This window comes from Cryptomeria japonica, chromosome 9 (genome assembly GCF_030272615.1).
Source record: "Cryptomeria japonica chromosome 9, Sugi_1.0, whole genome shotgun sequence".
Classification (NCBI taxonomy): domain Eukaryota; kingdom Viridiplantae; phylum Streptophyta; class Pinopsida; order Cupressales; family Cupressaceae; genus Cryptomeria; species Cryptomeria japonica.
The window spans coordinates 511,489,742-511,561,830 of record NC_081413.1 but is presented as its reverse complement, the minus strand read 5'-3'; the positions used below and the strand labels follow the sequence as shown (position 1 = coordinate 511,561,830).

The 72,089-nt window shown below is 34.1% G+C and overlaps 4 protein-coding genes across 4 annotated transcripts; all 4 read right to left on the bottom strand.

Annotated features, from left to right (window-relative positions):
- Positions 1-20,209: 20,209 nt before the first annotated feature.
- LOC131046996 (disease resistance response protein 206-like) lies at positions 20,210-20,843 on the bottom strand. Its single transcript, XM_057980809.2, has one exon. It carries the CDS (start codon positions 20,786-20,788, stop codon positions 20,210-20,212), a length of 579 nt encoding a protein of 192 aa, XP_057836792.2. The 5' UTR covers positions 20,789-20,843.
- A 6,187-nt stretch (positions 20,844-27,030) lies between these two features.
- On the bottom strand, positions 27,031-27,867 carry LOC131046982 (disease resistance response protein 206-like). The gene has a single exon (XM_057980798.2). The coding sequence runs from the start codon at positions 27,764-27,766 to the stop codon at positions 27,185-27,187; it is 582 nt and encodes a 193-aa protein (XP_057836781.1). The 5' UTR covers positions 27,767-27,867; the 3' UTR covers positions 27,031-27,184.
- An 11,544-nt stretch (positions 27,868-39,411) lies between these two features.
- Positions 39,412-40,061, bottom strand: LOC131046995 (disease resistance response protein 206-like). The gene has a single exon (XM_057980808.2). It carries the CDS (start codon positions 39,991-39,993, stop codon positions 39,415-39,417), a length of 579 nt encoding a protein of 192 aa, XP_057836791.2. The 5' UTR covers positions 39,994-40,061; the 3' UTR covers positions 39,412-39,414.
- Positions 40,062-46,130: 6,069 nt separating this feature from the next.
- On the bottom strand, positions 46,131-46,901 carry LOC131046985 (disease resistance response protein 206). Its single transcript, XM_057980801.2, has one exon. It carries the CDS (start codon positions 46,822-46,824, stop codon positions 46,246-46,248), a length of 579 nt encoding a protein of 192 aa, XP_057836784.2. The 5' UTR covers positions 46,825-46,901; the 3' UTR covers positions 46,131-46,245.
- Between the last annotated feature and the right edge of the window lie 25,188 nt (positions 46,902-72,089).

Here is a 72,089-nt window from a genome sequence, read left to right as displayed (position 1 = left end):
CCTAAGGGGTCACACATGCGTTAGAACACATGTGTGACCCCCTAGGACCACATATGACCCCTTGCGACAACTTTTGGTCTTTTGTGGTCCTAATAGGTCCTAAGGGGTGCATATATGTCGCAAGGGGCCTTAAGTGGTCCTAGGGGACCAGGCATGCATTCTAACACATGCATGACCCCTTAGGACCACATATGATCCCTTGTGACACGATTTGGTCCTATGTGGTCCTAATAGGTCCTAAGGGGTGCACATGTGTCGCAAGGGGCCTTAAGTGGTTCTAAGGGGTCACACATGTGTTCTAAGACATGCGTGACCCCTTAGGACCACATATGACCCCCTATGGCACCAATTTGGTCCTATGTGGTCCTAATAGGTCCTAAGGGGTGCACATGTGTAGCAAGGGGCCTTTAGTGGTCCTAAGGGGTGACGCATGTGTTAGAGCACATGCGTGACCCCTTAGGACCACTTATGACCCCTTGTGACACCATTTGGTTGTATGTGGTCCTAATAGGTCCTAAGGGGTGCACATGTGTCGCAAGGGGCCTTACAATCCTAATAGGTCATATAAAATAGGTCCACATGTGTGTGACCCCTCAGGACCACACACGACCCCTCATAGCATTTTCTGAGGTGTATGTATGTCCTAAGGCATATATAATTATTTTATGTGTATTTATGTATGTATGCACGTATGTATTTATGTATGTGTATGTACATGTATGTGTGTATGTATGTAGACATAGGTATGTATGTGTGTGTATTTTTATGTATGTGTATGTCCTAAGGTGTACATATAATTATTTTATATCTATGTATGTACATGTATGTAGGTAGGTATGTATGTTTGTGTATGTTTGTATGTAGTTTTGTATGTAGGTTTGTATGTATGTGTATGTAGGTGTATGCATGTATGTGTACGTATGTATGTAGGTTTGTATGTATGTATGTATGTATGTTTGTGTATGTATTTAAATATGTATGTGTGTATTTATTTTCTAATATTCTATACTAATATGATAGAATATATACAATTTTTTTTAAAAAAAAAAAACTTTAAAAAAACTAATTTTCTATTAAAAACGATTTAAAAATAAAATAAAATTAATATGTTAAAATAAATACATTTGAAAAAAATAAAAACAAAGGTACTTACCGCTGAAACCCTTGTGAACCCAAACCAGGCACCCTGGATATCTTTCCCATTGTAGAAGTAAAGGCCCTGAGCTCTTCCCACTTGGGGAGAATGCATATTACTGTCAAGTGTAATGGGGTCATCAAAAACTACCATATATCCAAACTAGAGACTAAAATTAGCAGTAGCAGGTGGTTTTGCTATCAGTACAGATGTTGCATTCTGAACATTGGAGCCATTGTAGAGTATATCATGGTAATAGAATTTCAAATTCATACATGGCTTCAGAGTACTTTTCTTCTTGCACCCTGATGAATGAATGGAGACAAGAAACAGAGAAAACAACAGAAAATAAAAGAACACAGATTTGCTAATCTGCATTGCCATTATGCAACTAAGGGATGGAAGAATATGCCTCAACAGGGGATCTCTCACCTTCAATCCTACAAAGAATATGGTGGCTTGTTTGCATTTATGAGTCTTCTTTATGCTACTCAGCCTCAAGGATGGATGGAAAAAATAAAGTTGGTGGGCACATGGCAAACCTACCTCCAATATACAAAACTGATTAGCAGATATTATTAAAATTATTTTGAAATATGCTGAAAGTTGTCATATGCCTATTATAGAATTAGAAAATCTGGTCTTACTTTGTAACAGTACCATGGAGTTATTTTATTGATTTAGTATTAAATGAAAATGTTTTGTTATTTTGTGTGAGTTGTTGGAAAGAATTAATATACAAGTTGGTGTATGGTGTAGTTGGAGAAAATGAAAGTTGAAATATTTATGTTTTTGGATGTCATCGGTTATTTTTTTTAATTATTATTTGGCATTAATTTATTGTAAATTTTGTTTGGACTGATTGATCTTTTATATATTATTGTACAATCTCAAGAAAGTAAGGACTAATTCAAAGAAGAAGCTCTGAAATAAGAGGTTGAAGAAAGTTCATCATGCCGAGTTAAGTTAGCTTCTTGTTCATATATTGTTTCTTGTATGAGAAATATAATAGGAAAGAATCTAATACAAATAGAATTTAATTTGGATTGTTGTCTTGATAACTTAGGAGTTTGTAGATTCTGGGCATTATATCTTTAGGAGGATTATGAGACAACTTGATATAGCACGATGGATGTAACTCAACTTGGGTGGTTGTTCAATAATTTGACAAACTTGTGATTTGAGAGTTCGAGAAATGGTAATCTAGAAACTCGAAAAATTCAAATTGGGAGCTACACTTTAATGAGGGTTACAATACAGTTTGATAGAGTTCTACCAAGTTCAAAACTCAAAAAAAAAGAAAAAAAATAAATATATATATATATATATATATATATATATATATATATAATTATGATTTGTGAGGCGCGATTTTTTTCGTTATATTGTAGATAAAGAATTAATAGTCAACTAAAATATTTGCCTTAAAAAAAACAATTTAAGATGTTATATATGAAAATAAATCTAATGAAAGTGCTTCCACGCTTTCCTAAAAAATTATTATAAAAAGTTATTAGAATCGTTCACATAATTTTTCTATTCTTTAATTGTTGTATTCTGTTTATTTATATTTTAGTATGTTTAATAACATCAACATTTAGGCGAGTCAGATTTTAGAGTTCTTTTCTCATTTTGATACCGACCTCCCAAAATTTGGGAATTGTTATCCAGTCACGTAAAGATTCTTTTTTTGATGCTGAACTCAAGACAAAATAATTTTGGAGTTTGAATTATTAAATCACTATATCTTGTCAATTTGTTGTCAGGGTGTCCACATGCGTAACAAGTAAACGAAACTGACAAGATCAGTTCTAAAAAGTTAAATTAGTCATTAAAGTCACATGGAGGAGCCATGAGACAAAGTAATTTTAAAAGCATTTTGTATTTTGTTTATTGCAAATAAAATTAGATTCCTTTTTGTCTTATTGTAATTGAAATTATTTAATTAAATAGATTTATAATTAAATTTTATGTTAGGTTTTTAGTGTAATAATAAAAAATATATGATCAACAACTTAATTAATATTTTTAATATAATTTATGTTATAGTATAGTGTATGCAAATTATTATGTTAATTAAAAGTTTTTTATATAAAATTTTATAATATATATAATTCGCTGAAGAATCAATTATAAATTATAACTTTCAATTTCTATTATGTATTATGAATTTTGATGTTTTCTTTCTTCTAACATATTAAAATTAATCTATTGAGCAATGAAAAAATTTGAGTAGGATTCATAATTAGTCAGCGTTATATTCTAACATTTAAGTAACAATAAATTTACATTATTATATTATAACTATACATAAACATATTTTAATTAACATATTACTTGATGTAATTGTATAGATTGACTGAAGACAAGAAACAACATACATAAAAAATAAAGAATAGTAAATATATAAAATAAAATATCACTTAATATAAAATATCTTAAAATTTATTTTAATCTTTCTATAAATAGAATAATTCTCGAATAGCTACAAAGAAAAATTATAAAATTAAATTAAATAGTTTAAAAGTAAATAAAAATAACTCTTAACAAAACAAAAAATATACTTTAGTTATTATCTAAATTTTTATTTATTTAGGTATTATATATATTTTTCTCTATAATTATTTAGTTTTTTTAATTGAAAGTTATTTTATGTAAATAAAGTAATTATTAAGTAAATACAAATAATTAAAATAAACAACACAACTAAAATATAATAATTATTAAAATATAATATTTTTTCAATAAATCTAAACTAAAATAAATTGCATCTATTTGTCATAATTAAAATAAATCTTAAAAAATAAAATAACTCAAGATTAATTATTTTTGTTTATTAGATAGATATATGCATAACATCTATGCTTGTTTAATTAAAATGTTAATTACTTTTCTACCAAGCAAATTCTTTTTATTTCTACAATACTTCAAAATTATGGACCATATATCACTAAATGACACTTGTTTAAAGTAGCTATATATTTATTGATTGCTATTTTTTTTTTTCAAAGAATATTATATTTAAATACAATGCAAATATTTCTAGATAGAAACATCTTTCATAACAAGTAATAGAAGGAAGACTTGCAAGGGATGCTTACAAAACCACCTAACAAAATTTCTACAAATATGAAAAAATCCAATTAAGACACAACTTTCACAAGCCTACCAAACTAGGTCATTCAAATTTATCATCTTAAATAACCTTAGAAATCTATTGAGATTTATCTGAAGCCAAATTTTCCCAACTGACAACATTCTAGTTACATAATCCATTAGTTAGAAGCCCATTTTCTCAAATAGTTAGCAACCTTAGTACATTTTCTAGTAATATTTACAAAGGAAATAGTCAAAGATGTTGGCCAAGTCAAGGATGTACTTGTACTCTAGAGGTAGACTCCAAGAGTAATCCTAAGATTTTTTTTATTTAAGAGAGATACAAAAATAATAGAATCAATTTTATAAATAACCTTCCACCATCCCATGGCATAAGATTTCTCTATAATATGTAAGAGTTGCCTAAAATTCCATTATATTAATTAGAAAGTGAAAATATCCATGATTTTCATGTATAATATCACTAATCCTCACAACCTTTACGTTACCATAATGGGAACCATTTTTATTGAGCTTAAGAAATCCATAAGGTGGAGAGAACCATCTTCTAGACCTTTTCACCTTTGTAAAGGTTTGAGCATGAGAACCTAATTTTACTAAAGAGGAAGGTGTTGGAGATGCCCATTTTTCCCCATGCCCTTGTTTGTTCGATCTTTTAGGGTTTTAAGTTTGTAGATATCAATAAACCTCCTAAAACCCTTAACCCCTAAACCCTGGAGGTTTGCTTCTGAGTGCTTTGCTTTTCTTGTTTTAATTCATTGTTGGCCTCTTATCTCGAGTTCTTGGTCATCTAAGTTGTGAATTATGCCCCTTAAGTCGTCGCTATGACCGATCCCTCGCATTAGGTTTGTTGGTCTCTTTCCTAACCTTTATTTTTTTATCCCATACAAATTTGTATACATGTAGGGTTAGGATCCTCACATCATTGTGCAGTTATCTCCATCATGTATCTTAGTTTAACCCCACAAGGGCAAGGGCGCGTCTATTCTGACTTCAAAATGATAGTCGATGTTACAATTAACAACTGTGATTGACTAACTTGTCGCTAATACGAAAGATCCGTTTTGAAACCAAAATAGACGCAGCCCAAAGACAATGATCAATAGATCATATGAAAGATTAGACCCGCACATCTTTGTTACCCTGAACGGTCTAGATCATCACGCGCATGTGCAATTAGGTCAACATGCACGACATACATAAGTTTGTAGCCTCACAAAGATAATGTGGTAGAATGGCCCACAAACTTGCCACCTCATCTGAGCTAGACCAATCAAAATACGTCGTGCATTGAAAGCGAAAGCGGTAGACCAATGGAGCCCACACACAATTAGGCTAAGACGTGATCTTAAACGGCAACCTCATCTGAAGGCGATCGACGGTGCAGATTGCTTTCGCACTTGTGCAACTAATGAAAATTTCTCAAAGAAGCTAACCTCGCAAGGCCACAAGAAGGAAAAATGGTGGAACTTATAGAGTGGTCACTTGATTAGTAATCAACGGACATGATCTGCACACCATTGCAGACTTAGTTGAAGGTGTTTGGTGGAGATACGCCCATTGTTGTACTTAACTGGCCCAGGTGGTGACATGTTATAATTTCATTGGCTGCTAACTAAAAAGAGATTTTAGCTGTTAAGAGCTCAAACATTCAAAATTGAAAATTAATGGCTAGTTCGCACCAACGTAGAGGATACGTGCCTACATTTATTCGATCAATTGCACCTTTATGGGCTGATTTCATGTATAAATCGATTCCTCATAATCTCTACATGCTCATTTGTGCTTTTACAATTTGGTGTATGCTTTCTCTGCAATTCAAATTCGTGAAATTAGGGTTTTTCTTTTATGCTTTATGAAGGTCATTTTTGTGAACTTTGAAGCTTCAATTTTTGCCTTCTGCTATCTTGCTTTTATGTTTTTAGCCCTTCTTTATTATTGATATCTTCAAAATTCTTCTAGGTAAAATTGATATCAAATACTAAAACTCTAGCATAGTATTCCATGATTTTAAAAAGCCCTAGCTTCAAATTTTATAATAGTCGAATCTTCTACAATTCAAGCAAAGAGGAAGTTCACTGAGGAGGTTATTCTTCAACTTCCTGGATTATCTGATACTCAGAAGAGGGTGAAGGCTGGTAGTAGGCCAGAGGATTTCTTAATTGATTTAAATGTAGGGTATAGAGACCCTATTATTGAACCCGCGGGGTTCTATTTGTGGAGAAGATGCTACAACAGGAAGCAAGATGATGTCCTGGTCAATAATATATGGAATTTGAATTTGGGAGGGTTAGTTCTTCCTAATGTATATGTGAACATTAACCTTATGAGACCATTGCAGGAATATTTAGAGAGGGGACAAGAGAAATATTTGTACCATGAAGGAGTTAGATTGGCTATCCATAATAAAAGGACATTTAAAGAGAATTTCATGCTAGATGAGTGACTTAATTGGCTGCTTGATGTAGATGAATTGGATAGGAAATTCAAGTCCCATGAAAGGCTTTATAGAAACAAAATCTTGGCCTTTAGGCCTAAGAATTTAAGTAGGTATGAAAAGGACTTGACTCCTAGGGATCAACGTCTATATAGCATTGATTTATTCACTGGGTATTTTAAGGATACATATTATGCTATGTCTCAGGTGTATGGTATAGATGTTGAGCTCTTTATCCTGAATTGGATGCTTGTTTTGTGCAAGGATATTCAGAGTAGAGATCACAATAGGCCTTTTGATTATGCTAGTGTATTAGTTGATAAATTGCACACTTCACTTTGTAATTTCAAAGTCGGTCCTTTAGTTCATTTCAAATATTATTCAATTATGTTGCACATTTTTCTTTTTAAACTTCTCAAATTTTGGCATGAAAACCTTAGGGTTTCACCTAATGCTAAAGGAGAATATCTCCCTATCAAATAGTGAACATACATTTGGGACATGCGTTGTAAGCAGTCTAGTTATATTATGTTTGAAAATCATTTTGTTAGAAAATTAATGGCTATACTATAAGAAAATGTGTCATGGGGTCTCAATGAAAGGGTGAGAAAGTTTTCAAGGCCAAAGGACCTTGACCAAGTAATGGAGATTAGCCATAATTGGGGGTCACGGTTCTATTTCAAGGATCATACTCTTTTTAGGATCTTCAGTAGCCTTGTTGTACCAAGGATTCTTCTAATCAGTGCCAAATAGGGTTGCATTCTTAGAGATTATGCATTGGTTTATGAAGCAGATAAATATATCATTGGAGGTGCTCCTAAGAAGGGGTCATTCCTCCCATTTCAAGTCTAGGTTGGAGGATATCATTTTACAAACAAGAAATTATTTGAAACTTTGGATACTATTCTTAGAAAGTATAACCTTCCTCTTTCTAAGAATAGATTTTATGATTCTGAGTGGTTTGTAGAAGGTCTTACAAAGTGTAAATGCCCTAATCATGAATGGAATGAGGAGGATGGCCTAATTAGGAATGTTGCAGATTATGAAGAGGTGCTCAAACAATGCCCAATTGACTAGATAGTTGCTCCACAGTGACATTGTTGTCTATAATTAGTTTTGGTATTGTTTCATGAGTGTGTGGAGGAATGTGTTGCCGCCTTCATCTTGATATTGCTTTAAAGATGTTGTGGATTAGTTGTTGTTATTCCTAAGTTATTGTGATTCTTCTGTGGTGGACTCTGTAGTGGGTGAATTTATTTGATAGGAATCTAGAGTGTTCAATGTATAGTTGATGCGTGTATGTTAAGTGTAGCAGCCCTTGTAGGAGCTAATGTGAGCAATTGACATTTTTGTTGTGTGCTCTTACTTCCAGGTTCTTTTCTTATGCAAGCGATTAGGTAGGATTTTACTGCACCTTTTGTTCCTTAAATTATCATGTATAGTGGTTTAGCTAAGGGACGTTTGCTGTGGTTGATAATAATTATGAGGGCTAGTTTTTGTTTTAGCGACAAAGTATAGTTTAGGACATCAAAGTTACTTGGCATGTTGTCTTCTTGGTTGCATGTTTTTTTCATGTTTATGAATTGCGTTGCACTTTCATGAAGATCTTGAGGTACTGCAAGTCAATCCCATCTATTGTTGTTATCAAATTCATGCCTACCTAGCATCTCAAGTTCATTTAGGCTAAAATTGTTGAAGGGGCCCATTTGTGAAAATAATTCCCATTCATTCATTCCTGTCGTGTCCATTGTGTTTATATCAGTATTGCTGTATTTTTTCTTATTCATTGATAACTTTCATTTTTGTTATGATTTTTATGTGTCAAACATTATATTTGGTTGCATTCATTTTCTTTCAATTTGTGATTATCGTATCCTTAGTAAGTCCTATGTTGATTTCTATGCTTCAAAAATGTTTGTACAAGAATAAATCACTCCAACAAAATGTTTCAAAGTGGTCAGATTCCTCCTAAGGAATGTTGTAGAACTTTGGGTAAACATTGACAATTGCTATAAATTACCTTTCTATCTTTTCACTTACATCCTTTACAACTTACAGAATAAGAGAAAGATCTTGCAGATTCCAGTAGTGGTATTGTTTGCAACTGTAGAGGTCGATTAATGTAGGATTATAAGTAGCTAGATTGGAGTTGGTTTTCATCTGTTCTTCTTGTAATTCGGTGGAACAATTTACATCCAACATTCTAATATTTGAAAGGTCGATTACAAACAACAAGTGATAATTTTTGGAGCATATGACATTTCTTGTGCTCTTGTATCATGCTCTGCCATGTAATTTCTGACATAAATTTTTGATATGTTGTGAGGGTTGTGTCATCTATTTTTTTTTGTGTTGCAGATTTTCTTGTTAGCATATTAGTATAGTTCTTAGATGCTCGCTCTTATTTTGAGACATAGTTGGTAATTTACTTCAAAACAAGTGCTCGTGAGATGATAGGCTGACAATATATGTTGGCTCTCCATATCAAGGTCATTTCTTGGCTGTGTATGTTTAGCCTATCATCTTTCCTTGTAGGTTTATATTATATCTTCCTAGTATTGTCATGTGCCTTGTCATGTGCCAAGGTGGATATAATCTGTTCTTTCCATGGAGCTTTGTATCGACATGCTAATTTTTTTCCCTTCTTACATAAGCAAGTTCCCTCTCTACATTTTGTGTTCCTTTGAACTCGATTGATTATCTCTTCGTTGTCATTAGAGGGGTCTATTGTGAATATCTTAGTTGTGTTTAGCAAGCATGGATCATCTTGTGGATATTGATATATTGTGTTGATTTGTGTGATGCATCATGAGGGTTCCAAGCGCTTACATACTTGTCAAAGAATATTCTTTTTGTGTTCAACTTCTGCATTGTTCTCCCAATCAAGTTTATCCATGTCTAGTGCATTTTGAAGCTAGAGGAATCCATGTACATATATAGTTCGTCGATGTTTCCATTCATATATGTACTAGTCATATTTTGCACCAAGAAGTTTCTCAGTGACTTCATCACAAAAAAATGTGAATCGTTGATGCAGGTATAATGATGTGGTATGGGGGTTATTGATTACACTATCTAAGTGTTGTTTACTTGTTTGCATTTCCACTGCCATGTCATTTGGGAAAAATCATTTTAGATCTGACCACTTTTTGTCCGTTGCACTTTATGTGAAGAATAGAGTTGGTTAGCCTATTTGGTTGATCATATTAGTTAATTCAACATGACACTTGTTCCAATATGGTCTTATGCCCCACATCAAAAATCCAAAGTGTATGAGCTCTTCAACTAACTGTGTGTCAGGAAGATTTTTTAAATATGCACAAAGGTTTTCAATAGTGGTTGGTATGTTTTCTTTTGCATTTTTTTCAATGAAAATCATTGCAAGTCCTTGGCTACGATGGTGCACCATAAGATTGAAGATAAAATATCAAAACTTTGGATGTCTTCCAAATCTTTGGTCATGATATCTCATCAAGTGCAGTGCATACTCGTGCATTTGAACTTCCCTGATCTATGCTTTCATTTCTAATGCAATTCCATTTGGAAAGAGCATAAAAATTCCATATTGAGCAACCCTTCAATGTTGCATTCATTTATTGGTGATGATCTTATCTCAAGCCAATCAATAATGTTATTGGTGTCATTTTCAAGTTCTAGTGTTTGTTTAATAATTTCTAATTCACGATGTTTGTTTGGCAACTGAGCCACAAATGATGATGTGTGTACTGTGTTGTTTTCAAATTCATCTTCATCAATGTAGATTCTTCTATTTGGCACCACTATTTTTTCACTAGTTATAATATTGTGCAACATGTTTGAAACGTCTATTCTTACTTCAGGAATTTGAGCTAGGTTGTCATCACATATGGCAACATCCTTTAGTATAGGTCATATCTCACTTTGTAGTGCAATGCATCCCTAATGTAACTTCTTCTTATGTAACAATCATAATTATGTCCTTTCGTATGCAACCTTCCAACTATGAGTACATCCAAATCTTCTATTCTTCATGGAAGAACTTTTTCAATGTTTTTAATATCTTGTGGGAAGCTAATCGTGTGACCATTGTATTTATATACTATCTTCCAAGAGTGTGGGTTACTTGTAGTACTGAGTTTACACTAGTAATGAACATTTCCTCCACTTGAGTCATTCTTTTCAAAATAGTAGGTTGTTCTCCTGGGTCTATGTTGTTGATCTATGAGAACTGATGTGTCCCTCTCTCATTGAAACATCTTTTGCAAATAGAAATATCATTTAATGAGTGTAGATAAATGCTAGTATATTGTTCCTTGAATATAATGCATGTTTCTAAGCTTGCTAATGAGTCTATTCTCTATCAAAATCTTTCCATACTATTATAAATTTAGTATTGTTATTTGATGTTGTGGCAAGTTCTATCTCTTTTCATTTTTGGGTGTGTCCATGTGTTCCATAGTATTGTTGATTGTATTCTTGACACCTTTATTTATCTATATTTTTCAGATGTTTACAAGCGATTATTTTGTCTCTATGACGAGCATTGTAGTCTCGATTTCTTTTATGATTTTTTTCTCTTTGAGCTTCTATTTGTTGGGGTTCAACCTCTATATTATCGTTGCTACAATCCATCATCTATATTTCAAAAATTCTATGCTAGATTAGAGATAGAGATAAAAATATACATGCACAAGGACAAAATGGTATGCTAGATTAGAAATAGTTATAATAAAAATACATGCACAATGTCTAAATGTATGTTTATAATTCTCTATAATGACAACATTAAAAATGGTTTTTGAAGCTCATTAAAATCCCTAATTTTTATTTTAAATTGCATTAAATTTGTACCTACAATTTTTTTTAGTAGCATTAGTAAATGAGAAATCCTACAAATAAAAGTAGCTTTTTTGAATTAAAATAAAGTAAAGCATGTAAAACAAATAGATAAAAGTGAAGTAAAGCATGTAAAATGATTTGAAAATAAAATAAAGTAAATTTACATAAATAAAACAAGTAATTATTCTTAATATTATGTATTCAACATATTATTTACACTAAAAAATAAAACAACAAAATAGTTGAACGATATATTTTTCAAAATAAAATTAAAGTTGGCATTTCAAAAATAAATAAACAATGTTAATAAAATATAATAATTTTTATTTATAAAAGAAAATAATTCTTAAGTGGAATAAAATAACCATTAAGTAAATTAAAAAAAAAAAAAGAATTTGTCAAATAATTTTAAATGAAAATAGAATTATTGGATAAATAACAAAAATAACTCTTCACACAAAAAAAAATAAAATATGTATTATTAAAAGTTATGTCTAAAAATATTCCAAATAAATAAAAGAAACGTTTTTAAATAGAATTAAAATAAACATGAAAAATAGTTTAAAATAAAATTGAAAAAATTATTAAATAGTCATAAATAAGCTAAGAATCAAAGTATATGTTAGAAATATATGGGTGAAATGTTTGTTTCATTTAAATCACAAATCTTTTAGAAAGTATATTTTTTTAAAAGATAAATATTTTACATTATTTTTTTTAAAGATGCATATGTTAATATAATTGATAAATAAATTATACATATTCTTATGATACAAATTTATCATAGGGAGGAACTCAATTTCACAACTATGAAATTTTATTCTACTAGAGTCATTTTGTTGAATGATATGCCATTGGAAATCTTAAATTGAAAAAAAATTATAGAAGCTAAATTCATTAGATGTTATATAAAATTGATTTGAAAAATATATTTTTCACAAATTCAAAAATAACATACAATAGAAATCATTTAATTTTTTTATTTAAATTATATAATTGAAACAATACAAAATAGTAAGTATAAAACATATACACCTATTTAAAAAGGTGAACGAAATAATAATTTTTTTTTTTAAGCAAGTTCTGCCTAGGGGGCAGTACCCATTATATTTCCAAGAGAAAAAACTTTACAAAGGGTGAAGGAGATGCCACTCCTTATACTATCATCCATAGGGGATCAATTATAAAGATACTTGATCCCATTACCTATGACCACTAGCCTATCTCCTACTCCTTCTGGAAAGAGATCATCATTTTCCTGAAGGAAAGCTGCAAACCTATCCATATTGTTTTCCTTCATTATGCCAATATTGAAAATGAACCAAGCCTTCTGCATCTTCTTCTTTTTCCCTACTGACTATAGATTGAAGTATCCCATCATAAACCCATCTACAGGAATGGAGACTATCCCATCCAAAGCTCTCATCACCTCTAGGTAAATCCCTTCCTCCACCATCCTGCGCAGAATGACATTTGCCAACAGAGCATGGCCCAACACCTAAATGATCGGTTTTAACAAATATTCCATCAGCCTCCCGTCGTGGACATGACCCCTAGACTAGTAATCGGGTCCTAGAATGTCAACCACGGTCTCTTTCTCCTGTTCATTGGCTTTTTTGAAAAGTCTCTCTACCCACTCCTTGGGCAATTCCTCCAAACCAACCACCTTCCTGCACTTACAGACGATGCCTAAATGCTCTGTCATTTTCTTTTAAGCTAAAACAAGGCCGAATAAGAGTCCATAAATAGATCTCCCCTTTGCCCAAGCGTCAATGACACCCAAATCTATAATGCTTGGGACAATATGACTGTTAGTCTCCTTGTTGCCAAGCATACTTCCTTATGTAAATGATTTCCTCACTCATGAGAGAACACCACTCTGGGATTTCATCACCTTCTTCCTATCACCGTCAAAAGTTGCTAATCTTATCCAATTGCAGACTTCCGGATTGAAAGAAAATCAAAGGATATGATCTCCTTTAGTCTAATCGGTATCATGTCATCCCTGCCAAAATCTCTGGCAAGATCCTCCTCAATCCCCATGTTCACCAGAAAGTTTGTTGCTTTGTTGCCTTCTCGATACATATGTTGAATTTGGTAACCTCCTAGTGAATACGGATTTGATCACTCCATTAAGGATGACCTGTGAGTCTCCTTCAATTACGAGTTTCATGATAGTCTTTCATCGTCTCTGCAACCACCACAATCCCAATAACCAGAGAAAAATCCATCAACTTGAGTCTGTATATACACCTGCCCTGCCTTCGAACAACGAAGCTGATAAGAGAGTACTTCTCTTATCCCAATGGTTCTTACCTGCAGTTGGGATTACCCAATTCCCATCCTTGGGATCTTATCTCTGTCAGCTTCCAGAAAATAACTCAGGTCCTTGTATACCGAGTCTGCCACCGAGATGGCCTTAGTCTGAGATTCGATTATGCTCTGGTTAGCAAGGAAGTCCGTCGCACGATTTTGCTTCATAATAAATGTGTTTTATCTTATAGTCATCCAACTTTTGAATAAGATGGTCTATTCTCGGGATCCATGTGTTAAGCCTCCAGTTGGTAAATCTTATTTTGTTGATACCATTTAGAATAATTTGAGAGTCCCCTTCGATAACAACTTTTGATTATTTGTTAGCAATAACCCATTTAAGCCCCCCCTTTAGTGCAGTGATTTCCGCCACATTGTTGGAAACAATTTTTGAAGGCCCACATATAGCCCCTACAAAACTACCTTCCTCATCTCTAACCATAGCCCCAAAACCGGAAAAACCTGGATTGCCATGGCTAGCACCATCAAAGTTTAGCTTTTTCCAGCCAGGAGGCGACGGACTCCATTTGACGTTCTTCCTTCCAATCGATTTATCCTTTAATCTGTGTAGAATTGATTGTTTCAAATTCCATACCTACTCCATTTCCATATCCCACTTGGAGTATAATCTGTAGCTCTATCCATATATCTTAGAATTTACATTTTCTTCAATTGCTGCCTGGACTCTATTGATGAGTGTTGTAACCTCCAATGCTTCCCCCCTGAATACTCTTTTGTTTCATTCTTTCCAAATCTTCCATGTGACCATTGATGGTCCTATGATCCACAAGTTGCCCCACTTTGAGTTTTTACCCCTCGTAGGCCAATCAAATATGAAATCTTTGAAAGTACAACTATAGACTGTGTGATTCTGCAACATTCTTAAAAGCCAATCCCAACATTGAGTTGAATATTTGCATCTGTATAAGAGGTGATCAATTGTTTCTTCCTCTTCCTTGCATAGATAACATCTGCTAGGCCCCGATATACCAATTTCTTTTAGCTTGTCACTTGTCAGTATCCTTCCATGAAGCGCAATCCATAAGAATGCACTAGCTTTTGGGAGTACCCTTTTATCCCAACATAGGATCGCTGGCCCATTACTGTCTTTTTGTCTCCTTCTTTGCAATTCATAGCCCAAATTTACCTTGTAGTTACCTGATTTTGCCACATTCCATATAAGTGTGTCCTCCTCATTCGAGATTTGAACCTTCCTGCCTTTTAAAATCTCTGTCAGTTTTAAGCAGTTACCCATGTTCCATAAGCCAACCATTTTCCAAATAATCGGTTTCTTTTGGGAATCAAATTGCCTAATATAGTCTGCCACAAACATACCTACTTCTGCCTCCAACTGGTTGACCCTATCTTGATATTCCATCACTTCTGCCAATGTCTCCTCCCCACACCAAGAATCTCTCCAAAACTTAGCCTTTTTCCCATCACCAATCTTCCATGTAAGATGTTCTGTAATTATTTTCCTACTCTCCCAAATAAATCTCCAAATTGGTGAACCTCCTACAGTGTTTTCCATAGTAAATATTCTTTTAACCTCATTTGCATCTAGATACTTATTTGCCATCAATCTGCACCACCCCTTGTGGGGATATTTATACATTTTCCAAGCTAATTTAGCACCAAGTGCCAAATTCTGAAGGCTCATTTTTCTCAATCCTGCCCCACCATCTTCCTTTAACAAACATGTCATGTCCCAATTGATTAAGGGAAATTTTTTCTCCTCTTTATGACCTTCCCAAATGAATTTTTTCAGCATCCCATCTAGAGCAGTAGCCGCCCTGCTAGACAGTTTATAACAAGACATGAAATAAGTTGGGACAATTGAGAGTACTGACCTATTCATTTGTAATCTCCTGTCTTGAGTCAACCATTTACTTTTCGAAGAGGTCAATTTTGTTTGGCACTTGTTTATCACCTCTTCCCATATATTTAGTGTCAACTCTCCCAGCAAACAATGGCACCCCTAAATATTTTATAGGAAAACAACCTTGACCATAGTCCAAGATGCTCATGATCTTTAATTATGTCCTTTTGTTTGAATTTAAGAAATACATCATCGATTTTTATTTATTCATACTCTGACCAGATCATTCCTCATAATCATCTAGCACCTTTTTTATTATCAGAGCTTCTCTTTCTGAAGCTTCTCCAAATAATATTGTGTCATCTGCAAACTACTAATGTGACATAGGTTCCATATTCCTATTGATAGAAATACATTTTCATGCCCCCTGTCCAACACTATATTTGATATTCCTTCCAAGCACTTCTGCCATCAATACAAACAAAAATGGTGACATGGGATCTCCTTGTCTTAACCCATTAGTATCCTGGAAAAAACTGCTAATAGTCTTGTTGACAATCATAGAGTAATTGATAGATGAAACACAATGTTTTATACAATCCAACCACCTTTTCTTAAAACCAAATTTATTGAGAACCTCAAAAAGAAAATTCCAAGATACCTGATCATATGCTTTTCTCACATCTAGCTTAATGATCATACCTTTAGCTTTCGAAATATGCATTGTATGAATAGTCTTTGCTACCATGATTATATTGTCTGCAATCTCTCACCCCGGGGTGTAGCCATGCTGCTCCGGTGAGATGATCTTCATCAGAATTGGTTTGAGTCTATTCACCATCGACTTGGAAATGATTTTACATATAGAATTGCATAAGGATATGGGTCTGTAATCTGTCATTGAGATACAGTCCCCTTTTTTTGGAATAAGGGCAATGCTAGTATGATTGATTTTTTTTACAAATCTCCCCTATTTTCTAAAATCCTCCACCACTTTGAAGATTTCATCACCCATAAAACCCCAATATTTTTGGAAACATTCCATTGTAATTCCATCTGAACCGGGGGCTTTGTTTGGATGTATGTCGAACACTGCTTTCCTCACCTCCTCTTTAGTAAAAGGGCTCGACAGATATTTGTTATCCTCATCGGAGATTTCTTGCTGTATGACATCCACAATCTGAGCCGACCGAATATTTTTCACTCCATTGTCATTGCCCAACAATAATTTGAAATTATTAGTTGCTATCTCTTCTATAGCCTTAAAGGAAGAATGAAATATGCCATTTCGATCCATGACAGTATCAATTATGTTTCTATCATGCTTTGTCTTGAGCAACACATGAAAGAATTTTGTATTTGCATCTCCTTCTTTGATCCAGAGTTCTCTGGGTTTGTCTCTCCAGAATATTTTTTCTCTTAGTAAACCCTCTGCTAGCTCCTCCTTTAGTGCTTTTTCTCTCAGGAATGTTGCATTGGTCATTCCCATCAAAATGGTGTCCGAATTTATTTGCAAAAGTGCTTCTTCAATTCGACTTTTTTCTTCAAAAATATTTTTGAAGCACTCTCTATTCCACCTTTTGATTTTTTCCTTCATAAACTTCATTTGTTTACAAAGCAAAATCTAGGGGTACCCCTAAATATATTACTTTCTTTCCAACACCGTTCAAGATTGGGTAGAAACTCCCCATCTCTCCACCACATACTTAGGAATTTGAAGCTACTCATCCCCTTAGGTATGCCTTCACTCAACTTTAATTCCACAGGGAAATGATCGGATAGTGAAACAGGAAGAATGCAAGCCTCCACTTGGAAGGAAGACCCCATCCAATATTCTCCAATAAAGTGCCTATCCAATCTTTCAGAAATATTTGCAAATTTTACTCTTTTGTTGGTCCATGTGTATCGGCCTTTTTTGGGCATAACATCCACTAAATGATTTTATTCTACAAAGTCTCTGAAATCATCCATCACCTTATTAGTCATTCTCAGACCCCCCTTTTTCTCATCCAAATCCAATAAGGCATTAAAATCCCCTACCACAACAACCGCATCACTCATTAAATCCTTAATCTTGTTTGTAAGAATATTCCATACCTTTGTCTTCTATATAGTTTTTGATGACCCATATACATTGATTAATGGAAACTATAAATTCTCCCTTAAGCTGTAAACATTACAAATCATCCAATTCTCTACTTTCTTAGAGAGATTGACTTTCAAACTATCTGGCTTCCATAAGATACCTAGCCCACTTGTAGAACCATTGGCCTCTTGAAAAACACCTTCCCAATATCTATAGTATTTTAAAAAACCTTTAGCATTGTCTATGCCAAGTTTAGTTTCTTGCATCACTATGATTTCACTTGTGCTCCTACTTAACGCTCGTTTGACCAAGCGTCTTTTGTTAGCGGCTAAGAGGCCCTTGACATTCCAAGTAGTTATTTTCATGTCTCACTAAGGGAGACAGATCCTCCCTTGGCATTTTTCATGAACTCAATGACACTCACTATCCCTTTCTCTTTGGCTTTGTCTTCTCTCACTTGCCTATTGGTCCTTCTTCCACGCGCCCCTTTGGCTTTCCCTAACAGAGTGTTCACAGATTGGCTGATACATCTTTGATCCACATTGTCTAATTCATCTACTGACTTGGATTCTTCTTCTGATCCCAGATTGTACTCAATCTCGGTATCCGACGAACCTTTAAAGAGAGGCTTATGTAAGGAAGTATTATCTAATCCGGTAGAACAGACACACCCATTAAGGCGAGGCCTCGCCTCCATTCGGCCATCTTTTAAAAAATTGTCAACCTCCAAAACTTGGTTCTTCAGAGAAAGATCCAACGGAAAAACATTGAATGCTCCATTATTCAGTTTTGACACTCTATCTCCATTGTCCGAGTTATCTTTGAGTATAACAGCTTGTGATGGTTGAGTTTCCATCTTTTTCCAAACTTTCTTCACCTTTTTTGGTGGGCCGCCTCTTGCTCTTCTGACAAACATTCTGCAATTCACCACCGAATGAAGGTGACTACCACATCTAGAGCATGGAGAAATGACCTTTTCAATCTCTACTTGCTGCCTCCATTCACCCGTCACGGTAGAAAGAATTATCTGTGTTGGTATTCTTTGGACCGCAACAATTCGCAATCTGGCGAATTTGTAAAGGTTGTTTTCAATAATCTGCTTGTCTATTTCCAATAGAGTGCCCAAGGATCTTCCAATTTTTTCCAACACCACATCATCCCAATATTCAATCGGAAGGTTGTACAGCCGAATCCATATCGGACTGTCATATACGGCTAAGGGAGTAGGGTCGAAATTCGGGGTCCATGGCTGTAAATAGATTGGATTGCCATTAACAAACCAATTTTCTTGATTTAAAATCCGACATCTTTCAGATTCCTGGGCAAAGACAACCACAAAAAAACCTTTTGGAATATATTTAACCACATTGTCCTCACCCCAATTTTTGAAAACCCAGTTGATTTCCATTCGGGACATTTTAGGGTCAATTATCCTTGCAATAACTGCAAAATCCTCTCACAAAGCTTTCTTTGCCGAGATTTCCATAGACAGATCAATGACAAAATCATCTTTACCGCCTGTAAATCCTTCTCAGACCGAACCTTCCTGGTTTCCCTCCTGCGATTCTTCATCTCGTTCATCTGCCTTCCGCAATTTTTGCAGAGCGCTTTTTCCGTCCATTTTTTTTGAAAAGGTGAACGAAATATATATTGTGCATACACTGAATTTTTACAAGCTAACTTTATAAATTAAATTATAAGGACTTGTCAAAATTGAAGCATTTCCCTGGTCATATTTATTTGTTCCATTTCGTAGTTGGATTTATCTTTAGGTTTACCAAATATTTAGAAGCCACAATATAAGAGTAACTGAGTGACTGTCAGAAAGAGATTGTTTAATTTGTCTGTTGCAGCTGCTCTGCATACCATATGAATAAATGCCTCAAAGTAATGGAAATGTACGACATGACATGCTTAAATTTTAAAACTTGATGGTTCGATCCATCTTGATTCTAATGGTTTCCTCCATTCATGGTTGCTAAGATCTGGTGTACAACACGATTTTTTAATTCCAAAAAACTGACAACTAAGATCTGGTGTACCAACACGATCGTTGGTCTAAATTATCTTCTTCGAGGAAGCGCGCACATTGCAAAGATTTTGTGTGTTTTGTCACAGTCGGGAGAAAAGACTGTAAATCATTTTTGAAAGTTAAAATTCTTGCATTTTATTTTAGAAAAAAAACAACGTGACATGATCAAAGTAATTGAATAAATTTATGTAAATATTTGATTGTTATAAACAAGACAAAAATTGGTTCTTGACATAAACCAAATTTTTTCAGCAATATAATTTCATGACTTGAATACTTATTAGCTATTTTGTACCCAAAAGAGCAGAAGAAGCCGGTAATATTAACAAAAATAAAAGCACGCAAAAAGACATTTCACAATGTTCAGAAAAAATGATGGCATAATTATGCTCTCAAACATCAGAGCTGGTCCCAATCAGACATTATTACATGTAAACACTTCAAACACTTGATTAGTAGCATTCATACAGTGTGATATTCACCCTTAGGCGGAAATAAACATCTCCCTCATACGCATCAGTGCTGATGGTAGCAATTCCTCTGGCCATTAAGAAATCACCAGTACCACCCACAACAGATATATCTCTGTACTTCACCAAAATTGGGTCTGCTCCATTGAATGTGATGGTGCCCTTATAGTCTGTTGAATTCAACACAAATGTGAACCCAAGCCAAGAACTGAATGTATTCTTCATATCGTAGAAATAAAATCCCTGAGCTCTTCCAACTGGAGGAGAGTGAAGATTATTATCCAAAGTGATAGGATCATCAAATACAGCAAGATTTCCAAAATGGTTATTGCCAGTCATAATAGTGAGATTAGCTCCTTCAGGGGCTGCAACAAGTGCAGATGTTGCATTCTCTGCATTTTTACCATTGTAGATTATATCATGAAAATACAAAACAAGATTCCTGCAGGGCTTTGGAAGCTTCTTTTTCCAGCCATGGCAATCTGCACCGTTCAGCAGAACTATGGACACCAGAAGCCACAGAAAGCACAAGTTTAAAACTCTACCATTCCAGATTGCCATTGTGCAATATATATCACAAATGGTTGAAGAAAACAGGGCTCTGAATTAGACAAAGAAGTTGCCTCACTATACTATTTTGTGAGAGACTGGTGTGGATTTCAGCTTGCACTTGAGCTCTATATATAGAACTAATAACGCTGAGCTGAAATAATTAGTCGAGGAGGTTTCCAAGATAATTTTCTTTCCGGGGAGGAGCAGGTGAGTGCTTACACCACTCAAATTGTTCTTTTTCCACCACTTTCTATTGTATGAAAGAGCCGCCCAATAAATGAGTTTACACGTGAGTCAACGAAGGCGGGCAAATTTTAAAAAAAGTGCGCGTGATCGACAGGTCCTTGTTTCTTTTAGTGCAGGAAATTTCGTGGCTCGAGTGAGAGAAGAAACAAACAACTATTTAGTCTTCTTCGAAGCTCTCATTTTTTAAATAAATGGGCCTTACGATGGGGATGATTAGAGTCCACCAACTCCCATACAAATAATAAAAGTTTTAATTGTGTAAAGTGAAAAAACCTTAATTAATTTAGGACTTATAGTTAGTTTTATGTATCTATAAATCTTAAACGGTAGATCAGATTTCAATGTTTTTTTTGTTGTCTTCGTATGTGACTTGATTGCATATAACTATTGTTCAGGCTTCTAGGTAGTAATGATTCACGCTATGGAGTCTGCTATGCATACAAGGGTCAAAAAGTGGTCATTTCAAACTATCACCTAATACCTACTTAAAGATGCCCCAATAACTACGCACTACAACTGCCTTAAAAATGACCAATACTTATGCACGTCCCAATACTCATGCACTATGTGTACCAATAAAGTTGAACCACTCTTCCAATTAAAGTCCAAAAATTCTAACTACTTGGGATAAAGTGGACGACTATTGGTCCATGAGAAATATATTAATGAGCTTTTAGTTATCATTTTTTAGTTTTTCTAAAGCGAGTAATTGGGGGGTTGGGTGAGCAAGAAGTGCACGACAATTGGAACATGGGCAAGAATGGTGTTTTCCCCTAGTTGAATAAATAGGGGAAAGGACCCAGTAGTTGAGCATGTTCCAATTGTTGTGAGGGTTGTTGATACCTTTTGTTCCAAAAATTGAACAAATAAAACCTATTGTTTGAAACAAAAAATATCAATTTTAGTTAGGAAATGTACCAACAGTTGTTAGGAAATGTACCAATAGTTGTTAAGAAATGTACTAATATTGTAAAAAGTAACCAATCAGGTGATGCCACATCGGCTGCACAACTATTGGGGTCTCTTTTGCACGCCTATTGGTCTCACTTTTTTTTGGGGCTGTTTTGGACACCTTGGCAAAAAGCATGCTGATGTGGCATCATATTTGATGATGTGGCCCTGAAACCTTAGTTATAAGCAGGGGACTTGCCAAGTAAGCTGCTGTAAAAAAATCGGAGTGATTCGAAATTTCCAAGTAGGATTTTGAGAAGCGTGAAGTTAGGGTGCACGACTACTGGGTCCTTTCCCCTATATATAATTTAATATAAATCACTTTAGAGTAAAATTTGATATAAATAATAATTAGTTTTTTATATAATCAATTAAAATTGAAGTTAACAATTTAAATGTGATATTCAATTTTAGTAAAAGTGAAGATTAATAGTTTTAATATAATTTTAAAATATGAGTGTAACGTGATTTTAAAAAGTTCTTCTTTATACTGTTTTTTTTTTAAATCAAAATAGTTTGTCATGTCAACATGCATGAATCTATCATGTAGTCCATAAATCAAATCAAGAATATTGCACACTTATAACTTCTAATTCATCCTCACTCATCTCTAGTTGTCAAGGATTGCTAGTATTCAAAATTAATTTGGGGATATTATGATCTCTAGGGTCGAAATCTCTTAGGTCATCCTGACAAAAAATAGCTTTACAGTTGAAGAAAATCTTCAAACATGCATGTGCTCTAGATGGAAAATGCAAGCTTAAGATTCCTTTTGTGGTCTAATTTGAGTGTTGCTAGGATGAAATGAAAATAATTTGATTGATGAATGTTATATGCTCCCTTGATCTTAAGTGAAAGCACATTGAATTTTTTTAAATGCATAGCAATAAATAATGTTATATATGTATCAAGTCTTCTCATTGTAGGAAAGAAATTGGGAGTTGACCAAAATTTCAATTTGAATTTTAAAATTTTAGGGGCCAGATTCGTAAGCTCCTGATTGATCTCACACATGCAAGATCAAACCATGAAAACAAAGTAATAAATGTAATGCAATGCACGGATGTTTATAAGATGGAGTATAGTAGTGAGCACGATAGATGTCAAAATTCTCAAAATATGTGTGGATACATACATGTTATGGAATTAGGTATGGGACAATACATAAATAGGGATGAATAATAGCATGAGAGAATGGCCTAACATTTTACAAGAATGTGTCATTTATCAACATATAATCATATTAGGTCAACTACCAATATAAGCCCAAAATTAAGTGGGAATTGATATGAATAAATAAATTTCACCATTATATTTTACAAAGAAAAGTACATTTTAATTTAAATTATAAATCCTCATGATAATATCTTGTTACTAATGATTATACTAATGGAAAAGGATTTAACTAGTGAATAAGATGTAGTCATTTTAGACAAACCTTTGTTCTTATAAATAGATTTAAAATCCTATTTTGTTCAACTCTAATGTAATTAAAAGAGTTAGATCATTAAGTTAAATAATATACAATGTACATGTAAAAAAAAATTATATAGTTTATATTATTAATGATTCTTAATCATCTATTTAATTTTTGAAAGGTTCATAATATTAGATCTATTGTTCTAGACTAGCAAGAAGTTAACACAATTTTTTGTGCCACATTGATTGTAAATACTTCAGGAAATTAATGGCTAACCCATTAAATTTTTTTATAGATTTCAAAGGAAATGTTGGTCAAAGTTATTTATAAAACCAGCTTGACTAACATTATATTACACAAATTTTTAATAATAATGAAGGCATTCCAACCGAGGAGCTTCAATGCTTGGCTCCAACTTATTTATATTTTGTTATCTAGAATTTTAAATTAATTTAAGGAAAATTATATTTTTTATAAATTAGTTTTTAATTTTCCAACTCAAAATTAATGTAACCTTAAAACTTAAAGAACTTATCACTTTTCCTATATCTCATTCAATAATGCTTGTATTGTTAATATCACTCTTGTAGATTCTATTTAAGTTCCTCATGTATAGTTTAGGTGTATGCAGGTTACAATTAAATCTATTTTTAGTACATTTTGATGACAAAAAATCAAATTAAAATAAAACGTAGGTTTGGTTATTTTCAATCAGTAACTATCAAGTGTATCTTAATCTTAATAATGAAAAAAAGTTCTTCAAATACATGATTGATTTAAAGCTCACCATCATCAAATTGATGTTTCATATTATGATTCAAAACACATATTATGATCATTGAGAGGTCTATTAATTCATCTAACACACTTAATTATGTTATTTAATAATAATTTTTTGTCCCACATTGATTTAAAAATGCTCTAGAAAAATAATATCTAACTCATTAAAATAATGCAGAGACTTTAAAGACCAAAAAAAAACCATTAAATAACGTAATTCTTTAAGAATTTACAGAATAAGTTGACCAATATAATTCCATTTAGAACATCTCAACATGTAATTGATATCTACCAAAAAATAATAATTAAAAACTTATATTTATATAAATATTTGCATGACGTAAACTTAAATAACTTTTATATTAGATAATAAAACTGATTGAATAAGAGAGAGAAAAATTTAACTATTATAACCTGGATAAAAAACGATTCTTGATAAACATGCTTCCCGGGGTGGAGTAGGTGAGTGCTCACTCGAATTGGTCTTTTTCCACTCAATGAAAGAGCTGCCCAATAAATGAGTTTACACGTGAGTCAACCAAGGCGTTTGCGTGTAGGAGACTCTGGCTCGAGTGAGAGAAGAAACAAACAACTATTTAGTCTTCTTATACGCTCTCATTTTTTTAACAAATGGGGTCTACGATGGGGATGATTAGAGTCCACCAACTCCCATACAAATAAATAAATATTGTAATAGTTTTAAAGTCAAAAAAATCGTAATTTAGGAGAAGTGTGTTAGTTGTCGATATAGCTGATTTCGTTCATTTATAAATTTTAAATGATATATTGGATTTCGATGATTTTGTTTGGTTGTCTATGTGACTTAACTGTTTATAGCAACTGGGTAGTAATGATGCACACTATGAGATTGTCAATTATTATGTGTTGATCTTGGTGATTTCTCATGTCAACATGCATGAAAATATGATGTAGTCCATAAAACAAATCTAGAATATTGCACACTTATAACTTCTAATTCATTTGTGCATGTCTCTAGTTGTCAAGAATTGTTGGTATTCAATTTTTTTGGGGGGATATTATGATCTCTAGGGTCGGATTGTCTTAGGTAACCCCTTCAAAAGTAGATTTACAATTGAAGAAATGATTTATGACATTAATCGTCAAACATGCATATGGTGTATAAGGACAATGGAAACTTAGATTCCTTTTGTGGTATAATTTGAGAGATTTTAGGATGATATGCAAATGACTTGATTGATGACTGTTTCATACTCTCTTGATCTTAAATGAAAGCACATTGATTTTTTTAAATATATAACAATAAATAGTGTTATATATGTATCAAGCCTTCTCATTGTAGGAAAGCAATTAACGAGTTGACCAAAATTTGAAGCTGAATTTTAAAATTTTAGGGGTTTGATTCACAAGCTCTTAATTGAACTCACACATGCAAGATGAAGCCATGAAAACAAAGTAGTTAAAATAATGCAATGCATGAATGTTTATAAGATGGAGCACAATACTAAGCATGACAGATGTTGAATGTCTCAAAATATGTATGGATATATACATGATATGGAGCTAAGTATGAGATAATACATAAATAGGGATGAATAATAGGATGAGAGAATGGGCTCAACATTTCACAATAATGTGTCATTTATTGTGATTTTTCTTGTAAATGGATTGACAATCCTATTATGCTCAACTCTAATGTAATTTAAAGACTTACATCATTACAAAAAAGTAAAAAGTTTATTTTGGATCTAGTTCACGATTCTTAATTATCAATTGAATTTGCGAAAGGTTTATAATATTGGATCTATTTTTCTAGATGAGCAACATGTTAGCATAGTTTCTTTTCAAAGTGGCACCAATATTATTATGAGAATCATGAATATGGTTAAAATATTATGTAACAATACTATTCCTACACAACACTAATCATAATGGAAGCTTAATCTTGGCACGTGTTTAACACTAGTGCTTTCAATTCATATAGAAACTTAATGTATTAAAGGGCATACTTGTTGACCATCTAACATATTCATATCCATGAAATGGGCATGGGGCAATATGAATAAGTATATAATAGATTCACCTCTTAATGTTCAAGATATACATGGTCAAGTAAAAGTTCACTCATGAAATTATATAGATTAATTAGTAATAAAAATGTATGCATTGCAATGCATAATTTATTTACTATGATTTAATTGATGGAAACTCGTATGTTAGATACCAAACTAGTTGACACTTTTTTCTTTTAAGTGCATGCATGTTACAATCAAATCTATCTTCAATGGATCTTAATTACAAAATACAAAATAAAAAATAAGTTTGGTTATTTTTAATCATTACATTTAAGTATACAATATTCTTAATAATGAAAAGAAGTCCTTCAAAGACATGATTCGAAGGTCATTGTCATCAAATTGTTGTATAAACTTTCCATATTGTGATTGACATTGAGAAGCTCAATAGTTCATTGAATGGACTTACTAAGCTATTTGCAATATTTTTTTATGCCACATTAATCTTAAATACTTCAGAAAATTAATGACTAACCCAATAAAAGAATGTATAGATTTCAAAAAAAATATTGGTCAAAATTGTTTATAAAAACAATTTGATCAACATTATATAAAATATCTCAACATATAATTGAAATCTACATGGAAGTCTGACAAATGTAATAAAATAAATTAATATTTACATAAATTTATGTGATATAAGTTTTATAGTTTCTATATTGACTAAGAAATTGGATAAAATTTATTGTTCTTATATCTTAAATAAAAAGGATTCTCGACAAACATTCCATAACCAAATATTTTTGCCAGTATGATTTCACCGACTGGAATACTTATTATTATAGACATTTAATACCCAAAAGAGCAGAAGAAGTCCATCATTAACAGAAATCAAATCACAATAATAGCATCATTTCACAATCTTAAGAAAATTTTGATGGCGAAAGTACGCTTCGACTTTTCAGAGATGGTCCCAATCAGACTTTATTACATACAAACACTTTAAAAACTTGATTAGTAACACTCATACAATGTGATATTCACCCTGAGCCGGAAATAAACATCTCCCTCATACGCATCAGTGTTGATGGTAGCAATTCCTCTGGCCATTAAGAAATCCCCAGTACCACCCACAACAGATATATCTCTGTACTTAACCAGAATTGGGTCTGCTCCATTGAAGGTGATGGTGCCCTTATAGTCTGTTGAATTCAACACAAATGTGAACCCAAGCCAAGAACTGAATGTATTCTTCATGTCATAGAAATAAAATCCCTGAGCTCTTCCCACTGGGGGAGAGTGAAGATTATTGTCAAGAGTAATAGGATCATCAAATACAGCGAGATTTCCAAAATGGTTATTGCCAGTCATAATGGTGAGATTAGCTCCTTCAGGGGCTGCAACAAGTGCAGATGTTGCATTCTCTGCATTTTTACCATTGTAGATTATATCATGGAAATACAAAACAAGATTCCTGCAGGGCTTTGGAAGCTTCGACTTTTTCCAGCTATGGCAATCTGCACCGTTCAGCAGAACTGTGGACACCAGAAGCCACAGAAAACACAAATTCAAAACTTTACCATTCCAGATTGCCATTGTGCAATATATATCACAAATGGTTGAAGAAAGCTGGGCTCTAAATTAGGTAGAAAAGGTGCCTCACTATATGATCTAGGGAGACTGGTGTGGATTTCAGCTTGCACTTAAGCTGTCTATATATAGTACTGAGCTGCACAGATTAGTTGAGGAGTGTTGAAAGATAAGTTTCTGTCATGAGGAGGAGTAGGTGGGTTCTTACATCACTCATTTTTCATTTTTCTCCTCTCTTAAGAAACACTCTTCACCGACTTTCCATTATATCAAAGAGCCAACGAACAAGTGGAATAATTAAAATAAATATATTTACACGTGAGTCAATCAAAGCTGGCAAATCTTGAAAAACTTGTGTATGACCGACTTTTCCTGTGTTTTTTAATAATTGAGCATTATCTAAATGCACGGAGTCAAAGAAGAACGATCCCTAGAGAGTAAAAGACGGAAGAAATAATTTCATTTTAGTTTTCAAAGGCGAATGATTAGAGCCCCCAACTCCCCAACAAATAAACTTACAAGTCAAAAAATCAAATATGATGGCTAAATATATTTGTCTTTAATAACAATGAAGATAAATAATTTTAATATAATTTAAATAATTGAGCATTTTAAGACTAAATCTTCTTTATATTATTTTGTATCAAAATTAAAGGATTCTATTAATTTTAGTGGGTTGATTTTATGGGTCTATGTCATTTTCATGGGCATGAATTTATGAATTTATCATGTATCTCACACATACAATTCAAAATATTTTGTTTATATCTTCAAATTCATCTCTATCTTTTTCTAGTTGTCAAGGATTGCTAGTATTTCAAAATACTTTGGCAACGCTACATGATTGCTAGGGTCAAATTCTCCTAGGTCACACTTAGAAACACTAGCTTATAATTGAAACAAAAATTTGGGACAATAAGCTTCAAGCATACAAGTTCTCTGAAATGATGGCATAAACTTAGATTCTTTTTTGTTCTCAAATTGAAGAGTTTCTAAGATGATATGCAATTTATTTGAGTGATGATTGTTTGGTTCTCCCTTGATCTCAAATTGAATTTTTTTAAATACAAGTACATAACAATAAGTCATGCTAAATGTGTATAAGTTAACTCATGGTAGGAAAGAAATGGCTAGTTGACCAAAATTTAAATTTTAGGGACTCTTGATTGATCTTACATAGAGCGATTGACCCAAGCCAAAAAAGAAAGCAACAAATCTAATGCATGTAATGAAAGTTTGGAAGATGAAGCACAATAGTGCACATTATAATTGTTAGATATATATTGAAATATGTATGGGTATCAATGAGATGGATCTTAGTGTGGTAAAATGTGTCAATAGGGATGAGTAATGGCATGGGAGAATAACCCCAATATTGGACAAGAGTGTTTCATAAATATCAATATGTAATTGTATTAAGTCATCCATCAAAATGAGGACAAAAATAATTGACTAATAGTATGGACCGTATCAAAATTTCACCATTATAATAATTTTCCTCCATTTCAAAATGTGCATGAATCTTAAAATGATAATGTATCTCAAACTATATATGCACTCAGAAGCATAAATGTACAATGTATATTAAGACATAAAAGGATTCCAAGGTCCATGTAAAGTAGTGAACCCCTCTAGATCTCATCTTTGAAGAATGTTGGTCCCAATCCTAAGCTTAATCCCAATTATAAATCCCATTTTACTAGATCCAATCTCTACACTCCTCATTTCAATCCCAATCTCAAATAACTAAATCCAAAAACAATTAATCAACAAACCCAACTCCAAAGTCACAATTATCAAATAACCAATCAAAATATCCATCATCACTTCCAACATCTAAATCCATACAACTTTGACATCATAAATGCAACCCAAAATGTAGAATCCATTGCATCCCTGCAACTACACTTTACCACAAAAGTTATGATTACACTTTATTAAGATGTTTATATTTGTACATTGTCAACACAACTATCAAAGATCATCATCATAGTTGTGAATTGTATACTAATGCAAAGCTCCTAGAAAAGAAACTATTGGAAACTTGAGTTATGTTGATTTGTATTGTGATTGATGTCAAGCTTGTTTCGAGTTTCTCATTGATGTTACGGTCAATTATGTGTAGAAGTGTAGAGATTCTAGCAGATGACCAGTTGTGTCGTTGTTAGTTATGGTATAGAAATATGTATTCAGATGTTGATTTGTTGTCTGCTAGTGATGTTGAGTGAGTATGAGGTGTTTCTAGAAGGCTACAGTAGCAAAAGTTTTAATATGCAAGAAAGAGTATTTAATGTCCTAGTGGAAGAATGCTTTGAATTCCTCTAGTTTGTGAAGAGTATGGATTGCCATTCTGGATATAATGTTTATGATCTATGTAGATTGCACTATCAATTTTTTAGGTCCTTTGTTACTTAGATGATCAAGTTGGTTGATGTTGTTGTTGTTTTTGAGAGTCAGGTTGTCTGTCAAACCTAGTTTGGGGAATGCTTGGTGGTTCTTGGATATGTGGATTCAGCTATTTTGGCTTGGAGGACATGTTCATTTGGTTCATGCAGTGTGAACCGGTTCAAATTTTTAGTGCTATTTTGATTTGCATGTGAAGTTATGTTGTTATGTGTTCGACATGCTTGGTTGTGTTGGCTTCTTGCCAACCAAATTGGTTTATCTTATTTGGATCATACTCTTTTGGTCTAGATATGCATTGGAGGTTAAGTTTGGATGTTGATATGGGTCTCGCCATGGCGTGTGTAGATTTACATTATGTATTTACATTGGAGGATGTTTTGGGGCTGACTGATTAGTGTGCTTTACTGGTCATTTACACATTTTGTTTGATACTGATTTTGGAGAATCTGTTAGTGTGTGCGGTCCTTTGAAATCATTTTAGAAGGATGTGTTGTGATGTTTTGGGTTCCCTTTATCTCTTGGAGTGGACCGCATTATGTGTTATTGCCATTGGTTCAGGTGGCCTAATTTATGTAATATTGTATAGTTTGTCTGTAGCTAACCTAATTTAGGTTTTAATGAATGGTCTTCTATATATAGATGTGTGGTTGTATGAGATGATGTATGAAATGTGTGTGGACTGATGTGAAGTGGATGTGAATGATGTGCAAGTAGATTTGGTGTAGTAGAAATGTGATAGTCAGTTTGTGAAGAGATTTTACTATGATGTGTTCAATGTGATAGTATTTTGAGACAATGGTTGATGTGTTTTCCATGATATTGGTCACTTGACACAGTGGTTCAAGGATAACTTCATGATCAAGAGATCTTGTTCATTTCAATTCATCTATTCGCTATACTTGTTAGAAGATAGTGTGTTCATTTTTGTAGCTTGTGTAGTGCTTTGTATCTTGCCCTGAGATAGTGAGTCTTAGTACTTTTTGTCCCTTGTATCTTGACCTAGCATTGCCTCAGTATTGTAGGTCCAATCAAGTGTAGTGAGCTACTTGGGCTTGATCCTAAAATATTGTAATCAATTATTCATATTTTGAGTGTGATTCTCACTGTGGATTTTCCTTGTGTAGGGTTTTCAACATTAATCTAGTGTTCATGTGTTTATTGTTCTCTGTGCTTTCATGTTTCATATTTATAGTAATAATTTAATTATGATTTGAATCTGAAAATATCAGAAGTAGAGTATTTTGAGGTTTGGACTGATTCGATCCCCCCTCTCAGTCATGTGGTGTGTTAAAAAATTGGTCTAAGAGTGAGGTTCCTCTTAGAGAATCTTAACCACTCAAAGGAAGATTTAGAATGACACAAGAATTTAATTATAAAGCACCGAAGTTTGATGGGAAAAATTACTCTGTTTGAGAGGTGTGAATTTATAATTCACATCGTGATTGCGAAGGTTTTTCCTTTCATTTTTGGCTTAAGTACTTATTTCTTCTCGGTCGTGGTCGTTTTGGTCTACAGTTCGTGCACCCCTGCCACATGTTGGCAAGACACACCCTTTTGATGGTTTCTTTTTCCTTTAACCTCGAATCCTTGCCCAAACACCACATGTTATCGTTTCTCTTTTCCCTGCAGACCCTTGCTCACCTTTTGTTAGGACGTGTATTTTAAAGATATGTGGTAGCTTCGCGGGACTTTTTGGGTTGCCGGATTTTTTGAAAGATGAAATTGCCCACCTTCCTGCTATGTGTCATTCCAAGATAGATTCTTGAGGCTCCACGTGTCCAATTTTTAAATGAAGGGCATTTCTTATTAGGCGAATTATGAAATAGTTAGCGGGGAACCATTTTTGGGTTTTTGTTTGAAAAAAGCCCAGGGAGTTCGTTGTAATGGGATGGTTAGGATCCTTTTATTGATCCGATTAATGGAAAGGTGTTCATATTTGTGCAAAAGGTTGAAGTGGTCATCACTTTCACGATATTTGATGAATGTGCGAAATGATGACAGGGAACCAACTGGTGTGTTATGATGAAGTTTTTCTTGTTCCCAATAGAAGGAAATTGAGCTCTCCTATATTTAAGGAGAAATGTTTGTATAAGAAAGGATTCCAAATTCATTTTTCTAGAGAAAACATATAACGTTTCTAGATAGGATTTTAGGGCCTCAAAGATATTGATTGTTCTTCTGAATTAAATTAATCAAACTGTACCTCAGACCTCTGAGACTATTGTTATTTAGCATTCATTAACAGTTTTCTATGCAATTTCAAATTCAGTCTTGACTCTAGTAATGTATGCCTAAGCTCTTCTAGTTGAAAAAGCCTTAGAATCCGATGTATATAAAGTTCTCTATGCTAACTATTTGACATAAATATCCATTTAGGCGTATCACTTTAGATTAAATTTACTTTTATGTTTCTTCTATCCTTTTTCCCTCTCAATTAATGAAGAGCCGACTTCTAAAATCCCAGAGGTTACTCAATGTAAATGCATAGGTTCCCCAAATCCGAGTTTCTCATAAGGCTATTTTTCTAGAAGCAATTTTAGAGATAAATAGGGCCTTAGAATTCCATGTATTTAAAGTTCTCTATCCTAATTATTTGACATAAATATCCACTTAGGTGTAGATTAAATTTACTTTTATATTTCTTATATCCCTTTTCCCTCTCAATTAATGAATAGCCAGCTTCTAAAATCCTAGAGGTTACTCAGTGAAAATGCATAGGTTCCCCAACGCCGAGTTTCCCAAAAGGTTGTTTTTCTAGAAGAAATTTTAGAGATCAACACTTTTTTTTCTAGCATGCTCGAGGGCACCAAAATTATCTTAGCTTAAGTGGGTGTATGAGCCACAGACCCCTTACCAAATCCCAAAATTCTCTGAATCCAAACCTTCTAGTTCCACCTCCGATAAACTTCCAAGCTACAAGTTCAAGAGGAGGTATTCAAGCTGAAATCCAAGCCCCTCTGCAAATGGCCTCCTCAAAAATTTGTTGCATGGAATAGTGGGAGTCCCTTTATTCCTCTTGTTCCTCCTAATGAATGGGATGTCATTCCAACCTCTACGTTAAAAGATTTACCAAAGTTTAGGAGGGAAGATTCCAAAACTGATGAGGAGAACTTACAAGATGTAACTAATGTATGTATTGTGCATAATGTCACACAACAAAATGTGGAATTAAGGCTACTTGCCACCTCTTTCAAAGGGAAAGCTTAGGATTGGTATAGGTCTCTCAGACCAAACTCAGTAGCTAATTGGGATCAATTGGGAGACTTGTTTTTTGCACAATTCACAGAAAAAGGAGACAAGCCCTCTTTATTATAACAGTTGATAACTATCAAATGGGCTCCCTAAGAGGATATAACAAATTTTAATACCAGGTTCCAAACGACTTGCCAGAGGATCCCTGTGACAACCTGTTCCCTTATAGATATGGCCTTTATGTTCTACCTTAAAGCTTTTAATTCAAACATATGCATTATTATTCGATCCCTTGGTGGAAATACCCTTCTAGATGCCTATGAGCTTGCGATTCTAGTAGAAAATAATTTTATTGACATAGGGAAGCTACCTCCTAGACTACCTATGCTACTATTTCTGGAATTGTCAACCCAAGTGCCTGAGAAAATCTCCCAAAGTATATCTACGTCATAATCTATGTATGTTTACCCAAACACCCAACACACTAGCGCTTTTTCTTCCACAACTCTAGCTACTAAAGTAAGTGATATGAAAACCTTGCCATGAACTTTTCCAATGAAATAATCAATCTTAAAAAGCAACACGAAATGCTAGATAGGCCCTCTTTCGAGAATTATCAAGGTGGAAGACCCTCATACCAACAAAATCAGTTTCAAGGAGGCATAAAAGAAGTGCGGATGCAACCTATCAACCAAATTATACCTGTAACAACCACTTTGCAAGCTATGCCACTTAAATAGAACAGGGAGCTAGTGATAGGTCAAAAAAATTGAGTTGATGATACTAACTCTTGGTGTTTCCCCTGCAATGATGTTCACATGCCATGAAACTTCTTGTGAGGAAACTTATAGCAAAAGATTGCATAACATAGAAATCAATGAGAAAAACCTGACACGAGAGTATATACAAGCCCGTGGATGTAGGACGCTATGCTGATGGGTAAAATGCAGAATATGTCTTTAGAGAAAGAAGAAGAGATTGCTCCAGACCATGCCCTTTTCTCATGGATGGAGGGAGAAGAAATACTATTTACAAATGATATTTTTGCGTCATCTTCAAAGACGCCCCAGGTACAATCTCACTATAACCTATTCTCTAAATGTTGATTCATGGGAGAGCCTATTGTGCAACAATCAAAGATAATTCCAAAGAAGCCTCAAGAGTTGCTCATTGCAGTTTCCACTATTCAAAAATCTAAAGAGTTTATACCTTACAAACCTAATGAATAAATAAATCCTATTCTTATGGTTCTTGACGTAGTTGAACAACTGAAGAAGGCTCCAACAAATGTCTCCTTATGGGATATCCTCATCATCCCTGAGAAGAATTCCTTTTAAGGGAAGCTCTAGGTGAAGTAAAAAAGCCCTCTCGGATATGCGGAAAACTCATCAAGTGCAAAGGACAAGGAGCTAGAATATGGGAAGCAGTCACAACCATTTGCAATACTCACTAATGAAGGAGAAGTTCCCGACAATGGCAAGGTTGGTAAAATGAAACGTACTCCATTCTTTCTGACTCTCATTATAGGAGATAAATTGCTTCATCAATCTATGATATAGTCTAGATCTTGTACTACGGTAATGCCCAAGCAAATTGTTGAAGTCTTGTAGCTAGAATATGAGCCTTTAAATAGAGAAGTCATGCAGCTTGATGGGAACAAAGTTCAAGCTATAGGTCTAATTTAGAGCCTTCTGCTCACCTTATTTGTTTTCTCAAGCATCACAGTCCCTCAAGAGGTACAGTGGTCATTAACATTCCCTTTGTTTTTTACTTTTATTTATCTAGAGATTTTACTACCAAGATAGGATGATACCTCTCATTGGACTACTCTCACCTAATCCGTAGAACCAAACATGGAGCTAAATTGAAAACATTGTCTAAACCCTTGTATTTAGAGCATGTAGCTGATGAGGTTGTGATTAATTTTGATGCAACTCATACTTCTATCACTGAGAATGAGATGAAATGTGTTGAATTGCTTGAAGATAAGGAAGCAACTAGTGACTATACCCCAGATCAGGAGGTTTTTCTCAATAATTCATAGATGCATATGCCTTCGGGAATTATCATGCCATTAGACTTGGAACTTATGTATTTTTTGATGAAGATCATATAATCCCCAAGGTGTCAAAAGACCCCCAAGACAAAGAAAACAAAGAACAAGGCCGAGCCTCAAAGCTCTGGACCTTACACTTTGATGGAGTAAGATGCAAAACAGGATCCAGAGCTGGTATTTGCCTTAATTCCTCGTCTACAGAATAGACCCTTAGGTCCTTCCATTTCTATTTTTATTGCTCAAATAATGAAGTAGAATATGAAGGATTAGTCCATGGTTTGAGCCTTGTGGAATGCTTAGGCGTTAAATAGCTAAAAATCTTGGTAGATTATGAATTAATGGTCCAACAAGTTTAGGGTATATCTGCTGCAAAACATGTCCCCATGCACTAATACCATCACAGAGTCTAAGATTTGATCAAAATTTTTGAAGCTTTTGATATCCTGAGAGTTTTCCAAAAGCAAAATGAGGTTGTAGACTGTATGGTTACAATAACATCCCAGTTTGATCTTGTTTCAAGCTTGTTAGAAAGCACTCAGTCTGGGTAATCGTTAGACTAGCTATTCCCGACCATGATTTACACTAGAAAGTTTTTGAAAGTGATGAACAAATAGTAATGTTCATACAACAATCTTGTGAATTTGTTGAGCATTTACAACCTAAAGTTGTTGAAGCATATGGTGATCAAGTAATTCAACTGAAGTCAAACAAGATTCCAAAAGGCCTAATCATGTATTAGAAAATATTTTTGATTGTGATGATGCAATAAATGATAAACAAAAGTTTGTTGCTGACATGGGAGATTACACTAATCTTCATGTTAGAAATGATAAAAAACTTAAGGTTGGTAAGAACATTCGTTAGTGGGACAAGGACAGACTAATTCATTTCTATGAAAAGTAAAAGGGAGTAATTACAAGGTCTTATGACAAGCTTAGGGGGTTACAATCCTGACATATTTTAGCACACCATTGAGCTCATTGAAGGAGAAAAGGTAGTTCGACAAAAGCAGTGTCCTGTTAATCCAAAAATTGAGTCCTTGATGTCTTAGAAAATAGAAGAAATTGATTAATTCTCGGATTATTTATCTGATTAAGCACAACATGTGGGTGTCTAACCTAGTTCCTATTCGTAAGAAGAATTGGGATACCTGCCTTTGCGTGGATTTCCCAAATTTAAACAAAACATCTTTAAAAGATCATTATCCTCTCCCATCTATGGAGCAAATTTTACCCATAGTAGTTGGATCTAAATGTTTCCATGCTTGATGGCTTTTCTGGGTATAACCAGGTGTTGGTTAAGTAGGAAGACCAACATAAGACAATGTTCACCATGAAGTGGGGAACATTCGCATATGATAGAATACCTTTCAGCCTTTCAAAAGTCGGAGCCACTTTTCAAAGGGCAATGTATGTCACTTTTAAGGAACTTATCAATAAAATCATCTTTATCTATCTAGATGATTTTACTTTTTTTTCTAAGAATAAGGAAGATCACTTTGATCATTTGGAGCTTGCTTTTCAGAAGTCCTTAAAGTTTGGGGTTTCCCTCAATCCAAAGAAATATATTTCTGGCATCCCTTAGGGAAATTTTCTTGGACATGTGGTGTCCAAAGAAAGAGTTTCAATTGATACGAACCATGTAAAGCCTATCATGGAGCTTCCCCTCCTTGTGAACAAGAAGGTTGTTTAGTCTTTCCATGGTAAATTCAATTTTGTCAGCAGATTCATATCTGACTTTGCCAGAATGGTCAAACCAAACACTCTGATGCTAAAGAAGGATCTGCATTTCAAGTGAACCCAAGAAGCTAAAGAGGCATTTGAAAAAATCAAAGAGGCTATTTCATCTTCTCTAGTTTTGGTTAACCCTAACTTGTCCAAAGATTTCCAAATGTATGTTTACGCTAGCAGTTTTAGCATTACCGCAATGTTGACACAGAAGGCTGATGGAGGAAAGGGAGAGCACCTAATTTCTTTCCATTTAAAAACTTTGAAGGATTACGAAGTCAAATATAACTTCATTGAAAAGAAAGCATTTTCAATTGTCAAAGGGGTGAAGAAATTTTGGCATCTCATCACCTTTAATAAAACTACAATGCATGTGTCTCATCTGAGCATTGGGGAATACATAATGGAAGGCGAGATCATATAAAAGAGAGATTTAATTTGATTACAAAAATCCTGAAGTATGACATTGATGTAAGATTGACAAAATTAGTCCGAGGGAAGGGTCTCTGTGAATACTTAGCTCAAGAAACAGAGGTTCCTGAAGAAGAACAAGCTAAAACAATCATTTTCCATAAGTGTATGGTTGAGAGCTGCTGGATAACGAACATAATGGAGCTCATGCAAAGTAGGAAATTTCCTTTTGATCTTTCCCACAATAAATATAGGCTACAAAACAGTGGTTACCACCTTGTTGAAGGAGTTTTGTTTAAAAGAAATTTTGATGGAGTGCTTCTCTGTTATGTGAACAAGTGTCAAGCAGAAAGGATCTTGCATGAGTTTCATGATGGCCTAGCAGGAGGATATTTTTCAGCTTAGACAATAGCTATCAAAATCACTCACATAGGGTATTATTGTCCTTCTCTTTTTAATGATGCACACACTTTGGTTCGTGCATGCAAACAATGCTAGTTATATGTTGGCAAGCGTAGAAATGCAGCTATTCCTTTAAGATCTATAGTGGTAGATGAACCCTTTTCTCAGTGGGGGTTGGATTTTATAGGAAAGATCAACCCGATATCTTCTTTTGGTCACAAATGGATCTTCACATAACCGATTATTTCACTAGGTGGATGGAAGAAGTGCCTCTATGAAATGCAACAAAGACGAAGATTTTGAGATTTTTAGAGGACCTTGTGTCAATGTTGGCCCCCCAAAAGCCATTATTTCAGATAATGCTAAGGTATATTTAGCCTCTTGGGTCACATAGGTCGCCCTCAACCATGGTGTTTATAAAGATCCTAGCACATTAATAAAGATCTCAATAGATGTAATACAATGTCAAATAATTTATAAAGGTGAGGTTATGGTGTCTACAATACAACTCTTCGAACGTAGATCATATAAGGTAAATTCATGAAAATGAGGGCCCAATAAGGGCCCAAGGCTTCTATTTTTCTTGAATCAACTAAAATTAAAATATCTACAATAGTTCCCCTAGGTTGTTCACATTGTTAGGGAGCCTCAAATGTCTTAGGATTTTGACAAATAGGTTGAAAATGTGTTCAAAAGAAAATATTTAATAAGTTTATAAACCGTGCTATAGGTCTTTTGGTATTGTCAATAATACGAATCATTTGAAAAACGGGGTATTAGGCACCATGGAAAGAGGGAAAGGTAAAATACTAATGTATGTTTATACAATACTAATGTATGTCCGTGAAGATTAGAATGAGTCATTCCTTGTGCCCAAGTGTCTCCAAATGCAAGCCCTATGTGGTATGTATCATACCCTTGTAGCCTTGCCTTGTATACATATTTCAAGCTTGCTTGTCCATCACAAAGATGTTTAAGGTTTTTTCAAACCCTTTTAAACCTTGTAAACCTAAGAAGATGTCTGTTAGTGTGAAGTCCAAATTGCTGATTGACTTCGTTGCCATGAGAGTTTAAGTAGTTCCACAAATAAGTTAAGGTCTATTAATATCATGAGAACCATCATGTCAATCACAGGCCTGATGTAGAATATCTATGATAGAGCAGTCATAGATGCACAAACAGTCTATAATAGTTGCAGGCAAGGTCACAAAATGTCACACTGTAATGACATAACGGCACAAGAGTTGCACATACAAGAGTGCATCATGATGATCATGACAAACGTTCATACTGCAGGTCTTATCATATGTAGAAGGGCAATTATCAGCAATATGTAGGAATGAAAGCACAAAAAAAAGTCATTTCATAATCTTCATAAAATAAGATGGCAAAAGCGTGCTCTTACATATCAGAGCTGGTCCCAATCAGACATTATTACATATAGACACTAAAAAATTTCATCAGTAACACTCATACAATGTGATATTCACTCTCAGACGGAAATAAACATCGCCCTCGTATGCATCGGTGTTGATTGTAGCAATTCCTCTGGCCATTAAGAAATCACCAGTACCACCAACTACAGATATATCTCTGTACTTGACCAAAATTGGATCTGCCCCATTGAAAGTGATGGTGCCCTTATAATCTGTTGAATTCAACACAAATGTGAATCCAAGCCAAGAACTGAATGTATTCTTCATATCATAGAAATAAAATCCCTGAGCTCTACCCACTGGAGGAGAGTGAAGATTATTGTCAAGAGTAATAGGATCATCAAACACAGCAAGATTTCCAAAATGGTTATTGCCAGTCATAATGGTGAGGTTAGCTCCTTCAGGAGCTGCAACAAGTGCAGATGTTGCATTCTCTGCATTTTGGCCATTGCAGATTATATCATGGAAATACAAAACAAGACTCCTGCAGGGCTTTGGAAGCTTCTGTTTCCAGCTATGGCAATCTACACCGTTCTGTAAAACTGTGGACACCAGAAGCCACAGAAAGCACAAGTTCAGAACTCTACCATTCCAGATTGCCATTGTGCAATATATATGAGAAATGGTTGAAGAAAGGAGGGCTCTGAACTAGAGGAAGAAAATGCCTCACTATTGTATTTAGTGAGACAGTGGTGTGGATTTCGGCTTGTACTTGAGCTCTATATATAACGCTGAGCTGCACAAATTAGTTTCCAAGATAAGTTTCTTTGCGGGAAGTATGAACTGGGTGCTTACATCATTTATTCTTCTTTTTCCACCTACTTTCCATTCTATCAAAGAGCCACCAACTAGCTGAAATAAACGAGTTTACACGCGAGTCAAAAGAAGGCTGGCAAATTTTGAAAACCTTTTGCGTAAGCGACACGTCCTCGTGTTTCTTTTTGCGTAGGAAACTTCGTGGGTCGAGTGAGAGAGGAAACACACAACCATGTATTTAGTCGTCTTCTTGTACGGTCTCGATTTTTTTAACAAATGAGGCCTACGATGTGAATAATTAGAGCCCACCAACTTCCAAACAAATAAAGGTTGTAATAGGTGTAAAACAAGATAATTTTTTAATGTTAATTTAAGTTAGCTAAGTAAAATGTATATAATTTGATATAAATTATTTGAGATTGGTGTAAAATTTTATTTAAATAATAATTAGTTTTTATATTGATCCATTAAATTTGAAGTTAAAAATCTAAATGTGAAGGATAATTATATTGAATATGAATTATTTTAATATAATTATAAATAATGAATATCATAAAATAAAAAATATTAAATTTTTTGTAGTGTTTTGTCTTGAAATCAAAAGAGTTTTGTCTTGGTATTTAAAATATTATGAGGAGATTTGAATTCTTAAAGGTCATCCCTAGAAACACTATGTTTATAGTTGAAGAAATGATTTAGGACACTAATCTTCAAATATGCAAGTGCTTTGGAATGACGATGCAAGCTTAGATTTGTTTTATTGTCTAATTAAGTAGAATTGTCTAGGTAAGTAAATTTCATCATTAAATTTTTCCCCCATTTTGAAGTGCACACTAATTTTAGAATTATAATGTATCTCAAAGTACATAATCACTCAGCGTGAATATATAATATAGATTTAGACATAAAAGGATACTTCAACGTCCATGTAAAGTACAAAAGTCATCTAGTTCTCATCTTCTAAGTGCATACTAAAATTTAGTAGCATTGACCATAGAAGAGAGAAGAAAGATAGTATCCTAGTATGTGAAATTGTACCTATATAGTAGTAATTTCTTAGTGTTTTTCACCTTCTAGCTATATAGATCATTGGTAACTATTTAGTACGAATATAAATAGCTACCCATTTTCCATATTCCCCAATATTACTTCTCTTTTTGGACTCAAGAGACAACTCTTTCATTTAATCTATCAATTTTTTGGACTTGCAATATCTCTACAAATAATCTACAACTTCTTTGAACACTTCTTTAGCATTGGTTCCTCTTACATGGGATTTTTTTTTATAGTACTCTACTTAAATGTGTTTGTAACATTTTACAATAGTCTTGTCCTTATTGGATTATTCACTCTTTTCATGTGGCATTATAAATGAAACTTTAAGAAACCCCCTCTAAATTTTTTTTATAAAATCTTGGCGAATATTTAATTATTTTTAAAGAAAATAATAATTTTATTGGCAAATCTTTCCTTTTTTTAATGAAAAATATTAATTTTATTGGCGAATTTTTTATATCAAAATTTTTTGGTAGAAAATATTGGTGAATATTGGAAAATAATAAAATATGCATTAATTACCATTTCAAATCCTTTCATTTAATTTTTTTTTTATACAAAAGTAGAGAGCTGAAGATGGAAATCATTAATGAGTTTAAGGGGTAGACTCTACTTTATTTAGTTTCTACCATTAATTTAAAATAATCTAATAACCCTCTTTGTATTTTGTGAGATAAAATGTACCAACAATTTGTAACACTCATGGGGCCAAAAATTGCTTTTAGACAATTGATTTTCATTGAGGTCAACAATTTAAAATAAAGTTCAACTCCCACAAGCATTACAACTTGTAGGTACAATTTACCTCATGGAATACAATGAAGGTTACTAGATTATATTTTAAATCAATGGTGGCAACTAAAGATTGTTGATGTAACACTAAAGTAACTAATAATTATGATATATATTTGACAAATTAATTTAGATTTCTACAATAAATTATTAAATGTTGGCAAATCTGATCCAATCATGTATCGAATATTGTGGTGAATTTTTGAATTAAAAAAATTAATAAAATAAATTCTCTAACGATTTAAATGACACTAAAATAAAAATTTGTGAAATTGTGGCAATTCAAGTCACCTTAAAAGTTGAACTTATTATCCAAATTTTGATTCCCAAAATTCAAAAAATAGCCAATTGGTGAATATTAGCCACTAAAAATTTCACTGGATGTTATTCTCTTCTAATTTTATCTCACCTTACCATTTTAATTTTTATTGTCTATGAATTCTTTTGTAGTACAATTGGCACCTTGGTATCTCAGTTTTCTTATTATCACTCTTATTCACACACTACTAGAAAGGATTTATAGTTGTTATGATAGATTTGTTACTATTATTATACCTTCCTAGATACAGTATGATAATAGAACACATTATTTATATTTATTTCTACATCTTAGTCTTTATGGTTGTTGAAAGACCAAATTAAGCACTTGATCATTCATGGTAAGCTCTAGGAAACCTTAACATTTTCCTTCATTTTGGCTATAGGTTGTTATTTGAATTTCTTCAACATAGGATAGTTTGCATCCTTTCTCTGTCTCCATTATCATTTCTCTTTTTTTGAGAAAATAGATAGATTAAGATTTCTTTTTAACTTCTATATCAAATAGTATCACTTGGTTTGCTACTTTTTTGTCCTTGTTTCCTATTGTATAGGTAGGTTTAAATGTGGTTAAATATTTAGATTTTAGAACTTTTTTCATAATAGTAATAGACCAAGATTACAATGCATGAGAAGGACTACAACATATTACACAATTTTTCATGAATCGTGAAGCCATGCTTACCAAGGAGCACCAATTCTTGGCTCCAAATTATTTATTTTTCTTAGCTACAATTCTAAATTTAGTTTTAAATAAACTAGCATTTCATTTTCCAACTCAATTAACGTATTATTAAAATTTGAAGATATCACTTTTCCTATATTTCATTCAATAATGTTTATCTTGTTAATGTCACTCTTTAAGACTCTATTTAAGTACCTAATGTGTGCTTACAGGATTTACATTATGTTTTCAACAATGAATATGAATCCATATTCATTACTGTCCCTACAATATTCTTGTAGCTGACCCATAACATGTATAAATTGGACCTAAAACATATTTACATTGTAACTATAGTATTATTGTACCCATATTGACTGTAGCACTCTGTACTCATATATAACACACTCTTGTAGCTCACTTGTAACATTCATACATCTTATTTGTAATATTATATTTTATTTATTTTTATGTAAAATAGTAGTTTGTTTTTTTCTTTTTAATATTGACTTATGTAATCTAATTTTATTGATTCATGTCTTTTGTAAGTTTCCTTACATAAGTTTTAATTTTAACAAGTGTGTGTGTGTGTGTGCGCGCGTGCGCACGCACGTGCATGCGTGTGTGTGTTCATGTGTGCGTGTGTGTGTGCATGCATGCATGGGACAATATGTGTTAGGGGGATTTATACATGAGTGTAGAAGCATTTGGTTAATTTTGTGGCCTAAGGAAACTTATTTTTTTAATATGTCATTTTAAAGTTGTGGAACTAGACTTTAATGGAATCTTGCTATCCATTAAATTTGAATCTAGGAAGGATTTTGCATGGAATTAATTTATCCTATTGTCGAGGTTCTCCACTGCAAGCTTATTTTAGTCTAATTTTTCTAAATAATTATGCTCATGAAGACAAAGGATCTAGTTAGAAATGTTGTATCTTGTCAATAATGTGCATTATTTGGTTGATCTTCATTTTAACGATTAATAAGAAATATTTTAATCTTTGTAATACATGTATTTCTCATTATTTTATATGATTAATATTCCTATTTAAGCCAACATTAATCATATAAAGAAAAATGAATTACTTATTAGATTTATTAAAAAATAATGCAAGTTTTCGATTAAAAAAAGTGAGATAGGCCCATGCCATTATATATTCGCAAAGTGACACGAAGAGCGCATGAGGGATGCACAACTAGCAAATAAAAAATCCACTAAAATACAACAAAAAATCAACAAGGAGAAAAGAACTTGCTACTAAACTAAAAACCAACAAACAAAGATGACCAGAGAAACCAAAAAACATAGAACAACCACCCAACACAGATACAAAGAGACAATCCACTACATGGGGGTACTTTTTTCCTGCCAATCCTGGCACAAACTAAGCACATTATAAGAAAAATTAAACTTTTCTACTAGACCCAATCCCAGAGCTAGAGGAGACCAACGTGAAGTCAGGGGTGGCTTTAACCAGAAATGCAATGGGGTCATAACCCGTTGCCAAGGACTTCAGGTGTTTTCTTTTCTTTGCCCTTTTCCTTTCCATCTCCTCATGGAAATGAAATACAAGGTTAAAAGAAAATACAAACTACTATTTATTAGTTCATTTGTTCTAGGAGAACTCATTTTTTATAGAGAAAAGTATATTATAATTTAAAATTTAAATCCTCACAATAATATCTTGTTACAAATGGCTACACTAATGAGTAAAAGTATTTAACTAGTGAGGAAGATGTTACTTGTTTGATATTGACCTTTATCCTTGTAAATGGATTGATTGACAATCTTATCATTTTTAATTTGTTAGTTCATTTGTTAGGACAACGCATATTTTATAGAAAAAAGTATATTATAATTTAAAATATAAATCCTCACAATATTAGCTTGCTACAAATGACTATACTAATGAGTAAAAGTATTTAACTAGTTAAGAAAATGGTACTTGTTTGATATTGACCTTTATTCTTGTAAATGGATTGATTGACAATATTAATATTTTTAAATCTAATATAACTAAAAGAGCTATATCATTATTAAATAATGCATAAAGGACATGCAAAGATGTTAAATAGTTAGATAAGATTTGGGTCATTATCAATTGAATTTTTTGAGGATTATATTTTATATCTTTGGATCTATTCTTAGACTAGCATGCGGTTAATATCGTTTTTTTCTATGGGAGATCAATCTTATTATTTTAATTTTAAATGATATGGTTAAAAAATTATGAAACAATGACAATTTTTACACAACAATTAATGATAGAAAAAAGTTAATCATGAAATTTTTTTATCAATATTATTATCATTAATGCGATGAGATTTCCACAATCTATGTTATATTGTTTTGAAATTTTTCTGGATTTGATTGTGTGTATTTATTTCCCATCAACGTTTCAAATCACACTCTTTGATTCATCATCATGGTGAAAGAATCACACTCTTTGAAATTCTTTCATCTTGATGATGAATCACAGAGTGTGATTCGAAACGTTAATGGGAAAAAAATACACACAATCGAATCAAGAAAATTTCAAAAGAATATTATTATCAATCCATATGATAACTTTATGTATTAAAGAGCATATTTGTTGAGAATCTAATATATGTCTATCCATCAAATGGGTATGGAGAATTGTGAATTAATATATACACGTTCTCCTCTTAATGATAAAGATATCTATGATTTTAAATGTCGAGTGAATAATTTTTATGGATTAATTTGTGATGAGAATGTATATACATTGTACTATATGTAGTTTATTATTATTGTAATTCAATTGATGAAAACTCTTGTATTGAATATTAATGATAGTTGAAACTTTTCTATTTTAGATGTAAGCGTGTTACAATTAAATAAATTTTAAATAGATTTTAATTACAAAAAATAAATTAAAATAATAAAAAATAGGTTTGATTATTTTGAATCATTACTTTCAAGTATATATTATTATATTATTCTTAATAATGGGAAGAAGTTCTTCAAAGACATGATTGATTTAAAGACTATTATCATCAAAATAATGTTTCAACATTATACATAATGATTGAAAGCAAAGAATATGATCATTGAAAGACTTATTAATTCATTAGACACACTTAATTAGGAAACTTGTAGTACTTCTTTATCCACATTAATTTGAAAATGCTTTAAGAAAATAATATCTAACTCATTAAAAAAATTTGATGGAAAAGGAATGCTCTTACACATCAGAGCTGGTCCCACCCAGACATTTATTACATATAAACACTTTAAAGACTTGATTAGTAGCACTCATACAGTGTGATATTCACCCTTAGACGGAAATAAACATCTCCCTCATACGCATCAGTGTTGATGGTAGCAATTCCTCTGGCCATTAAGAAATCACCTGTACCACCCACTACAGATATATCTCTGTACTTAACCAGAATTGGGTCTGCTCCATTGAAGGTGATGGTGCCCTTATAATCTGTTGAATTCAACACAAATGTGAACCCAAGCCAAGAACTGAATATATTCTTCATGTCATAGAAATAAAATCCCTGAGCTCTTCCCACTGGGGGAGAGTGAAGATTATTGTCAAGAGTAATAGGATCATCAAATACAGCGAGATTTCCAAAATGGTTATTGCCAGTCATAATGGTGAGATTAGCTCCTTCAGGGGCTGCAACAAGTGCAGATGTTGCATTCTCTGCATTTTGACCATTGTAGATTATGTCATGAAAGTACAAAACAAGATTCCTGCAGGGCTTTGGAAGCTTCTTTTTCCAGCTATGGCAATCTCCACTGCTCAGCAAAACTGTGGATACCAGAAGCCACAGAAAACACAAGTTCAGAACTCTAACATTGCAGATTGCCATTGTGCAATATATATCAGAAATGGTTGAAGAATGCAGGACTCTGATCTAGACAAAGAAGTTGCCTCACTATAGTATTTTGAGAGACACTGGTGTGGATTTCAGCTTGCACATGAGCACTCTATATATAAGTAATAATAACGCTGAGCTGCACAAATTGGTTGAGGAGGTGGGCATGATTAGTCGGTGAGTGTTTGCTCTTTTTCCAAACTTTCCATTCTATCAAGAGCCGCCCATTAGTTGAAATAAATGAATATACAAATCAGTCAACGAAGGCTGGCAAATTTTGAAAATGTTTGCGTAACCGACACAAACAATTATTTAAACTTCTTGTTGTACGCTCTCAATATTTTAACAAATGGGGGGGGCCTACGATGGGGATGATTGGAGACCACCGACTCCTAACCAAATAAATAAAGATTGTAATGGGTGGAAAGCTAAAAAGAACTTTTAATATTAATTTATGTTATTTGAACAAGTGTATATAATTTAATTTAAATTATACTAGTTTAGACTAATATTTGATTTAAATAATAATAATTTTTTATATTGATCAATTAAATGTTAAGATAATTATATTTAATTTCAAAAAAGATAAATAGTTTTAATGTAATTTTAAAATATGAGTGTCATATGATTTTAAATAGTTGTGTTTAATTTTCTATCATGGAACTATTGTGGAGGGTTGCCATTTAAGTAATGATTAATTCATGTTCTAATAGGCCAATTGAGTACTTAGTTATTTTAAGATCTTTGTTTTCAATTTGAATGTTTGAGAGGGTTAAGTTGCAAGTCTTTCATGTCACATATTAATTAAATATTATTTGTTGCTCTGTAATTGGAGTTTGGTTTGTCTCTACAGATTGTTAGAGGCTTGTCCAACATTACAAGGGAGAAGGCATGCATACCTAGTCTTAAGTTTTTTGAACTATGCGACATTGTAGGATCTACAACATAATATATAAGTAATGAATGATTTGTTAGACATGCTAGTAGTGTTGGCAACAATGTCTTGATGCGGAGGAGATACAAATAAGTGCTCTAGTTAGTGAAAGGTGTGTGTGTGTGTGATGTGGCTTACAAATAAAATATTACACAATATGACTTCTAATTCACCCTTACATGTATTAGTAGTTTTTAAGAATTAGTAGTATTCAAAATAATTTAGAGATGTTATGCAATCTTTAGGGTCAAATTCTCCTAAGTCAATCCTAGAAAAAAATAACTTTATAGCTGAAGAAATGATTTAGGACATCAATTTTCAAACATACATGTGCTCTAGAAGGATGGTGCAACCTTATATTTATTTTGTGTTCTTTTAAGTGTTCATAGGATGATATACACAAAATTTGATTGATGAATGTTTGGGTCACCCTTGATCTTAAATTAATGCAAGTTGAATTTCTTTAGATATTAGTATGGGTATGAAAATTTCACCATTATATTTTTCCTCCATTTTGAAATGTGCTTGAATCTTAATTTGTCAATGATGTATCTCAAAATAGTCATGCACTTACAAACATAAATTTTCAATTTACATTAAAACACAAAAGGATTCCAAGGTCCATGTAAAATAGTGAAACCCTCTAGACCTCATCTTGAATAACTTTGCTCCCAATCCTATGCCTAGTATCAATTCTAAATCCGATTTTATAACCCAATCCTAACATTCCTCATTCCAATCCTAATATCAAATAAAACAAAATTTAACTTTTTTTAACCCACACACCCACCTCCAAAGTCTCAATCATCAAATAAGAAATCCAAATATCTATCCTCACTTCAAACATCTAAATCCATACAACTTCATCATAAATCCAATTCAAAACCTAGAATCTACTACATCCTTGCAACAACACTTTACCACAAGAGTTATGATGACACTATATTGAGATGTTTATTTTTGGACAAGGTGAACACAACTATCAAAGCTCATCAACATAGTTATTAATTGTACACCAATACAAATCTCCTAGCAAAGAAACTTCATAAATAATAATATCATGAAATTTGGTGCCTTAAATATCTAGATTAACTACATCATAGATCTAGATTCATATGACACCTAAAGTATAAGGATTCAAGAATCACCATGAAATCTCAAAAAATTGAATTAAAATTATAATAATAATTCATCTAATGGTTAAAAACACTTCTTGTGGCACCTTGGTAATTACCATGATAAAAACCCATTCATTGACATCATGTGTAAGTCAAATAGCTATGTGAACCTTGTAGTTGGTGGCAAGTTGTTTTGTTCATTATTTCATACCTACATGTCCTATCATGTCATTCCATCATACCATTTCTCCATATTCATTTATTTATGCTCATCCATCTTTTTACCTGCCTTAATCTTAACAAGGATTAGGGGCGCAATCTTACTACATACTTCAACAAATTCTTGATATATCCATTCTTTGTACAACATCTACTATCACTTCATTGACATTTTAATTCTATGTATTATAGTCATTAGACATCTCCCCTCCAATCCATCCATCAATATATATCCTCTCCACCCCATCCAATCCATCAATTATTTCATCCAAACCACCTTTATCCTTATCTCTAGGCTTGGGTTATCCCTTAAATTGGTTCCACCATCAAGAGGACAAATAAAAGAAAATCATGTTATAATACAAATACATTCCTAGAATCTATTGCATGATTATTGAAACACTTCATCGGTAAGGCTCAAGTTTGTAAATTGAAACATACCTCACTTAGAATCTCACATCAATAAAAAAAATCCATAATATTTATTCCCTACCTTAACACAAGTTATATTTTAATATATTTTAATATAAATCAATCTAATGATGATCTTCAAAATGTATTAATCACAATGCTTGTGTTTTTCTCGTCATCAACAACACCATATTTCCTATGTTATTAACACAAACAATGCTATACTCATCATCATGAAATTAATCTACAACTTATAGCTTAGCTAGGAGAAAATCTAATCCAATCCTCATAACCATCCTTTGAATCCCACCATCTGATCTTCCAACACATCCTTGGCTTTAACATGTCATTAGATACCAACACCTTTTTATTGTATGTTTTTATAATTATTTTATTTGGGTTTGTGTTTGTTTTATGCCTATATTTATAGTGCTCCATCAATCACACCATCATAGTGACCTTCATCCTTTATATCATGGCATGCCTTGATAATGTTCCTCTTAGATCATTACATTGTTTGTAGCCTCTTTTCTTTTGTGTAAGTTCATATGTACATGGAACATTATCATCGCGATCCATTATATCATTGTGCATAATGCTCAAGCCTACAATAAATATAAGGTTTCCTTTTGTAGGTAAAGTTACTTTGATAATTGTTATAAAATGTCCTTTCTTATAATGTACCATTATTTATCTATACACCAACAACATGTATCATTATAGTTATATTAAATCGATATAAGTTCTTATTATTCATCATGTACAACCATGTAATATAGAATCCTATCATATTGATGTGGTGGCCATGTCCAATGGTTTTTTCTCCTTCTCCTTTGCTTGTGAGGAGGACCTATGATCTGTTTTAACGAGTAGTCCCTGGATGTTAGGAAAATCATCGTTGGCTCTCAATAAATGGGAACCAGACTTTAACTCAAAGGAATGAGAATGTAATGAGGCCCCTATATGGGTGTGGCTACCAAGTTTTCCTATGGAGTTCTGGGGCAGAGAAATATTTGTTGGTGTTGTTGCATGCTTTGGTGAGCTCTTTTTTAGTTGACCTAATGACCTCTACGAAGAGGCACCTGGTGTATGCCAGACTCTATGTGAATGTTAAACAATTTGTTAATTTTCTAAAAGAGATTGACCTATACTCTAAACTGGGCAGATGTGTTTAGAAAGTAGATTATGAATCTATTCCCTTTGCTTGCCTCCATTGCAAAAAATTTGGTCATTGAAGGAATTTCCTTCAAAGCCTAAGCATAAGAGGACCTAGAAGAAAAAGATGAGACAAAGGGGGTGGATTTGGTGGAGTCCTTTCCCTTGGGTCCCACTCCATGTATGGATGGAGTGAATAATATCTCATGTGTTTAGGATGGACCAGATCCAAATATTTTAAACCTAGATCCCTTGAATGAGGGGGGGATGTAGGGGGAAGTTTGAAGCTTGAGGAGATTTCTTATGGGGATGAGTCTGTGATGGAGGTTCATAGGGAACTAGATCCTTCCACCCACCTTGTTCTTGAAGTTGGGAACTCATCGGATTCAAACATGCTCGATGATGTGACCTAGGATGATGATGATTCAAATCTGTTTATTGAGGTTAAAGCTAAGCACAGGAAAAGGAACTCCCCAAATGGTCATTTCTTAACATTGGTTTCTAGTGGTGTTAAGACTAGAAACAAACAAAAGGCAGATTGTGGATCTAATTTGAGAGTAGTGGAGAGGCCTCCCAATGAGATTAGTAGAGATAAGCATAGTCAGGCTTCTATTGTTGATGGAGTCCAGAGAACACTATAGGACATGGGGATTGGTTCCCCCCATCTAGTCAAATCAAAGTCATCTCATGGAATATTAGGGGATTTAATTATCCCCACAAACATGATCTTCTATCCAACCTAGTTAGAGATCACAAGGTGGATATATATGTTGTTCAAGAAACCAAAATGCCTAGTTATAGAGTGGGAAAGATCAAATTGGTTATTTTCGGAGAGTACATATTTCATTGTGCTGGTGGTGATGGGGCTTCTTGTGGTATTTCCACTTTTTGGAATCCTAGACAACTTTTGGGTAAGGTTGTCTTTACCTCTCCTAATTACATTGCCACTAGATATACTAGTCAATCTGATGGGTCGTATTGGATCATATCTAATATCTATGCCCCAAATGGGAAAAATGCTAGAAAAATGCTCTGGTCCTCTATCATTAATGTTAGAATGGCTTTCCCAAATGAGAAATGGATTCTATTGGGGGATTTTAATACCCTATTATCTAGTATGGAAAAGGTTGGTGAGATGCTTGTTTCAGATGAAAGTAGGCAAGACTTGGCGGATATGATTAATTCTCTAGGTTTGTTAGACCTTGATCTCCTTGGAGCTAAATTCACTTGGTCCAATAGAAGAAGTGGGGGGGACCTCATCCAAGTTAGACTGGATAGAGGTATTATTTTTCCTGAGTGGATTCGTGATGCTTCTTGTAGGTTAAATGCATAATCTAGAATTGGCTCTGATCATTTCTCGATTTGTCTAAGTATATCCCCTTTGACCGGGAGGAGGGCCTTCCCCTCCAAGTTTGAGAAGATGTGGCTTTTATCTTTGGATATTCATGAAAATATTTCTAAATGGTGGAATGTTGACATTTAGGGAACTGCGATATTTAGAGTGGCTAAGAAACTAGCCAATGTCAAGTCCAATATCCAACTCTAGAATAAAAACATCTTTCCGCAATATTTTTCAAATAAAAGAGAATCTCAAGAAAGATTTGGATGATGTCCAGTCTCAAATCAAAGATGTGGGGAATGATCCTATGGTTATAGACAAATAATTTGAGTAACTTACCAAGATTTATGATATCATCTCTAAGGAGGAGGAATCCTGGAAGTAGAGGTCCAAAGCTTTATGGCTTAAATATGGTGATAGAAACACAAAGTTTTTTCATATGACAACCCTCAAACATAGGACTTCAAACAGAATCAATTAAATTTTGGTGGATCATTGTTGAATTCATAAGCAGGAGGAGTTGAATCAAGAAGCCATTAGATATTTTTCCGCTCTTCTTTTGGATGATGGCCCTCTTGATGTTAATGCTCAAGATGAGATCCTACGGGAGTTTAGCAGTGTTTTCTCCTAGGACATGATTAAGGAGCTAACCAAAATCCCATCTCATGATGAGGTTAGAGTTGTGGTCTTCACCTTTGAAGGTAATAAAGTTCCTGGCTGTGACGGCTTCCCTATGTTCTTTTTTCAAATCTTTTTGCAGATTATTGGTTCGGATGCTGCTAGAGAGTTTTTTGGTTGGATGCTGCTAGAGAGTTCGTTGGTTCCAGATCGCTTCTTATGGAACTAAATGCCACCTTTTTTGTCCTAATATGTAAGAAACCTGATGCTAGTTCCTTTCAGGAATTTAGACACATTAGCTTATGTAACTCTATCTATAAAATCTTTACCAAAACCATTGTCTTCAGGCTTAAAAATATTCTGCCTCTTTGATTTCGAAGCATCATAATGGTTTTGTTCTTGGTAGATAGATTTTGGATTCTATTATTTTTGTTCATGAGAATATCCATTCTTTGTCTGTCAATAAGAAGTCAGGCTTCATGTTGAAGTTGGATCTCCTCAAGGTTTATGATTGGGTCAATTGGATTTTTTTGTTTAAAGTGCTTCAATCCTTTGGTTTTGGTAACCATTTCATCCATCTTGTCAATCAGTGTGTTACCACTCCCAAATTTTTAGTTCTGGTCAATGGTTCAACGTCTGGTTTCTTATCAACGTTGAGGGGTATTAGATAGCAGGACCCCCTATCCCCATTTCTCTTTATTTTGATGAGTGAAGCTTTTAGAAAAATTATCGAAAGAGATGTCGGGAAGAGAAATCTGATGGGTTTATGACCTTCTTCCCAAGCTACTATTTTCTCCCACTAGCAATTTTTTGATGATACACTATTGATGGGGGAAAGTTTGATTAAAGAAGAAAATACTATTAAAGATATACTAGATACTTATGAGAGAGGATCGAGGCAAAAAGTCAGTCCCTCTAAAAGCTCCATTTTCATCATGAATACTCCTAAGCATAGAAAAATGAAGATTGCCAATATTTTGGGCTGCAAGATGGGTTCTCTCCCTGATTCATATTTGTGTCTACCCTTGTGTGTGGGACCTGCCTCGAACTCCTTCTGGTCTAGCCTGATTGATAGATTTCAAATGAAGCTGGCTGGCTAGAAAGGTGCTTTGTTAAGCCAAGTAGGTAAACTTCAGTCAATTAAGGCATCACTTCAGAACCTTCCCGTCTATGCTATGAGTCTCTTTAAAATATTGACCAAATTTGCTGATAAAATGGAAAGAATACAAAAGAATTTCTTATGATCAGGTACTGAATCCAAGTGTAGGCTTCATTTGGTCACCTGAGATTAGGTTTGTTTGCCCAGAAATAGGGGAGGCCTAGATATTAGACATCTGAGATACTTCAACAAAGCTTTAATGACTAAATAGCTATGGACATGTTTAAAGGAGAATAATAAATGGATTGATATTTTCAAATACAAATACCAAATTCATGGTTTCCAAAGATTGTTGGAACCTTCTAGACTTCAGTCTCTGATCTTTGCAACAACTTCTTCAGATCCACTCTCATTATCTCTCAAGGAAGCTGATGGGTTCTAGGAAATGGTAGAGATATAAGGTTTTGGGATGATTGGTGGATAGGAGAGGGACCACTATCTAATTCGGTGTGGGTGTCACAATTCAAAGAGAAATGCATTAATCTGATTGGAACTTGGGTTGCAGATTATATTGGTAATGGAGTTTGGGGACCTCAGAATCTTGGATGCTTTTTTGTCTCCTTTGCATTCTTGGTTGAACCCAATCATCATTCCATCCTCTCTAGTGGAAGACGCGGTCATATAGAATGGTTCTACCTCTGGGCACTTTTTGGTGGCAGATGCTTTTAGAATCATCACCAGGTCTTTTTCTCCTCCCCCCTTTTGGGTTGGAGTTTGGAATAAACTCTTAACTCCTAAAGTTAATTATTTCCTCTAGTTATTCATGCAAAACATGATCTCTACCATTGATAATATTTATAAACGTGGGATCCCAATCACTAATAGATGTTTTTTATGTAAAGAAGAAGGTGAAAATATTGATCATATGCTCTTACATTGCTCCTATGCTAGGGACATTTGGGCCCTCTTTCTAAACCTATGGAATATTAATTGGATCCCCCCTGATTTTATTCAAAACTTTTGGTGCCAATGGAAGTGCCCATATGGAAACCATGCGATTGGTACTTAATGGGATTTGTCCCTACCTCACATTGCATGGGGTTTGTGGAAGGAAAAAAATAATAGGGTTTTTCAGAGATATCAAGTGGAATGCTCTTGCTGTGGCTATCAGAATAAGGAATGTTATTAAGGAAAAATTTCTTAATTACTATCCTGGTGGGAAAAATGATCCTCCACTTGAGTCTATCCAAGAGGAATGGGATACTATCAAGAGGTGGCAGATATGCTAGAATATATCTATCCCTCTCTATAAAATTAAACATATCAGAGAGAATGTTTTGTGGAATCCACCCCCTTTGGGGTGGATCAAAATTAATATCGATGGAGTGGCCAAAGGAAATCCTAGGCTGGCTGGTTGTGGGGGAGTGGCGAGGAACCATTTGGGTTTGCTAGTCTTTGTGGTGGTGCTCCCTTTGGGCACCTAGACTAACCATTTTGCAAAGATTAGTGCCACCTACATAGGACTACACATGGTGAGCAAGGAGGGGTTCAGATGGGTCTGGTTGGAAAGTGACTCGCTTAACATTGTCAAATTCATTAAGGGATGTACGGTGCCTAGCTGGACTATTTCAAACTTAATCAAGGATTGCCTTGAACTGATTTTTAGCCTAGAGGATTTCAAGATATCGCACGTTTTTTGGGAAGGAAAAAAATTGGTCTATCATTTGGACAACTTGACGGTTGATAATGTGGCAGTTAAATGGTGGAGAGGAAGGGAAAATTTCCCAAAATATCTGTGCAACCTAGCAAGAAATGATGCCAAGATCTTCAACCTTTCCAATGAATTTAATGATGAAATATTATGATGGGATGAGAGCAGTTGGGGTGGTATTTCAAATTATTACCACTTTGAGAAGTTCTAGAATTTTCAGACTACCCTATTTCTGGTTTTGTTTCCTCGTAGTTTTTTTGGAGTATTGTTGTTTGAATTGCTCGAACTACAAAATGGGAGGTGAAAAGAATAGGTTTGAACACACAGCCTATGATAAGTGGCAGAAGAATAAAGAGGTTTGGGAGGAAATTTATGACAATGGGGAGATGCCCTTTTTTGCAGAGACTGCATGGTAATTGTGTCATTGTTATGGAAAGCTTGGTCAAAGGTTGGAATAAGGGTGTATTGACTGCCTTCAATGCAGAGTTTCAAGTTGACGAAACCTGGTTACCACTATTACTGGTCTAGATATGAAAGGCATGAAATTTTATAGAGACAAGTTGTTGGGTCATGAGACTATCACTGCCTCTTATGATAAAAAAAAGGAATGACAAAGGGTGATGAAAATGGCAGACGGTGGCTATAACAAGAAAGAGATGATTTCCCTTTGGGTTGATATGGCACAATTCATCATGAAGTACATCACCCTAGATGGTAGATATGCTAGCATTTTCTCACTTCATTTTACTATCTTAAGTCATTTTAGGTATGGTATAATTATTTCCATCCCCTTCTACTTGGTTTCATCCTTGGAGAATAGTTTAGTTAAACATTTTGAAAACTAGGATAACCCTGTGATTCATGAAGGGCTTATCCCGTTGATTGTGGAATACGCCCAAGCTCATGAAGTGAAACCCTCCCCCAAGGATAAAACCCACATTTCCTCCTCTAACCTTGATGTGTAGTTTGTTTTTGACATGGATATGTATGAGGATGATAGTGGTACTGCCATGGATTCCTGTGACATCAAGGATATGGACGACCCTAAGTATAGACCAAAAAAATAAGGGGAGCTTATGGTGACCCCGAGAACTAATAGTTGCAGGAAAACCAATCCTTCAAGGTGGAAGGAAAGTAAGTTCAAATCTAGCAGTAGGAAAATGCAAGACCTAGAGCCCCCCACCAAAAAGAAAATTAAATTAATTAAATCTAGTGGTTCCAAAGTCTTGGACCATGAGATTAGGTTGGAAATCCCCATCAATGTGGATAATGAGAAATAGGGGTTTGTGAATAAGGAAAATAAAGGCAAGAAAAAGGAGGAGAAGGTGCTGGGAAACCTATTTTTGGAGGTTCCTAGAAGCTAGGAGAACTACTGGAAGTGGGTGAATAAGGAAATTGGATCCCTGGAAGATGGGATTAAGGGAATTATTGAAACTTTCACAGAATCCCCTGGGCCCAGTAAAACTGAGAAGATCATGAGCATGATCCAGAAGATATCTCTAGATGTTGAAACTATGAAGGTCATCCATGTGTGCAAAATTGAGAAGCTGGAAGAGTATGTGATTGATATCAAGGAAAGCCTAAACAATCTAGTTGAAATCAACAAGGAGGCAATGCACAATAGTGTTGATGGTTTGGAGAAAATTAATTCAATGATGGCTGACTATTAAACTAGATCCATGGCCAGTGATCCCCCCTTGGGGGAAAAGAAGAAAAAAATGCCTCAGAGGGTGGACAGAGTGATGCTGGTGGGAAGACTAGCTTGGGTCCTTGCACTAGAACTAGAAGCTAGAGCCAGGACTAGGGAACCTCCAGATTCATCATGGATGCTTTGGAGAAAATTAACAAGAAGATTATTCAGAAAAATACTGAATTAGTGCACTCTCTTAGCTGAGAGCTTTGCCCTTTTTTTGCCTTTGTTGGTTTTGTCTTTTGGCATTCAATTTGTGTGGGGTTTGTCATCTATTTTTCTTAGGTTTTTTATCTGGTTGGTTGTTGACCTTGTTGGCCATTTGGTGGAATTGATTATGTGCTGCAATGATGTTTTGTAATTGATGTCAACACTAGCTATTTGGATACTTTATCGGCACCCTTCTGGTCCTGGTAGGTTGAGTAGTTTCTGGTTAGCTTGGATCTGGTATGATCTGGTAGGCTTCGGTATAGTCTAGTGATGAAATTGTATTGTTCTTGATACTTATACTCATATTTGGTCAATTGTTTTTGGTCTGGTGATTGGATGCTATCCTACTTGCTTAGAAGATTGGTTTTTGGTTGCGACGAGGGTTTCATCGACAAAGCTTTTGATGGAGATCTTTGATGAATTTCTTAAGTGGTGTTGGTGCAACTTCTGATGGAGTTTCAGGATGTTGTTGGTAATCATGTTCGAGACTTGGCATTTGGAGATCATTGCTAAAGCATGTGGACCTATACTTTGTCTCGGTTGATCTAGGTTGTGGAGTAGCTTTAATGTAATATGTGGATAAGACCTATTGATGTATTTCTGGGATGTCGTATGTGTTGATATTACTCGTCTGGTCTAAGGCCAACATGGTTTGTAATTATGTAATTGGTTTATTGTCTGGTGGCCAACTTGATTGTTTATGGTTGAGGGTTTGTATAAATAGATGTAAGATCTCATTGTAGATCATCATGGTTAATGTAAGAGGTCATGGTCAAGTAATGTAATGTGCGAATAAATATAATACCATTCAGGGAGAGGAGTTGGTTGATCATTCAAGATCGAATTAGGTTTATGTAAGAGGATTTAGTCCTTCGATATTGAGCTTAACCAAAACTGTACTGAGGCATAGGAGATGCTATCTTTTGTAGTTCAACAATTCTTTAGATTGTAATATGGATTTATATGTATTCAGCGAGGCTCCTTTTGTGATGAAAGTATTCTCTAGGTTGTTGGCTTTCCTACAAGTGCAAGATCCTTCATTGTAATTCACATACCTACTGTAGAAGTATTATCTGTAGTACCCCTACTCATTTGAACTCATTAGACTCATATTTTATTATTGTTTTCTTTCGGTGGATACATTACCATGTTTGTTATTCAGAGTTATATGACATTATTTCATGCTTTATTTGGATATGAGATGCATAATTTATTTGTAGTATTTTAGTACTTGTGATTTATGGCATTGTATGGATTATTGCTATGTACTGACACTTTACTTTATCTATGCAATGCACGTTGTGTGTCTACGAGTGTATTGGATGCAAGGAGATGATTTTCCTTCACTCACTTTGGTGAGATAGGAAACGTCGCTATTCTCCTTCATCGGTGTGTTTGTTGTGTTTTCTATATGATATGTATGCATGTCTGGTTCCGTGATGCAGGATATTGTAGGTACAAGATATCATCTCCACCTAGCTTTGCAAGTCTGAGCATGCCTTATATTTTCTGATGGAAGTGGAGGAGATAGTAGTTGATCCTATTTTGTTCAATTACACTCAGGTGAGTGTCATCAGTTAGTCGTCCTGCCAATCGTTGACCTTTGTATTTTGTTGATTGACCTTTTATGAGAAATCGCTTGAAGTTTGCTCAGTTTGCGTGTTTAAGTGATTTTAATTATTGCATGTTATTGATAATTGTTACGTTTATTTCATCTATATGAGTGATAAGTAGTTTGATATTTGGAAGAAAAAGAGTTAAGTGATCTAGCAACTTAACGGTGTTTACAAAGGATGAGTTAATATCTTGGTATAAGTAGATGTGATTTCATTAATGATTGTTGTGTTTACAAATATATGAATTTCATATGCATGATAGTTCAATAATTGTGACTTGATCGTCTGAGTATATATAAATATATTATACACACGGGGGCGACTATCAATTATATGTAGTTATTTGAAATAATGCTTAAGTGAATGAATTATCATTAGATAATATCATCAATTCGAACTATTATGTTTGTGAATATGCATGTATATAAATTAGAATTGTAAATATATCATATTTAATATACTTTTTGAACATGTAATATATATAAATCGATAGTTTGAATATATATATATATATATATATATATATATATATGAAAAAGCCATTAATTATAAATATTGGAAACCAAAATATATATTTAAAAATATAATTTGCTAAAGAGGGATTAATGTTTGAATATTTTAATGAAAGCCAAGTATTAAAAATATAATAATGAAATAAAAATAAAAATAAATAAAACAAATTTTAAAAAAAGGTGGTGGCGGGTTTAGTTGTAATAAAGTTTTTAAAACTAATACCTAGGGTGGCCGATAGTAATATCGACCACCACCTTAGTAAAGGGAGGGGTCGGTATTACTGCCGACCACCCTCCTCCCTTTTTGTTATATGTGCCCCTCCTCCCATTTAAATTAAAACTTCTCCACGTTGTTACATTCACCGCCTAAGTAGAAAATGACACCGATTTATATGCAACCATATCCATTAAGGTATGTAGTGGTGGGATTAATGTAAGGTAGGAATTAATGTTAGTATTAGTTTGAAAAGTGACGTGGTTTACCAGCCCACGTAAACCCACCGATCACCCCTCTCACTTTATATTGAACCAAACATCAACTGCTCCTCCCATTTGGATAACAGCTCCGTGATGAACATTGACCGTTTCTTCCAAAGTGTAACCCACGTGCTAGAGGCATGTATCGCCAGTTATGGATAGGTTAATAGGTAACGAGGAGATCATGAGTAGTCTTGGCAGTGTGAGCTTTATAATTGTCATGACAACTCCCTCTCTCCGCAAAGGAAGACGTCAACTGTTACATAGGCCACAATCCTTGGTTTATAACTATAGAGGGAGATGAGATAGAAGGCAATTGTGCCATAAAAATAGGAAAGCTCAACGTAATGCATAGAAGACTCCTCATCGAACACAATCATCGAGCCTTTGAATGGGGAGAAAACATAGGATATTTTTGGATAAATAGAGGTGGTAGAAAGGAAGGAGGGGGATTTGCATCCAAGGAAGGACGGTAGACCTCGGGAGGAAAAGAATAGAGTAGAGGAAAGAATAGAATAGAAGGAAGAATAGAATAGAAGGGAAGAATAGAATGGAGGAGAAAAATAGAATAGGATAGAGAGATAGAGAGGATACTTTTGAAGTATCAAAGAGAGTTAGTTTTGAGATAGAGTTGGGAGTATATTGGAGATAGGTTCATAAGCAAGGCACGTTACTATTTGGTGGAAGGGTGTCGAGGTCTTGGAAACCGGTCAAGATTACAAGAGGCTGGAAATTTCTTTAGTTTTGGCTTATTATTTACGGAAGTTTTTGTTATAAGTTATGATTATGATCTTGCTTATATTATGGTTATGAAAAGGTATCATTAGTCGTTTGGGATAGTTAAATGAAAAATCATAGGGTTTTAGATGTAATTAAGTTATTAGCTATAGTAGTGGAATTTTGTTTAAATGATTAGAATATTGCAGTTTAAGAACATATTGCACACTTTTTATTATATGAAAGAAATTTATGTTTGCATTCAGAACCTAGGTATTAAGACTTATTAGTCGCTTCTCTAGGAGAGTTTGGGGAGTAATGGCTTACTATTGAAAAATTAGGTTTATGACTTATTAAATAGTGTATTAATATAGTTGTAATTCTTATTTTCTGGAAGTCTTTATTTGCAAGTTGTTTATGCATTTGACTGTTTTAAGGAAAGATTGCCTGTGTTAGGATCATGTGTAAATGGTGTTTTTTGTCAAGTTTAAATTCCAATTCTTGTTGCATTATCGATGTGTCCTATGTTATTATGTTTCCTTGGTTAGGTGTTGATGTATAACTTTATGGATGTGAGCCATTGTGTGTTTTGTCCAAATGGCCAACCTTTGGTTAGTAAATCATGTATCCTTCACCTGTGGTTTGTCAAGATTAGGTATGGTTGTCTATTTCGCCATAGAGTTCTCATAGAGAGACTTTTCCTATAGTGTCCTATGAGAGAGAGTGGCTTTCGAGCGGGGGTCGTGCCCAAAGTGGATGATAGGATAACCCATCAGAAGTTAGTTAAAAAGTGATAACCTAATAATATATTGGGGGGAAATAAACATTAATTAAGATAATGTGCCTTGTGCATAGGTGTAGTGCTTGTACAGGGCTCATAATGTTACGAGAAGGCCTGGAATGAAAAACTTACCACCTTGTCTTCATGAAAGGATTGGTAGGGTCTGCATGAGACTTAATTGGAGCCGGAAGCCAAGAGAGGTTACCAGGACAGAGAGTTGGGACCTAGGAGGCTATACCATGGTATCCATCTTAAGCTATGTGATGACACTCTCTCCTTAGAGTCACTAGTGTTTGTGAGTTGAGTCACATGAATGTTTGTGGAGTCATGTATTTCTTTTGTACTTGTCTTATTTTTCTTGCTTGAGGGTTTTCTACTATCTCCTAGCACAGTGGGGTGGTTCCATTTCGAGATCACATGGTCAGGTGGTAGTGTCACTTCCCATCGGATGTTTTGGAATGTATCTTCAAGTGAGGAAGGGCTTCATTGGAGTTCTTGGTTCGTGGTTCATGTACCAGCTCATGTTCGTGACCATTGTTCAGTTGAAACCTTGAAGTCTTGTATCGAAACTTTTATGTAACCTTCATTTTGTAACATTTAATTCATGGTGTATTTTTGTAAACATGTATTTTTGAATATTGTAGAATAGAGAAACATTGGAATGCATGTTATTTCAGTTACTTAATTCTTTTCTATATATTAAATGATTGCTTTGGAGTACTTTGAATTCTTTCATTGTGGAATTTTTATCTTAAACATTTAATTTTTCTATAAAGCTGAATAGTAGGTTTTTCCGTGGTGTTAATATAATGTATGAAGTGATCTTCGTTGGTGACCCCTAGGGAATCATGTGTTAAACTTCCACTATGTTATTAGACATGCAATGGTTATAATTATGCACTTGTTATTTTAAAAAAAAATTATTTCACCCTTAGTTGCATAGATTGTGATGTTTTTGCTTTAGGGTTTCTGGTGGGGCATTACATTATCTGACTGTGGGTAGGATTCCCACCGTGGTTTTTCCCTTTACCAGGTTTTCCCCAGACAAATCTTGGTGTTGTGTGGATGGATTTTATTATGTGATTATTGTTTATGCTTAATTGGATTAATTTCTATTTCAGTATTATTATTCTGGGTTTCGGTATTAAAGTTTTAATTGCTGAATGTTCCTGTAATCTGAGACAACTAATTCAGCCCCCCCTCTCAGTTATCTTCCAGTTATCTGAACTGTCTAATAATTGGTATCAAAACTTTGGTCCTCTCTACAGAAATCTTAACCGCTTGGGGAAAATCCTATGGTGACTAATACTTAAATTTCATCTAGTTCTTCTAGAGCTATCTTTCGAACAGATATTCTGAGGCTTGATGGAACAAATTACATAGTATGAAAGATTTGGATGGAGACTCATCTGAGATGTCTTGGCAAGGAGATTTGGGAGATCACATAGAATGGTGTCACACCTTATAATCTGAGATCTGGCAATCCTCCTTTGGCAAACCTGGACAAGGATCTTGAGAATGATTGTAGAGCAAGAGAAGCCCTCTTGTGTGCACTTTCTGATCAACAAATAATGCGATTAACCAACAAATCATCTGGAAAGGCTATATGGGATAAGTTGGAGACTCTTAATGAAGGTGACCCTATAGTGAAGATTACTAAACTTGATGGTTACCGAGTGAGATATGAAAACCTAAAAAAATGGAAGAAGATGAAAGGATTACTGCATTCATAGAAAGGGTAAATGAGATTGTTATGGGAATTCAATGTTGTGGTGAAACTCTGAGCAAAGATGAATTTTTTTCTAAAGTCCCGAGAGCTCTACCACCAGCCTACAAAATGAAGGCTATTGCTATTAATGAATTGAGAACAATGGCTAATACATATGTCAACAAAGATACCTTGTTTGGGAAACTATCTGCTTTTGAGCTTGAGGAATTTGGACCTTCTGGAGCTTTGCAGGCTGAACCTGCTTTTCATGCATCTACATCTACAATTGGTAAGCAAGACTAGAAATATTTAATATACCTAATATTATAAAGCTTGATTGCATTGTGGAGATCAGTTCAACTAAGGAAGTTAGGGATATACCTAATATTATAAAGCCCTATAATCTGGTATGTAAAGAATGTCAAATGGGTAAATAGGTCAGAACCTCTTTTAGGAGTATACAAGATAAATCAAATGATGTTCTTGATCTTATTCATACTGATTTGTGTGGCCCTGCTAGAGTTAAAAGTTTTCATGGTGATAGATATTTCATGCTAATCATTGATGATTATTCTAGAATGATGTGGGTTACTTTTTGAGAGAAAAATATGAAGCATTTGAAAAGTTTAAAATCTTTAAGGCTAAAGTGGAAACTGAGACAAGATTGAAGATTAAATGTTTGAGATCAGATCATGGTGGGGAATTCACATCTGGTGAGTTTAATAACTTTTGTGACAAGCACGGTATAAGAAGACAATTTTCTGCTCCCCGAACACCTCAACAGAATGGAGTTGTGGAAAGGAAGAACATAACTATATTGGATGTTGCTATAACAATGATGATGTAAGATAATCTACCTCATATCTACTAGAGAGAAGCAATGAGTACAACGGTTTATACATTCAACAGAGTACATATCAAAGGGGAAACCAGTGAGACACCTTATGAATTATGGTTTGGCAATGCACCTACAGTTAAGTATTTCAGAATTTTTGGTAGTAAATGTTATATCAAGAGAGATGATACTATTGGGAAATTTGATCCTAGATGTGATGAAAGGCATATTTCTTGGTTATTCTAATGAAAGCAAAGCATATAGATGTTATAACAAGAGAATGCAGAGAATTGTGGAAAGTGCTAATGTCAAAGTAGATGAGTTGAACAAAAGTAAAATCAGAGTTTATGAGAAGGAGCCGACAATGGAATGATTATATCTAAACCAATAGTGCCTTTACCGAAATAGAGAGTTGAATCAGTTACTCCGCCAACATCAGAGAATTCTACAGTAATTGAAGAATGGGGAAGAGGAACAGAAAGTCATAAGACTCCTAGGCATGTGAGATTGAATCATTCTGAAGTTCAAATCATTGCGGATAAGAGAAATGGGGTGACGACAAGAAGAATACTGGCAACTAATGAGGCGTGTTTAATTTCAAAAGTTGAACCGGTATTAGTAATTCAGGAATGTAAACATGAACATTGGTTGAAAACTATGGAAGAAGAATTAGATCAGATTCTAGAAAAATAACACATGGACTTTGGTTCTCCAGCCTAAAAATAAAAACGTCATTGGAACTAAATGGGTTTTTAGGAATAAATTGAATGAGGATGGTCAATTTATAAGGAATAAGGCTAGATTGGTTTGCAAAGGATATTTTGAGAAGGAAGGAATTTATTATGGAGAGACTTTTGCACCTGTAGCTAGGATTGAAGTTGTAAGATTATTTCTTGCCTATGGTCCTTATAAAAACTACAAGGTTTATCAGATGGATGTTAAATGTGCATTTTTTAATGGGGATCTTGATGAGGAAGTTTATATTGAGCAACCTGATAGTTTTTCACTATCAGATGATACAGATTTTGTTTGCACATTAAGAAAAGTTTTATATGGATTGAAACAAGCACCTAGAGCCTGGTATGTAAGGTTGGATAAATATCTTCTGAAGCTTGGTTTTACTAAGGGCAGTGCTAATAGTAATTTATATTATAAAATTACTAATGATGATATACTAATTGTTGAAGTATTTGTTGATGACATTATTTTTGGAGGTGAAGATAAATTATGCATAGAATTTTCTAAGAATATGGAGAAAGAATTTGAGATGTCTATGATTGGTGAGATGAAATTTTTCTTAGGTTTGCAAATTACTCAGACTGACAAAAGTATTTTTATCTGTCAAACTAAATATGCCAAGGAATTATTGAAGAAATTTGGTAAGGGAGATTATAAACCGGTAAGTACTCCTATGGTTACAAGTGAGAAATTGACAAGAAAAGATGTTTCTACACCGCTAAATCCTACAAGATAAAAATATATGATTGGAGGTCTACTTTATTTGACTTAGACTAGGCATGACATTATGAATATTGTTTGTATTGTTTCACGTTTTCAGAGTGATCCTAGAGAAAATCATGAGATGGCGGTAAAAAGGATTTTTAGATACTTGCAAGGTACATCAGAATATGGCTTGTGGTACCCTAATGATTGATAGTTTTGATACTAATAGTAGAGTACAGATGCCAAGCTAACAAGATGAGAGTGGGGGGGGGGGTGGTGAATCATACAAACTTAATCTTCCATAAAAACAACAGATTCAACCTCGATAGCTTATACTTCAGCAATGTAACCAAAAACTACTAAACATGCAAACTCATAAACAGATAATATCACAACACATTCAACACTAGATTTAATGTGGAAACCCAAATAGGGAAATATACTCTTCTAGAGTATGCTCGATTAAAAGAAAATCCTGTTAAAGATTACAAACACATTGCTAGATGTGACCTGGTTAAGGGATTTCCCTCAGATCTATTAGGATCTTCACTTTGTTAGAAGTGACCTTGTCAAAGGATTTCAAACACTCATTCAAAATGTTACCTTGCTAGAGGATTTACAAATAAGACTGTTAAGTCCACTTGGTTAAGAGATTTTCTATCTCTTTACAAAATAACAGTAATAAACTATATCTGCAACTTCACATCTAAAAATGCTAAAGCAGATTCTTATTTGCTCAATACTTCTTAGTCATAGGACTTATCTTGTCCATCTACTGGGCTCTATACTTTGTTAATCAAACAGGTCTTCAAGCTTCTATGCTTGGTAATCACTATGTAGCATCCCTGTGCTTACATTTGCTTGCATACATTGTTTATCAACAATTCCTTATTTATAAACAATTGCTAACTGCTGAATCTTCTTGATCACATTTCCCATGATCAATCATAACCATCAGATCTTCAAACTTGACTAGGTTCAATGTATCCTTCGATCTAAAAATGTTTTACCTTGCCTTGGAATTTGCATACATTTCTTGGAACTTGTGCAAGGGTATTGCAGTTCAATCTGAGTTGTAGATTTTCTTGCCAATCTTTCAATGTCGTAGATTCTTAACAGACATCATGCATGGCATACCAATCATTTAATCAACTCCAGCTCATTAGCTTCATTCATTAAATAATGCTTTTAATCATGCAATGCATTCTATTACTACTCGGTTGCAACTCGGTAAATACTAAACTTTACTCAGTAGACATTCCTCCTTCATTAACCGATAGCGATAAGCTTAGGGTTTACCGACTAGGTTCCTTAGGGTTTATCAACTAGGTTCTTTGCTCGGTGACATAGTATAGTATTAACCTTACAATTAACAATATATGTAGGATATCAAAACAATCTAAACATCATGATCTCATCATTGTCTAACTTGGTAATAGTTGCCCATTGAATAACTTATTCCTCCCCTTACTCATCATATTCTTTTTGTGTCTTTTACCGACATCTTAATTCTCTTGAAATCAATCTTCTCAAGATATGGCAACATCATACTGAATTAGAAAATCAATTTCTTGACATTAATGACAAAATAATGTTATTAAGACAGTAAATATCCTTAATCAGTTATATCCATAATCATCAACAACCTTTTCAATATCCTCATTGAAATGTCAACAATCTCTCATTGTAATTGGAATGCTAACAATCTCCCCCTTTGGCATTGATGGCAAAACCAATTGATTTGACCTAATTGATTCAGATTCAGATTGCTGTGAGATTCTGAAATGCTTTCCTATGCTTTCCTCCTGTCATCAGATTTCTCCCCCATACATTAGTCTTCTCCTTCTTTCATCAGTCTTCTCCCCCTTTGACAACAATGCCAAAAAGTAAAAGAACTAAAACATGATTTCTTCTTCTGAGAAGTGATTTCTTGCTGATATGTATCAACTCAGTCTCGGTCAAAGAATTGTGTCTTCAATTCTTGTTCCCTGTATTGTTTTTTGCACATCTTTAGAAAATCTTCTAAAGTGTAAATCAACATCAACTCATAAGAAAAAGTATTTTGTAGAGTCATCGAATTGATGCTTTCACCGAACTCGATCAGTGAGTAGGAGATAGGGGTAGGACCCCTAACTTGCTTTTGAGATACTCAAAAGTGTCCCTTGGCAATGGCTTGGTGAAGATATCTGCTATTTGTTCCTTTGTGCTAACATACTCCAACACCACTTTCTTCTTGTAAAGCGGAAAATCGAACACTTAATTTCAAAAGGTCACAAACTGCAAAAGTTTGAATAAAGCACTGAAATTTCGAATGAATGCCAACACACTTTTCAGATTTAGGACAGTAAGAAACACAATTTTGATATGAAATTTAATTTCAACAATTTTTGAATGATTATAAGCCTTAATCCAAGCAATCACTAGACCAACTTTGACTTTAATTTTGAAAGTGTTAGAATTGATGAAATCAGCCAAGATTCTGGATTCTAGCAGAAAAATATAGTAAGATCTAACTCCCAAAATTTCAGAAAAAATTGCGGGGACAATGGCGCTCAGGGCGCACACGGTCCTCGCAACTTTTTTCAAAATTTTCAAGGATGAGAGATATTATGATTTTTTTGCGGAATCCAAAGTTATAGCCGATTTGGAGGTGTTTTGATCAGTGAAATCATCGGTCAAAGGTTGAATCAAGAGGGTTTTAAAAATTAGGGTTTTGACACTTAACCACTTAATTTTCAGAATTAAAGCACAAATATGAATTGACAATTTGCAATAGAAGGGTAGATCTGAAACAAGCATTAACAATTAAACATTTCACAAGCTCAATTACTAAAAAGAAAATTTAGGGTTTTTATGCAATTAACCTCTAAAATTTGCAAAAGATCAAACATGGAAATGTAATTAAGGAAGCAAATTTTTTCAGATCTAACCATGAATAATCAGAATTAGGATGTTCATGTCGAGTTCACCAAAATGTAAAGCAGAAAATCAAACCCTAGGTGTTCCCCCCACTCCAAGGAGAGAGAAAGGAGGTCACTAGGGTTGACGGTTTTCACTTAGGAGAGACTTTACATTCAAAAGAGGGGTTGAAACTCACAAGATCCAATCCCACACAATGCAAGATTGAATTCTAAATGAGTTTCAAGGGTTGAGACAACAAGGATACCCTCTTTTGTAAAGAATGTAGATAGATTGAACTAGGAATGTATGTAAAAGTAAGAAAGATTCGCTTGTAGACTGAGATAGGGACATGGGATGAAGCTGCGGACCTGAAATTAGCAGTAAAATGTCGAGATGATGCTATCCTACAAGTTTGAGCGAAAGTTGATGGGATGATGGCGCCCGGAGTGCACACGGTCCTCTGAAAAATCCATTAAATGAAGGGGGATCTATTCGTCTCTGCACAAGGATTCCAGATCTTCAATTACAGCTGCGTACCTACAACCTACACACATAAAAGAGAGGATGATTGGGGGGTTAGGGATTAGGGGTTTTCCTTCAGGTCAAACCCCAATTTTGGAATTAACCAAGAAATGAGAATGTTGTAAATGTAAATGTTTGTAATGTAATCAAGTACTGATACCTTGTTGTAAGAATGTTTGTATTCTTACATGCGAAGGTGTAATGATGTTGTATGTTGTATGCTGTAGGTTGTATGTTGTATGTGATCTCCCCTTCAATGGTTGAATCCTTGTCTTGAAGGCAACACCTAGCCTTGAATGGAGACTTAGAATGCTCAATTGCTTGAAGGAATGCTTGAATGCTTGAATGTTTGAATGTTTGCCTATCGCTTCCACCTCTTGCTACTACCACCCTTTTTCTGGGAGGGGAAATGTAGTTTATATACTTGTCAATTAGGGTTAGGAGACTAATTTTTCTGACCTTAGGCCGACCTAGGAGTATTATTTTCCAAATTGCAAACTTGAAGACCTGATGCCCAACAAGAGACCGGGCCCAAAATAGGGCCAGGGACTAGGGCGCTAGACGCCATGGTCCTGAGGGACCAGGGTGCTAGGCACCATGGTCCTGAAGGACCAGGGCACTGGGCGCCATGGTCCCACCTCCCGGGACAGCAGGGTGCAAGGAGGATCAGGCCAAGGTGCAAAAAGATGCAGTTTTTTGATGTCGTAAACAAGTTTCGGGGTCTCCATTCAGGTTCAACGTTGCGCCACCATCGTGAAGACCCAAATGCAGTCAAAATTGCAAGTGTCACAATTTTACGATGCTACACTTCTCTTAAACTTCTTCTCTAAGATAATGATATTTGATAGAGATGTGCTTTGTCTTAGAGTGCATTACAGGATTCTTTGAAATGTTAATGGGATTAGTATTATCACAGAATATAGTTACTAGCTCAGTAACTTTCTCATTTATGCCTTCCAACAGTTGTTTGATCCATTCTATATTAGTGCAATTTAATGCTGCAACAACATATTTAGCTTCTGCTATTGACTGTGAAACGCATCCTTGTTTCTTGCTAAGCCAACTTACTAGTCTTTCTCCTAAAAAGAAAGCTCCTCCACTTTTGCTTTTCCTGTCATCAATGTTGCCTGCCCAATCAGCATCAGTATACACTTTCAAATCAAAATCATTTCTCTTTTCATATACTAAGTCATAATCTTCAGTGCCTCTCAAGTATCTGAAAATTCTTTTGATTGCTGTCATATGTGTTTCTTTGGGATTTGCAAAAAATCTTGCAACTATACCTACTGCATGTGCTATATCCGATCTGTTGTGAACAACATATTGCAACTTTCCAATCATAGATCGGTAAAGTGTTTCATCAACTGATACAAATTCATAATTATTTTATAGTTTATAGTTGGTAGTCATAGGAGTGCTTACAGGTTTTGAGTCCTCCATTCCAAATTTCTTCAAGATTTCCTTTATGTACTTGGATTGAGTAATGAAAATATCATCTTTCATTTGCAGTATATGTAAACCTATAAAATACTTTATCTCACCGATTAGTGACATCTCAAATTCTTTGCTCATTTCATTTCCAAAGTTCTTGCATAGAGAATCATTTCCACAAAATATAATGTCATCAACAAATATGGCTAAGATTAGTATTCCATTATCTTCATCATTCTTCATGTACATATTGTTGTTTTCACTTGTTCTTATAAAACCAATCTTGATCAAATAAGAGTGCAATCTCTCATACCATGCTCTAGGTGCTTTTTTCAAACCATATAAAGCTTTGTTCAATTTACATACCTGATCTTTATTCTTCTCTTCAACAAATCCTTCAGGTTGTTCAATATAAACTTCTTCTTCTAATATACCATTCAAAAATGTAGATTTGACATCCATTTGATATACCTTGAAATTTTTGAAAGCAGCATATGCCAATAATGTTCTTACTCCTTCAAGTCTTGCCATAGGTGCAAAGGTCTCGCCATAATCTATTCCTTCTTCTTGAGCATATACTTTGCAAACTAGTCTTGCTTTATTTCAAATGACCTCACCTTTTTCATTTAGCTTGTTTATGAAAATCTACTTTATACTGATTACATTTTTGTCCTTTGGTCTTGGGACCAGTGTCCATGTGTCATTCCTCTTGATTTGATCAATCTCTTCTGTCATAGAATTTACCCAATCTTCACTATTAAATGCTTCTTTTACTATTCTCAGTTCAAATTTAGATATCAGACATGTGTTCTGTCTCAGTTTATTCCTTGTCATCACTGGATCATCCTTATCTCCTATAATTTGACTTGATGCATGATTCCTTCTAACATACTTGGCTAATACAGGCTCAGTAGGCTCTGTATGATCTTCTTCATCACTCAGTAATTGGATATCCTCTTTATTTTCTTCAGTAATTCTCTTGGTAGGACTTGTCGGTTGAACATAGACAAATTCTTCATAATCTTCTAGTTCCTTGGAATTTCCTTCATCATTTCTTTCTGCAAATTCATCAATTTTCACATTTGCACTTTCTACTATTTTGTTAGATGATTTGATCAGACATTTAAAAGCTTTGCTTCTAGAAGAATAACCTAGAAATGTTCCTTCTTCACTTTTCTGATCAAACTTTCCATTTCTATCATCTTTGTGTACATAGCATCTACTTCCAAAGCTTTTAAAATAACTTACATTAGGTTTCTTGTCATACCAAATTTCATATGGTGTCTTCAAAGTTCATTTCTTCAGTTGTACTTGGCTCAAGGTGTAAATTGCCGTGCTTATTGCTTCTCTCCAAAATGTTTGTGGCACTCTCTTTACAATCATCAGGGTTCTAGCACAATCCACAATAGATCTGTTTCTTCTCTTAGCTATCCCATTTTGTTGTGGAGCTCTCGGTGCACAAACTTGTCTTTTTATACCATGATCATTGTAGAATAAATTGAACTCATCAGAGGTGAACTCTCCTCTATTAGATCTAAGACATTTCAATTGTCTTCCTATTTCATTTTCAACTCTTGCCTTGTACCATTTAAACATTTGAAAAGCTTTTGATTTTTATTTTAAAAACATAACTGACATCATCCTTGAATAATCATCCACAAATAATATGAAATATTTATCACCACAATAACTTTGAACTTTCATAGGACCACAAAGATCAATATGCACAAGATCTAAAATTCCCTTGGAAGTATAAGACTTACTTGTAAAGCTTGATCTTGTCATCTCACCCATTTGGCATCCTCGACACAT

Bases quoted from the DNA above. Each gene is read 5' to 3' on its own strand.
- LOC131046996 (XM_057980809.2), bottom strand. From the start codon at position 20,788: ATGGCAATCTGGAATGGTAGAGTTTTAAACTTGTGCTTTCTGTGGCTT.
- LOC131046982 (XM_057980798.2), bottom strand. From the start codon at position 27,766: ATGGCAATCTGGAATGGTAAAGTTTTGAATTTGTGTTTTCTGTGGCTT.
- LOC131046995 (XM_057980808.2), bottom strand. From the start codon at position 39,993: ATGGCAATCTGGAATGGTAGAGTTCTGAACTTGTGCTTTCTGTGGCTT.
- LOC131046985 (XM_057980801.2), bottom strand. From the start codon at position 46,824: ATGGCAATCTGCAATGTTAGAGTTCTGAACTTGTGTTTTCTGTGGCTT.